Genomic DNA, 72089 nt, shown 5'->3' with positions numbered 1-72089 from the left:
ACACACACACAGGTCTATTGTGCTGGCGGAAGTATTTATTGCATATCTACTGTTTAATGTTTTCATTGTAGACAGAGGGCCAGCAGGTTCAATGGCATAGACCTTGCCAAAGATGCAGTAATTGTTTTTCTCCCTCAACAAATATCCAGCTAATGTTCCTGTTATTACCCATTAGGAAATTATGACTGTACTTGTGTTCTAAACCTTCAGAAGAATGTGTTTATTTCCAGTAGTCTTTACATGCGATGGCTTACAATTCCAGTACTGGCATAGTTGCAGTTACACACATGCACTGAACTATTATTCTTCTATTGATATTCAATTTAAATATCACAATGCTTTATGAATGTTTATTTAATTGTGTGCTGTTTAAGAATGGGTGTATCAAAATGCTGGTCTCGCTATGGTTTGGTTTATGTACTGTTATCACTAGAAGGATTGTTCATCTTCAGTCATTTATCTGAAGGAACTCAAGGAAGTTTAGCCATGAATAGTTTTTTCTGTCTTATTAATAGTTGCTCTGTTGAGCAACTCTGTTGTTAACTCTCAATTTATTTATTTATTTAACTTATTTGGGGATTTATTTATTTGTGTGGGTTTTCACATAATTTGTTATTTGTGATGAAATAAAATATACAACAACTAATGTCCTTGTTCTGTTTGGTTATTTTCAATGATACTTAACTACAGTTCTGTTACGCTAAAGTAAAACGAACCCAATTGACATAAATATCCGCATTTACTGTTGTGAAAGAGATGGCCATATTAAAACACTTAAAAGGCTTAAAAACAATAACTGAGAATAATTATCTTAAAAATGCTTCATTTATTGTGGACTAACTTGAGGTCCTCCAACACATCTGACACACAGGTTATAAACACTTGACCTACTGTTATTACATATGCCATTTAGCTGACACTTTTATCCAAACTTACATTGCAGTGAGTGCAATCATTTTTCAGTATATGGTCCCAGCGGGAATGAAACCCACAACATAAGCGGTGTTAGCGCCATGCTCTACCAACTGAGCCACAGAGGACAACAGTGAGCCACAGAGGACCATAGGACAATAGTAAGCATCTGGGTCAGTCTGCCACTCTCTAATTAACTATACAGTAAGCAGTAGGGTTGGAGGGTGAAGTTGGTAGTCAGATCAGTCTATGGATGGTTTGTTGAATTGAAATGAGAAAAAAAAAATACTGTGACAGGCTATACAGGCTGTTGGTTGTGGGTCTGTCTTCTTTCCCTTTCTGCAGGAGAAGCAGACCCATGCTCCTGGCTGGCTGGCCTACTTAGCAGAATTGCCCACACCTGGTGGTTGGGCTATAAAAGCAGGCACTCCCCATTCATCGATGAGACCGCTCTCCATGTGGACATTTTGTTATGTTGTGGCATTTCTAGTTTTGTGGCATTATTATTTTACACTTTACTCACTTACATTACTGATGGACACGGCTCAGTCCTGTTTTTTTTTATTTTTTATTATTTTTCCTAAGTTAATAAATATTCTGTTATTGTATTGATTCTGACGTGTGGTCTCCCCTGTTTGTATCGATCCATGAGCCTGGGTCATGACAATACAAAAACACAAATAGCCTACTTGCTCTTCTAATCAGTCAAATACACAATTAAAAAAATAGTCTCATGTCCGAGTGAAGGGCTCTCCTTCGCAACTGTATTTCAATATATTTTCAGTAATCTCGACCAAACCTGATGATGATCAAAACAGTCACTGTGCATGCTTGAGTGACAGCAGGTGAAACGAAAAGAGCGTTCAATCAGTGAGGACATTTCCCTGTTGAATGCGCCCTAGGCACACAATGTACCCACTCAGACACCGAGAGGGAAAGTAAGGTAGTGTGTATACTGTAAATAGTATTTATCTGTTACGTTTGCCTATAGTGTCATTCCTTAGGTGTCTCCCGCTCATTCCATAACCAGATGTTTACTTTAGTGGGAGAGCGTTGCTGAGTTCAGAGATGGGATGATGATGGTATAGTCTCTTGCTCAATGACTGTCTTATGAACTTCCTTGTTTGTTAACACATGACATGAATGTTATTCCAACCTTTAGATGCCCACAGGTTAACCCATCTTTCCCAGTAAATTGACTGACTTATATAGCGCCTTATTCCAAAGCGCTTTACAATGGCCTCTCATTCACCCATTCACACACAGCAAGCTAACATGCAAGGCGCTGGCCCGCTCATTGGGAGCAATTTGGTATTCACTGTCTTGCCCAAGGACACCTCGACATGTGGCCAACCAGGGTTTGAACCACTGATCTGCCAACATTGCGATTGTTAGACGCCGGCTCTACCTCCTGCGCTACAGCTGATGCCCACAAATCACCAATTAAATCACCAATTTACATCCTTATTTCTATTTGCAATACATCCTTCTATTTTACTGTGATGTTTTACAACGGTCTTGAACCGCTCTATTTGTTTAATTTCTGCTGGAACTTCCCTAAAAGTATATTTCCCAATGAATGATCCTGGTCGCTCAGATCACCCAACATTCTAGATTGCAGGTCTCTCTGCACACTAATATTACACCTTAACAACCATTCCTGGACCTGCATCCACTACCCTCTCTTCAATTCATGTTTTTAACAGTAGGTCACAACAACGTGTAGAATCTTGCATGAAGCCTAGTGCATACTTGATAAATTCATCCAGCTGAGGCCTATCTGCCATGAGGAACTATGGATCAAAACAATCAACCTTTCAGTGCTGTCCTTCGAGGCCTTTGTGATGTGAAGGTTCCATTGGGACAAATGCCTGCTCCCTGCTCATCGACGGAGAGAGCGTGGAGAGAGTCTCAACCCTCCGATTCCTGGGGATGCACATGCGGGATGACCTGACCTGGAAGGACAACACAAAAGGCACCATCAAGAGGGCACAACAGCGGCTATACACCCTGAGAGTCCTCAGGAAGGAACATAGCAAGCAGGAGATACTGGTGACCTTTTACCGCGGCGCAGTGGAGAGCATCCTCACCTACGGCATCTGCAACTGGTTCTCCAGCTGCACAACAGCGGAGAGAAATGCGCTACAGAGAGTCGTGAGAACAGCACAGAAGATCACCGGCGCCCCCCTCCCCTCTCTGGAAGAGCTGTACAACACACACTGTCTCAGGAAGGCCTCCAAGATCTCCAGGGACCCGACCCACCCTGGGTACGAACACTTTAACAGGCTGCCCTCGAAAAGGCGGTTCAGGACCCTGGCCGCTAAGACAAACAGACTGAAGAACAGCTTCTACCACAGGGCCGTCCAGGCCCTGAACACAGCAAAGACCTAAGTTCTGGGCCCTGGACAGTCTGGACGGATTGTATGGCAGCTGCTGGACTGAAAAAATCAGGTGTAGTGCTGAGGCACAAACATGTAAATTTCAAGCCTGCAAACTGTGACACTTTAAATAACGTGAAACAATACTATTGTGCAATATGACAACCCTAGTCGTCTATCTGTACAGTATAGTACAGTGGATTGTGTACATAGCCTTTATTTATGTAAACCAGCTCCTTCCCTTCTTGTGATTTTTTTTAAAGTGTTTTTTTTTTCCCTTTCCTAACACCAGGGGAGCCACCCCTCCTAAATTTCGTTGTTTGGTACCTGTACTGTAGCAATGACAATAAAGTCCATTCATTCATTCATTCAACAATGAGTCACACTGCACCTGGGTCGACACATTAACAGTTTACTAAGTCACCTCCGTCCACGCATATTTACATGGACGTCATAAAGGACGATATAAAGACCCCCCAGCAAGCACTAGTACAGTAAAATGGCTGACTAAGTGTCAGAAAAGGAAAACAGGAAGCCTTTTCACATTCCAGACGCATTCCTTTCGAACAGGAGAGAACAGGGGGGAAAAAACACTGGAAAAATGGGCGCATGTCTCCTCCCTGTGAAGGGAACTGATATGGAATGGGTTGGAGACTGATTGTGGGCCAGTTAATCGTGCCGTTGTCATAACATTGCCCTATTGTTTTGTTTTATTTCACACTCCCCTTTCTGTTAACCTCTTTTTCTTTCTGCATGCTGTTGCCTTAATACATTTTGATTAAGGCAAGTGTTATGTGATTATACTGGAGAAGCAATAGATAGTGCATGCATGCTTGTGTCTTTTCAGTGTGTGTGTGTGTGTGTGTGTGTGTGTGTGTGTGTGTGTGTGTGTGTGTGTGTGTGGGGTACAGTACAAAACATCTTACCATCTAGCGCAGCTATGTACAAGCATGCCAGAGTGTTACCAGAGTGGTTTGGTTTTACCAATGACGTTTTTGCCAACATCCCAAATACACCTGATGTTGTCTTTGTTGACACCAGCCACAAGGAGGTGCTGATTGTAGAAGTAGGCTGCCCCTTTGACCTGTACATGGACCAGACTTTCCAGGACAAGTACGGTATATCAAATACCAACCACTACTTAGTACGATAACCAGCTTTGGGTACAAGTGTAAATTCAGCATACTTGTATTTGGAAGTCTGGGCCATGTATATAAATGCACCATGAGGGGTCTGAGAATTGCTGCAATGTCTAAAAGAAAGGCCAAACAGGTTGCCAAATTTTGCTCTGTCTCAGCTATTATTGGCAACTTGGCCGTGTGGAGAAGGAGGTGTTATGTGTACCCTTGAGTGTTCAGTGCTGCTTAGCCCCGAAATATTTGATTCCCTGTTTGTGTAATATAATTTGTGGAACCAAATAAAGTATTCAAATGTGTGTGCCTGTGTGTGTGTGTGTGTGTGTGTGTGTGTGTGTGTGTGAGTGTGTGTGTGTGTGTGTGTGTGTGTGTGTGTGTGTGTGTGTGTGTGTGCCTGTGTGTGCCTGTGTGCGTGCGTTTGTGCGTGCCTGCATGCGTGCGTGCCTGCATCTGAGTGTTTGTATTTGTTATTTGGTTCCAGTCAGAAGGTCCTACAGAGCGCAGAGGGCAGACTGAGATTACAGTAAAGCGGTATCTGGACATTCCTGCTCTTCCTGGTTTTGTTTGCTGTGGACTGTAGGTGGCTGTTGGGGACAGAGGAGCGGAACTGTTGGGGACTGTCAGACAGGGCTATCAATGCTGTTTGAACTAGACATCGACTCTCCTGATACTATGCAGTTGTGTGTCTGTGCTTACACGAGAGGAACAGCAAGGAAGCAATGGTTAAAAATCAGGGGTTAAAGGTCAAGTTGGTGTAATGGATAAAAAGCACTGTTATGTTGCAGGCTATCAGTGTTGAGAAATCCACCATGCAGTAGAATAAATAAACACTGTAAAATGTTGTTATGACTAAAGTCATGCTTTCCTGTACTGTATATACCTCAAACACCTCATTTACCGGCAGTTTGATCATTCCAAGCTCTCCATGTTTATCCATTCTTTGTCTAACTGTTTAATTTTGCATACCTCTTCATAATGAAACTACCCAGATGATCGTTGTAATTCCATGTAATGCAGGGCATGCACTTCAGAATTCCGCCATGGTTTTGCTGTCCCAGACAAATGTTCATGATTGGGGTGAAATCCTATGTTCTGTTCTCGGAGGTGACACGGTTCGGAGTCGCAGATTCTGCTGATTCTGTCAAAATGTTGGTTGTTGCTCGCATAGTGTGAGAGGGCCTACGAGGCAGTTTCCATAGGAATACAGCCATAGGCAATATAAACACATGACCATCGGATAAATTGATGACAAAATACCAGGGGGAGAGGTGGGAATTTCAGCTCTAGGCTTCTCGTGCCAGCTGAGGGAGACCGGAGAAAATAAGCAAATAATCAATAACATCTTTCATGAGCTACACAAGATTAAATAGCACAACAGACAGCTATTTGTATACCTTCTTATTCTTACAAAACCCAAATGCCTGTCCTATTTGCCAATATCGCATTTAACCACCTTTTTAATGTCATTTCTGTCTGTCATCTCTTGCTACTGTGAAACAATTCACAACGGATGATGACAGAGATCTTTATGTTCTTTATGATGGAGAGAGTGACAGCAAGACACAAGGATTTGGGCAAGGGTGATCGCAAAAATGTGAGAGATCCTCCTGCATTAAGATTTTTGAAATTGGGTAGCGTATGCCCGGCATAACTCAGACCACCAGACATTTCCTCATTCTGTAATAAACAGATCCCAGATTTTTGTATCAATGACATGTCTGTACTGGATGGCATGTTTTTGAGATGAACGTTTAGATTGTCATCTGTGTTTCTCATGTGTCTAGGCACACGTACACCAGATGAGGTGATAGCTATGCTCTGAGACGGCGGGACACCGTCGACAGTGCCACAGTGTAAACAACTTGACAGACTCTGTAAACAGCCACTGTCCTCCATTTAAAACTGCAGATGATTATCTTAATTTCCCATTCAAACATGTGATGATGACCATCTCCTGTCCATACCAGAGGATTAGGTGCAGATGCAGGCTGAAGTTCTGGTGGCCACGGCCGCATTCCTCACCATGTGAATACTGTGGGTGTGCACGTACACTGTGACCAGATGGACAGAGAGTACATACACATGACTGTGATTGAAGACTACACGTGTAGATTACATGCTTCTATGGGCACGTGTGGTTTACAATGTAGTCACCATCATGCAAGCGCATGGTTACCGACAGTAAGTTGAAGGTCAGTTTTGTCCATGCTTGGCCCAACGATGTATATGTTTTGGACCGTTATCAACGCCCACATTGATTTTCAATTTCCTCCATCAGACTACTGAGATGAGGAAGGGATGTGAAACAGCATGTGCTTTCTTTGGAGGACATTGGAAATCCCTCCAAGAAAAATCTGCCCTGAAAGTCAAACAAAGGCCATGATACGTGTTTACGACTTTGATACCGATGTGCCTTTTGCTAGCTGGCTTTAGAGGACAGGGTTGGCATGAGAGACTTCCTGTTTTCCTGTTTTGTGAGGACTACACTACCATCTGTAGAGCAGGAGAAGAGGAAGATGCTGCCATGTACCAAGGGTGTGACCTGGTATTGCAACTTTTGACACTGTATTGCAGTCATAATCCACTTCATTGATATACTGTATAAGTCACAATAAGCTTAGAGTTACATTAACGTAAACGACAGATTTTTTTTTTATTGAAGGTCACATATCCAGAACTATGTCAGAACACTTAGTCTTTGTTCAGCCATGTCTGTGGGGAACTGGAGCTCCCTCACAGGTCTACCATTCACTGGCTCTATTACAGGAAAAGGGCTGTTTCCTCACAGTGCCCAGACAAACAAGTAGCCCTCTCCATCTCCCTATGATACACCGCCATGCAGTGCCACAGCCACATACTCGCCTGTCCTTTCAGACACACCCCCCCTCTCTTTTTCTACACCCCCTCACTGTCTTTCTCTTTTTTTTTCAATCTCTCTCTCTCTCTCTCCCCCGCTCTTTCTCTCTCTCTCTCTCTCTCTCTCTCTCTCTCTCTCTCTCTCTCTCTCTCTCTCTCTCTCTCTCTCTCTCTCTCTCTCTCTCTCCCCCGCTCTTTCTGTCTGTCTCTCTCTCTCTCTCTCTCTCTGTGTCTCTCTCTCTTTCTCAATATCTTTCTCTCTGGCTGGGCGCGGGGCCAGGAGTTGGTTGTGTTTGTGTTGTGTCTGGAGGGCACAAGAGCTGCTCCTGGCCTGGCACTCTGGAGGAAACGGATCACAGGGGGAACATTCCATGTCCCCAGATGTTCGGAACACAGGGGAGATAGGTGCTATCAATAACAGGGTCAGGACAGGGGGGTACAAGTCTATTATAGTTCTTTCTCCACCGGGTATGTGATCATAATTTCTCTTATGTGAAATGTTTTGATTGGACACTTCCAGTTGACCCTGTGTTAGCCAGAAACACTAAGACCACAATGCTTGAATGGTACTTCAAATTAAGAGGTAATGGACTCACGCCACTATTGCAGTTTCCCTGTAGTCAGTTACCCTGTCAGCATGGCTAAGGCTCTATCTTACCCCCCAGACTGCTGGGGTTCTTTACTAAGTAACTTATTAAGTATTTCTTCACCTTCTTCAGGCAGCAGGCAGGGGCACACATACACTCATGTGTGCCCCATAGAGTGAGAAAGGCATTCTCAGAATGTGTGTGTCCAACATTCATCATCTAAATTGTCTGCAGGCACACAATCTGCCAAGCTTGTTTGATTTGCTAGGGAGGGTCACAGTTATGAAGAACCTTTATAAAGGGGACAAGTCATGGCTGGCTCTGACAGTATATGTTACAGTGTGTTGTTGCCTTTTTCAGTGGAAATAATAATAATAATAATAACTTTTTATTTGTATAGCGCTTTTCCTGCAAACGTTGCAGCTCAAAGTGCTCCGAATGAATAACAATATTTAAAAAAAAATCAATTTAACTTTAATTTTTTCTATTCATTTATACATTATTGAGACATCTGAAAACAACTGTCAAGTGTATTCAAGCATACACATGATGAGGGATTCACAGAAAACATGTTTCTGGGAATCCCTACTGGTTCCGGAAAAGACAATTTCGAAAGTAGTCATGCCCTAAGAGAAACTTAACCAACTGAGAAGATACAGATACAAACAGATACAAACAGAGAGTGTGGGGTTTTCCATCCTTTCCATCCTTTAACAGTTCCTGTATCTGCAAAATCAACTTTTCTACTATACAGTAGCTGGATGTGCAAACCTTTTCTTGAACATAATAAAAAATGCATTAAAGGACAAAGTGACAAACCCAGAATGTAGTACATTACCAGAACTCTTACTGTAGTGTATGCCATTTGTACTGCGTAGACAGCACTGTCCCAGAGATCTTATTTCTGAGAGTATGCCTTTGTTCACTGTCATATGTCAGCATACTATAACCTTTACACAGATACCCTGATTGTCTAAAATGAATGGTGAACAAAAGCCTACCATATATGAGAATCCATCACCTCTGAACACCGCTAACCCTAATGAGGGGAAAGGAGGGTGAAGGAGCCACGTTACGTTAGCTGTCATCATTGATGGCTTTTTCCACTGTGGCCCAGAGGAATGTCTATGACTTGATGATTAACAGAGAGGTCAGACTTTTTGGCATTCCTGTGAAATACTTTTTGGGCCATAATTACGTGATAGAATGCTGTTGTGAATTGAAATCCAAATCCATTTATGGCAGATCTATGTTGATTATCATGATTCTTTTTTCTATTTTGGCTTTCCTGTGAAATTCTTTTTTGGCCATAATTACGTGATAGAATGGTGTTGTGAATTAAAATCCAAATCCATTTAGGGCAGATGTATGTTGATTATCATGATTCTTTTTTCTATTTTGGCATTCCTGTGAAATTATTTTTTGGCCATAATTACCTGATAGAATGAAATCCAAATCCATTTACGGCAGATGTAAGTTGATTATCATGATTAGTGCAATTGTTATTGTTTGATAATCGTTAGAGTATTTAATATATATGATTATAATGTTTGTATATGTGTTTATGTTGAAGGAATATTTCACACTAGTAATCACCCTTGTTGTTTAGTTGAGGTCATTCAGCCCATGTTTGAACCTACTGACATTTCTGTAACCCTGTTCTCACCAAACCTCCCATCTCCCGTGGGCTAAGGGCCTGGCTCTGGACAGGTGACATCAATGCTGACAGCCTGGTGGCACTGTGTCCACTATGTTTTGGCAGAGCACAGTCCTTCAACCCTGTCTCTCCCCAGCATTTAACCAGATCTGAGGTGATTTCTGAGCCTTAGCACAGACTCACCACGGTGTGCTAGGGTTTCTGAAAACATCAGTGCTCGGCAACAAAGAAGACTGAGACAAGTGAGTTCTACATGGATGCCTCGTTAGGTTAGATTAGAACATCAACATGATTTGCATTCAAAGGACACCCTTCATAGTGCCAATTAATCAAACAGGAGTCCTAGTAATTACACAATTCATCCTCTTACATTAACATAGCTCTCATAAATGGCATTTTCATGACCTTCACCGTATCTGTGGCAAAGGTGTGCATCATTAGTGACTAATCAAAGTCAAATCTCAGTGGGGATTTCCTATGGATATCTTCCTGTTTCCTGATTGTTAAACACAAGCACGCACACACGCAAACATGCATACACGCACACATGCACAAACATGCACACACACACATGCACACACATGCACACACACACACACAAACACACACACACACACCCACACACACACACACACACTAGATAAGATGTATGATTGTGTGACGTGAACAAAAATTCCTGAAGGGAGATTAAATGTCACCTAACACCATAACACTGAAATGTCATCATTGTGCATCAGGTTAAACTGATCTAATGTCTGAATGGAGAATCTTCATCCTCTTATTCACATTCCATTTACACACATAGCACAGGATAAGTTAGACACTGGCCATAATCCAAATGTAAATCAAGACTTAGCTGTGGCATTCACTGTGCACTCTACTGGGTATCACCCAAATGCCAACAGCTTCAGACACATTGTTTTATTTTCCACTTTGAGTTTATCTGACATTTTCCAGGCGTTTGGGTCTCCTAATTATAGGACTTGAGGACCTCAATTCAAACCAAAGACCCTTCCTAAAATAACCCTTTTATAATGGTTCCATGATGCTCAGGGGGCCAAAGGATACATGTCCCCATCCCTCACATGCGGAGAACAGTGAAAATGAGGACGGCGGCTATTGTTAATCACTGAATCGTGAGAGGATGGTTGTGTGGCCATGGTGGACCATGGTTTGGGGTGAATGTTTAAAGGGGTATAACATACCATTTCACATGATTCTAATTACTTGGCTGTAGTTGATTCACCCAGACAGCTTTTAGGTACAAAGAGTATAGAGCCCGCTACTGGATGGTCTTATCCCTAGCAGTGGTGTCAGACTGTGGGTTCAGCTCCAAAGTAACTGAGACCCTCCCCTGCCTGGCATGATGGTTGGCAGAGAGCAGACCCATGGCACTGGCATGATTGGGGGAGCAGGATACATAAATGCCCTCATCTCACAGCCAGACACCTACTGTATTGTACTGTCAAGGTAATGAGTCATCAAGGACTGGGATTGGACTGAATACCTTTCTGAGAGCTGAAACTTTCTGACCAATTATAGTTTGTGCAGGTGTGCAAATGTTTTGTTGGGTTGCCAGTCAGCCTGTCTGTGTTTGTGCAGGGTACGTCAGACCCACTCTTGTCTGTGATGTGGGTGTGGTTGATCACATTCCGACCTGTGGTGTCTGTTCCATGAACAGACAATGTGTCATAATTACATAGGAAATCCTAACTGTCATAAGACACCATAACCATAGTCTTTATTGGTCTCTTATGGTTCTGATTCAAGTTTCAAGTTTCAAGTTTCAAGTTTATTGTTACGTCACATTACAGAAGTAAGAGAGTAAGATTCTTAGGCTTCGGTTCCTGACATTGCAGCACGAGACACTGAGGCAACAGGCATTCAAGATAAAGCATTTAAAAAGTGACATAGTACAGGACAAAATTGACAAATAAGATTATTTTTGCAGTATCTTGCAATTTGTAGACAATAAGGCACTAGGCATAATAAAATAAAATAAAAGCGTCAATAGTACAGGACACAAGTGACAGTAGTAAAGTGACTGTGAGCTTAAGCTTAGGTAGTCTGTATGCTTGGGATGTGCTTGTGGATGATAGTCAATTGTCTACAGTAGGCTTGTTCATGAGCCTGATCGCCTGGGGGTAGTAGCTGTTGGTTAGCCTCTGAGTTTTGGCCTTGAGGCTCCGGAAAAGGCTAAGCCTTTTGGACGGCAGACAGACTGTGGTTGGGGTGGCTTGGATCTTTGATGATCCTCCGGGCTTTGCTGACACACCGTTTGTTGTATACAGTATGTTCTGGATGGAGGCTGTCCACACCACCCTCTGTAGTGTTGAGGGTAGTGTAGTTGCCATGCCAGGCAGTGATGCACCCAGTCAGTATATTCTCAGTTGTGCCTCTGTAGAAAGCCTGCAGGATCTTCATCCCCATGCCAAACTTCCTCCTGAGGTGAAAGAGGCGCTGCTGTACCTTTTTCACCACCTGTTTGTTATAAACGTCCCAGGTGAGGTTGTCTGAGATGTGGACGCCGAGGAACTTAAAACTGCTTACCCTCTCTACGGCTGACCCATTGATGGTGATGGGGTCTTGTTGCCGACCATTCTTCCTGAAGTCCACCACCAGCTCCTTGGTCTTGTCTTGATTGACATGCTCTTGGTGTCACACGTTTTAAGATGAAACGATGTGGTGCGGTCTCATGTTTCATGAAACGTTTAAGATGTGTTGTAAATGGATAAACAGTTGTACTGTTTTCAGGAAAATGTCTCACTGACAGTCCACTGTCCACTATTCTGACAGAAAACGTGCTGAGAAAAAAAGCACACAGTATGTGTGTCCTCTGAAATAAGTTGTTAGGGCTCCATTGAATACAAACAGTTCCTAAGTTCAAAAAGAAGTAGCAATTAATTTGAATGTACTCATACACTCATACATAATGGACATAATATTACCCATACTCATACCCACAATATTATAGATCTATAAGTAAGATCTTTAATAGATTAATATAGACAAAATGCCAAGTGTTTTGCAGGACTGAGGTTGTGTTCAATGCTACAGCACATTCTCTTTTAACCATACGCAACTATTCTCCCTCCATGATGTGAGTGGATATGCCCATCCATGGGACTCTGTAATCATCTGTATCAACTTTGATATGTTCTGTTCGGCTTTTAATTGAGTGTATTTTAAAGAGTTGGTCCAGGCTTTTTCACCCTCCCTGCGTCTATGGTAATCTGGTAATCCTATGTCTATTTTCATTGGTTCCAGAGGTTTGTCTTGGCAAATGATTGGCCGACACTCTGCGTAATACCTTGGTAATGTGGAAGAAGATAAAATTCCTGTTGATTCAACGCTGAAGATAAAGACTCAGAGGCGGATGTCCTTGATTGTACCAGGTTCCATAAGCATTACAACCCTGACATTTCCTGCTACTGAAACACTCGATTCGGTAAATGCTATTATAGAACTTTTAGTCTTTAGAGCCCAATGTCCCCCTTTCATACAGCAATCCTAGTGTTATTGTGTGTCATCATTGCTGATGTGGTTTATGGATGTAATGCCATAAAGGGTAATGGTTCCATTAGACAAATGATGCCCAAATGATGCCCATAGGCCTATGAATCGAGAGTGGGGGCTACTACCATTGATGAATCACTGAAGAGTTTTGAATATGAAGCAGTGGACAGTGGCTCTATTGTTTATGATATCGCTCCAATCTGTCCTGACATGATGACATTGTCATCTGATTTTCTGAAGGACGGCCATTGTAGCCACAACCATGAGTCACTAAATTCGTTTTTGGAGTACATAGTAATGGCTTATCTAAAGTTTCAAAGCCATCATATGTAAACATGCCCTGTTTCAACAATGATGGGTTTATTGTCTCTAGTCTATCTTAAGCCCACACATCACACGAGTTAAGACATGTTATCAGGACACTTGTTTCTCCCTCTCTAAATTTAACCTGTCCTAATCGTCTTATGAATTCATTCTTTCCACCCCTGTGTGGTCACAGTCCTTTGTGCGACAGTGAGAGGGAGTTGTTTGAGTTACGGCTGATTGGAGCATTGTGAAATACGGTATCATGATCGTTGACCTATAAGTGAAGGTCAGCTGATCCAAGGGACAGTCCCATTATGAAAAAATACTGTATGACAACTGTGATCAAAGAGTTTTACATCTAATTTGTTAAAATAACATGAAATAACGTATTGTATGTCTGTGTGTGTGTGTGTGTGTGTGTGTGTGTGTGTGTGTGTGTGTGTGTGTGTGTGTGTGTGTGTACTATAGTGACTGTGTGCCTCTGCAGTGGGTGTGTAATGTGAATGTAATGTGTATGTGTTGTTGAAATGGGGAAATAGAGCACTGGGAGTTTGGAGAGTTTTGCGATGAGGCGATTAACATTGTTAATCGTGACACAGAGGAATTTAGCTGTTTACCTTAAATGGCGTTATCTGATAAGACTGGTATGTTGCTCCAGCACTGTGACAGTAATGAGAAAGCATTTTCAATGCGCACTGATGGTGGAATACTGTAAACAGCATTGTTGTGGGTGTACTGTACTTGACCTTCTGAGCTTGAGGTCAACAGGCTGTCTGGGATCCATTGGGTAAGCTGTTCATCATTAGTGTATTTCACTACAAATAAACCAAGGAAGTTAGAAAATCTATAAAATATTCAAATATCTGAGACCAAGAAAATACAAAAAAAAACCTGTTTATTACAGTATATCATGCTAATCTAATCTAATTTAATTTAAACATACTAAACAGTATCTTGAAGAGAGTTTTAAGATGAATGTAGGTCAACAAACAGAGGTCAAGTTAATAGAAAAAAAGAAAAGTGACAGCTCACAATGATAACAGGGAGTCATATATTTGGCCGGTGAACAGAATAGCTACCGTAATAACTCCTTTCTTGGAATATAGAAAAATATCTCCGTAGTAAGTGGCATGAATAGCTTCAAGGTGGAAATCAGCAATGTGCTTAGACAACTCTTCTTATGCCTTGTGTTACTGCCTGCTGAGTGCTCTAGGAATACATTTTACTGTGCTGGAAATATCATGAGATATAGGCCTGTTTGCTTTATGTAGCATAACGACAGCTAGTGTATTGAAACAGGCTTGGCATTAGAAAAGCGAGGACAAAAAAAGTCAATAGAGGAATCAGACAAGGGTCTTATTCGCCTTGGCCTGTAAATTGTTTATTGGCTGCACAAGCGATAAACCTAAACTGATGGGACAACTCCATGACAGAGGAGGACATGGCATCTTGCTAAACTTTAGAAAAATCCATATTAGGAAAATGTTCTTCTTGTAGACAGTTGTAGATAGGTGTCAGAAATACGTAACCTCGATACTCGGCAAAGTAGCGTCACTCATTCTTCCTCAAGCATAGCATGGCCATGGCCAATTGCCAAATCATCCCAATTAGTCACAGGAAATGAATGTCTGTCCACATGAGACCTGCCAACAGCTGTAATATAATCCCATAGACTATTTATAGTCTAAGACATTTGGCATACCCAGTCAAACATTACATGTATTGTGTTCACTATGCACCGTGAAATGTGTTGAATATCAAGCATATTTATAGTAAGTCTTTTTAAGGCCCGGTGAAAAAGATTTCCTCTGTTTGTTCACTGTTTCTAAATATGAGATTTGGGGGTGCTATACTTATTCACAATGCTGATTCACAAAATACATGTTGTTTTAGAGGATTTCGCATGGTTCTTCACCCTCTAAGGACTGAATGGAAACATTCAGATGGAAAAACACCACATCAAGTGTTATAATTCATGGCTGTTGTGCAACAGAGAGTCAAACATCTCTGCTGGTGCATGTGAAAGTGTTTTATGAGAGCCTTTTATGATAGGAGTACAATTAGAATAAGACAAATTAGGATTCCTATCAGTGTTTTTTCTTTTGTAACAGGTTGTTTGGTCAGGTTGACCCAGAATGAGAAAAACAATGCTTTGTGTAATGTATAGTATCTGTGGTGTTTATCATTTGTATTATGATTATGTACATTTTTGTAATTATAAGTAAATTGTAAGTTGTACCTACAATTCGGTCTGTGGCTGCAGTATGTACTATTGTGGACAATAACAAAACATTCTCATTAGACAACTAAGTGCAGTTTAGCATCTAACCAGAAGTGTAAATAGTTATATAAATAGTGATATAAGAACATGATATAAAAACATGACAATGATCTCTCATGATCTACTTTCACTCATGCTGAGAGGAATTTCAGGGGGTCCGAGGCAGACACAGCCATAGGCCTACAGTTGTAATGTAGTACACAGCTGTCAAAAATAGCACAGCTGTCATCACAGCTGGTCTTGCTCAGTTCGCCCACCTGCAGGGTGCAACCACTGCCACTTCCTTTGGAATCCCAGCAGTTTATCAATAGGAGGCCAGTCATGATTACACAGGGATGACCCTAAAACATTTTGTCAAAAAAAGATCCTAAACCCCCCCCCCCCAACTGACCAAGAAGGGAGGGGATGCTATTATTAGATTCCTGAATCTCATGGTGGGAACAAGAGGGCAACCAGGCTAAGGTCCACCTAAGGTCCCACCTCTCTTTGTATGACCTTTTCATCCTACTATTTAACAATCACATTTAAAACCAAACCTTGGAACTGGCAAGTCGTGCATAAAGACAAACTTATGACTGGGAATGTCTGCGGCTGCTATTCTCACAACATCAAGACTGTTTTTTGTGTTTACTTGCCGATTGCCAGTCAAACAAAGGGCACATAAATTGTATCACGGCTGGATGAATACAAACGCTATTGCCCTACTATCAATCTTGGCATCAATGCCGTCCAATTTAGGATTACAGCCATCAATCTCTAAAGGAAGTGTCTGGCAGAGGTCCATGTCATTGCCAAAGGAAAACAACGTGTTTTCATAAATTACTAGATGTCAAAGGCTACAGAACATTGTTATTGTTGTACATCATATCATACACTCAGTCTGCAGCTGTCAGTCTAGGGTCATCCTATAGGCTACATTGATTCATAGGAGTCCCAATATCAAGATCTTTGTAAGTATTACCAGCTTAGCACTTTCAAGAAATCACAGATACAAGATACAAGCCTACTATGTGTGCTAAATCCATTGTCTAGAAGTGTCACACACACACACACACACACGCACGCACGCACGCACGCACGCACGCACGCACGCACGCACGCACGCACGCACGCACGCACGCACACACGCACACACACACACACACACACACACACACACACACACACACACACACACACACACACACACACACACACACACGTTGACATTTTTGTCTCAACTAGATATTGGTGATGTTTCTTATACCCCAGTAGGTGGCAGGGCTGGGTAATGGCATAATAGGTCTTCTACTGTACATTGACAAATCATGCACAAGCAAGACCATGAAAAAGTTGAATGCAATTTATTGTTATCATAACTATAACTTATAGTGCTGCAAACGAGGTATGTTTCCAGCTGGCCAAGAGATGTGTTGTCTTGTGTTTATATTAAAGTGTGGCCCAGCTGATATGATCAGACCTGCAGTTCGATATATGACCAGCAGAGATCACAGTACTCAAACTTTTGACAGATAACAAAACACATTCAATTCTAGAAGGCAAATAAATCACATTCACTGCGGTGTTGTATAGTGAGGTGTGCCTACTGTACGTCCATTCCAGAAAAGCACTTTATTTCTCCATGTCTGACAGTGACTACCTGGTAAACCACACACCCAGCAGAAAATGTTTGTCCTGAGGAGTGAGGGACTTAACTTAAGCTTTTACATGTTTTGTATGTAGCAGTATGGTATGTAGTTTCAGCACAAGTGAATGCCAGAGTTGCATACATTATTGCATACTTACAGTAGCCAGTAGCCTAACTTGTTACATTGTATCATTTATATACATTTATATCATTATGTTTCCATGAGAAAGTCTGAAGTTTGATCAGGACAAGATGTAAAACAAAAATATATACTTACATTTTTGACAAATTACATCTTTGACATTTAGCAGGCACCTTTATCCAAAGCGACTTATAACGAGTAGGCCTACATTTGTCTAAAGTGGATCATCTATAGATCAGTCATCATAAGAAATAAATGCTAGGACCAGGGACCATTGTCAGTCACAATGCTAGAACATGGAAGTTTTTTATTTATTTTTTATTTATTATTATTTACAGTAGAGGAACTGCACAGGGGGTAGGAGTGAAGAGCTCTTTAGGAGGGACAGTCAAGATGGAGCCTGAGGAAATGGGTCTTCCTCAATCTATGGCGGAAGGTAGTGAGTGACTGCAGTCCTGGCAGCAGTGGGAAGCTCGTTCCACCACCGGGGCACTAAGACAGTGAAAAGCTGTGACCGAAATACTCTAGATATAGAGTAGAGTATTTATATTAGAGATCAAAGATTATTGAGTTGAGAAATGATGGGTAAAGTGGCCCAGTCTAGGCTGTGGCTGACCCAAGTTTAATGGAGCTTGTTTTGTTCTGTCAGATCCAAATGGTCAGATGATCCCACCAGATCACTGCAAAGGTGAGGGAGGGGGGTTAGTGCGCATGCGCACACGGACTAATCTTCCCAACGTGAAGGTACACCTTTGACAGCAGCGAGTGAACCTGTCAGCATTTGAGAGAGGTACGTTATATCTTATCTATATGTCGCTTATTCACACATTATGATAAATAGTGAATAGGAACTCTACACTGTTGAGGAAAGTATTGTTTCTGGGGCACTACTGAGTTAAATTAGCGTGCTAATCTGGTTAGCACAGCTAGTTCCGCGTTGAGTTGACGGTGTTGTTTTGCACCGTGGAGGGTCCGGGGGTCGGTGACACCGGGTTTAAAGAGTCACCTAATCTTTCGGAGCATATCAAATGTGAGTATTTTATAGCGTTCCCGTTAATTGCTCAAGCGGTTTGACTGTTTATCACTAGAATATCAGCTACGTATACCAGGTACAGAACAAGTCAAACTACCTGTTGCTGCCGGAGCTAGCGAAGCTAGGCTAAGTTAGCTGACAGCTGAGTTTGCAAATGATGTCTTTAGACATTTAGCCTGGTAGAGACACATCTGGTCACCAGTCTGGAGACCAGACCAGAGCCAGACAAGACAGGTGCACAATGTAAGGGGCTTTTTGAAATCTGTTTTATTTCTAACATTACATTGTTGGTGATTGTCTGGGTGCCCTGGGTCTTGTCTTGTTGAATATAGGCTACTTTTAGTTGTGTTAACCCAGTCACACAGTAGCTCAAATGTAACTAGCACAGCATAATAAACCACCTAAGGTAGCTACCCTGACATCCTAGACCTTTGCAGCGACCCCCTGCTTTGACCCCCTGCTTTGACCCCCTGGTTTGCCACATAGAGCAACTTGCCAAGTACCTACCTGTGCAACAGTGCATCTATAAATTAAAGGTAATTGAAGCCATTCAAGCTCCCATGGCCCTGATAACTAGGTCCTTTACTATGCAAAGTTAACTCCTTAACCGGCCTATATAACTGTGATTTTTCACTTGCATGCTATTCTCAGAATGATTCTGTGAAAATAATCTAAGATCATCTGTTTTAATTCAATGTGTCATTAATATCAATCTATCATAGAATCTATCATGTCGTAATGCTAGCCTATGTGGTAGGCCCAATATATGTTTTTTTCTTAAACACTTGGTCTCTAGTTTCACCACACTGTACATAATTGGTCAACTTGGATTTACCCAGTTACAGGAGATGTTCACTACAGCAAACATAGTATGACCCTGGGCAGAATCAATGTGTTACAAATGTGTAGATTATGAGCAGTGTCTCGGTGTAGAGAACACACATATCTTTAAGTTTCATGCAGTCTGTAGTGCTTTAAAAAATAGTGTGCAACTAAGCAATGTTGTTGTTTGGATTTAGGTTATGTTGACATTGATAGTCATCTTACTGGGCGTTTGTTTCCACTCCCGTAGAAGTTGGCTACCTCTCTAGTATTTACCCAATGCATTCCTCTGCAGGCCCTTCTGCATGTTTCAGCAAGTGCCCAATGCCTCTGGTACTGACTGAAAGTAGTAAAAGGGTCTTTAGAATAGGACTGTCTAGGGTTTATTAGTATTGTCTAGAGAAGAAAAGGTAGGCTACTGCTCTATTGTGTATTATCAGATCAAGCTATTCTGCATGCTATGCAAGTTAGTTGTTCGGTAGCCTTGTACGGTAAGGCTATTGTTGTTTTACTTTGTTTTGTTAGAAAATGTTCTCAACTCCCTGCTGCAAAAGGTCCAAATAGATGGGCTTGTGTTGTCTGTAGTGATGGATAAAGTTTTTCGCATTAGCTATAGGCCTACATAATTTAGAGAACCTAGCAAGTAACACAACATCTAAGCTAGCAAGATACCTTACCTATGACTCTGTAAATCTGCCCACATCTTGAGATCTGAGACTTTTATTGTGAGGTGACGTCAGCTTCACTTCAGGAATCCGCAATGCATTTCCAACCTCTCACATGTATGCTGTAGGTGTACAAATACAAGAGAGTGGCGAGTCAACAACATGTTTGAGCATGTAATTTATTAATTGAAGTATTTTTCGTAACATGATCTCATAAAACTATGCTTCAGTGTACACTTTATGACCTGTGTTTTATTGTATGCTACATTATTCTATTCTTCTACATTACTGTCATTACAAATGAATGCCATCCCCAGGGGATGTTAACAGCTCAATCAGTGCCATGCCATTCATTCTCAGACAAACCCCAACATGGCTCTTCGTGAAGAGACGTCTTGGATTGTGCCCAGCTCAGCCAGGCTGCTTTCTGCTCTACTCCCACTCAATGTGTTCGGAGCTCTCAGTGAGCTCTCAGGGGGAATGCTACATTTGTTGTCCCATGTCCCTCTATGACAGTTATGATGACTTATCAAAACAATGCAAATTGAGGACAGCGGTCTTAGCCTCTGGTGATTCAGGCATTTTCCTGCTTGCTGCTCCAGCCAGTGGATGTCAACAATCATAGATCATAATTAGAGTTGTATGCCTACTAGAACTGACATTGCAAAAATGTGGAAGATAAATCTCCTCTTGTTTAGTCCCCAAATCTCCAGCCAAATCTGGAGCTAATTCAGTCAAAACCACATTACACGGTTTGGAGAAATTGTTATTAGCCGATTCCATTTGAATGGAGCGCCTGAAGGCTGCAATGGTCTTGTTTTGTTTGGCTTTGAGCAGAAGTAATGTTTTGTGAACAACAACCACCTCCCCTTCTTCGTTAAGCTAACATTGCTAGTTCTTTACATTTTGTATTTTTTTAAATGGACATTCTGAAGTGTTTTTATTTTTCTTGGAGTTACTCTATAATTCTGTTCTTGGAACACTACCCACAAGGGGATCAGTGAAAGTTATTGGCTGTTTTTAGCTGCCAATTGACTGGTTGGGACCGGTACCTATACATGCGGTACCTACCGGACCGAATTGCAACGGAGATTTCGCTACCTCATTTCGGTACCTCTCTCTCGCACCCTGGTGCTCCGAAATAGACGTTACATGTAACCCCCCCGCCTCCCAAAGAAAAAGCTATTATTACGGACGTAGACCCCAAACATCTAACATCTAAACGCACCCAACCCAAATCTGCCGACAGTGGCAAGCCCATGGGCTCGTTGGTAACGTTAGTCCGCAAGTAGGCTAGTCTCGACGCGAGATAAAACGCGAGATAAAACCCAAATGATACCCAACCCTAGTTGGGAGTGTGACAAGCATGTTACAGGTCTTCACCCTAACACACTTCTGTCTAGAGTTTTTCTTGATGAGGTTAGGCTATAGCTAATGTATTCTAAAGTGCATAAACTGGTTTAGTCAAAGAACTCCCACCCACATTTCATTTCAATGAAAGTAGTTAAATACCATGGTTGGATCATCTTACCGAACCTGAAAATCTGGCTTTATCTGTGTCATATTCTTTATTGTGTTATGTTGTCGTTTTCTGATGCTGAGAGATGAGTTCATGAGTGTGTTCTAGAGTAGCTAATGTATGCAAACATAGCCTAAACATAGAGTAAACCCAGGAAGACATGTCATCACCTGCTCAGTGCTCACTCTTTTAAGCGTCAGTAAAATGGAGTTAGAACAAGGTGTGCTTGAGTACCGTGTATGTGCTTATTGCTTGTTAACTTCAGGACAGGACCAGTGTGTTGCAATGTGGGACCTCTGTCTCCTGGCTGTTCACTAGTTTAATCTATGATCTGCACACAAAGCAGTGCACATTAGGTCTGTTTGCGTTCCTGCCTGCCCCTATCAGAAGTTTGTCGCTATTCAGTGCTAGGAGTAGAGGTAGGCCTCGACTCTTATGCACAGCTAGGAAATGTTAGTACGAAACTGAGCAGCTAATGCACTGATCTTCCTCTAGTGAAGTTGGATAACATTAAGTAAAACAGATGGGCATTGTCAAATGTGTTCTCTGCAATTCTCTTTCAAAAAATTAGATTACAGTAAAAAACACTTGGTTTAATCTAAAATACTAAATCTCTATAAAATCTCTAAGAAAACTACAACATTTTGGGTAAAACAAGGTTCTAGACTACTTGATGGTGATGAATGTGGTGAGGAGATATTTGTTAGATTTTGCATAGTTTTTCATCAGATGCCAGTTACCACCACTCTCACAATGTGGATTGGATAGGCCAAATAAAGTGGTGTCCAAAAAGACTGCTACAACAGCTGTGGAGCATGACGTAGCCTACAGTATGTGGGACTTACCAAACCAGTTGGACAGACTTCTGGCGTGATGTAAACACAAGAGTTTAGACCTAGGATAGCTGTACCATCAGGATTAATTGCACGAATGTGCAAAATTATAGTCTACATAGGTCAGCAGCTCAATCCTCTTATGTTGCTATATTCAGGGTTCTCCCCAAAGAATGTAAGAGTGCTTCTGCAGCACCTTGTTGACTTGGCTCCGCCACTATGTAAACATTACAGAGCAAATTAAACTGACATTAAGTGACGATAGAGTAATTATCTTTTATAACCAATGACATCATTGTTAAAATTTAAAGTAAAAGCGCCATGTTCCTCAGTGTTTTAGCAGTATTTTTAGTGCATTTTAACACACGTCTGTTTTCATAATGCAATCCAGCGCCACCGTGTCCAAAAGTCCTGGGGAGAAGCCTGATATTTATTAGGTCATTTAGTCTCTAATGACTACTCTGTCTTCCTTGGCAAGGATATCGATCTGTATCAGTGCATTAGCGTTAGTGCAAGGAGTCTCTCTAGTACCAGTTCACCATCCAGGCCTGACTGTAGTAATAACACTACAATAATCTGTTTTGCCTTTGTTTATGTTTTCACTGGACTTTGTGTTGGTAATACCCATAAAGAGGGAGGAGAAATAAAAACCACCAGTAATCCAGCCTTTATTTAGGGGCTGAACAACAACTGTTGTTCTTTGACAGAGGAATGAATACTTAATGAAGGCTATCTCTATCTTTCTTTCTTTCTTTCTTTCTTTCTTTCTTTCTTTCTTTCTTTCTTTCTTTCTTTCTTTCTTTCTTTCTTTCTTTCTTTCTATAGCCTATTCATCCATCCATCCATCCAACCAACCAACCAAAAACCAACCAACCAACCATTCACCCACCTGAAGTGAGTGTTAAACTCAGGTCTTAGATTGCCAAAGGGAATAGTTAGTGTACAAGTTTGATTTAAATCCTATAGAACAAAAACGTATTCAGAGGCTCCCTGCTTGCTAGTCTTGCCAAATGTAATGCACACAATCAGTTTAAATGTAATGCACACAATCAGTTTTAATGTAATGCACACAATCAGTTTTAGACGGATTACTATTTTAGGCGTTGTGGCCACCAACGAGCACCACACTAAATCTCTCTGAATGTCAGATTAGTTGTGAATCAATTAGGCTAGCCTATACAAATAACTAGTCAATAAGAGATCTCTACTCACATGCTATATGTTGAGAGTAACTTTTGTAATTATGAGGTGAGATTCTAATTGCCGAAATCACAATTCCTCACATGCCAAAATGGACACCATAACCATTTGTGTGCTAACCATTGAGTCATGCAAACACAAACTAATTGATCATAAAGATATAGGCTACAGTGTTTCCTCCAGGATTCTTGACATTAGTGGCGGGGTGGTCAGTTTTGGCGCATGAAACGCACACTGACTCTCAAAACAAAGATGTAATTTCACCAAAAACTAGAGAGTGGCAACATTTCAAAAAAATAAAATAAATAGCCATTAAAGCCGAGCAGGTGATTTTATATAGAAGGTGATCAAATACCAAGATATCCTACAGCTGCAGCAGAACATGCGGAAAGCACATACAGCACTGAACAACATCCGTAGAATATAAACTTGTGACTGACAGTCACATACATACATACACACACACACACACACACACACACACACACACACACACACACACACACACACACACACACACACACACACACACACACAATGAAAGATAATCAGCTCATCAATACGAAGTAGGCCTACATTAGAGTACACGCACAAAACCGGCTAACGTTACTCATTAACTGTTTACACAAGTCAAATCACAGTGTGATTGAGCATTCGGTAAACCACCAACAGCAAGGTAATGCTATCAGCTGAGTTAAAGAAAACCAACTCTTATCTTTGATGACACCGACATGAGCCCTGTTTTCCCGTACCTCTGCCATTTTGTTCGGGATGATTTTAGAGGCAATAGATTATTTTTGCCCCGCGCATATTGCCCTGTAATTAGACCATGCGACCACACCTTGTGTCTCTTATTGTCCAAATGTTCCCTGAATTTTAGCTGCATGTTTTTCCAGCATGTAAATCCGTTGTCAATAAAAATTCGACACCCCTTCTTTTCCCCCTGCCAATACTGTGTCGTTTATGACATTTACCAACGTTTATGCTATGAATAGTTCGAAGCAAGCGTTAGGTGCGAGGCTGCTCGGTTAACCCATTAGCGGGAACATTATTTGTTTCACAAAATATCCTGATTTAGTTGACCATGAACATCAGATACTACATTACGAATGTTCATTTAAAATACACTGGTATAAGAACATGAACCAGAGAACAGCAGTAAATGCAATTACATTTACATTTACATTTTTGGCATTTAGCAGACGCCTTATTCCAAAGCGACTTACAATCAATACATTTGAATACTAAGCAAGTGAATCATCAATCCATCAGTCGTAGCAGGAAGAGTAATCCAGCTCAGGCCTGGGGCCATTGATAGAAGGAAAAACCTTCTCCTATCACCTTCTTCTAAACTTTTTTTTTTTTTTTTACACTGGAGAAACAGAGAAACAGTACAAGGGGGGCAATAGAAGTTTTTAGGGATTCAGTAGAGGGGAAAGCGGGTGTCTTTAGGAGACGCAGTGCTGAGGGGCAGAAGATGTCTCAGGAGGAGCAGTTAAGGTGTAACCTGAAGAGATGGGTCTTCAGTCTACGACGGAAGATGCGTAGTGACTCTGCAGTTCTGACAGCCGTGGGAAGCTCATTCCACCAGCGGGGAGTCAGTGTTGTGAAGAGACGTGATCGGGCAGCACGACTGCTGTGTAGAGGTGGTGGGGCCAGTCGGTTGCAATAACCCACAGTCGTCGCTGATGATGTTGCATTTTCGATTAGGATACGGGATCAAAGGGACGGGCGAAGAGAGAGGGAGAGGCGAGGGATTTCCTGAAATCCAAATGTCCCGCTAAATTCGGACCAATCACAAAACTGTTTTGCAAGCGCGTCGCCTCGCGCATGTTGAGAGCGGTTCAGTCTCGATTGCAGTGCACAAACACCGAGATGAGGTTAATTGTAACATATTGTAACTTACTACACCCTAAATCAGAACAAAATGTAGGTCTGAAAGCGGCCTAAATCTAGCTTCAATCTGCTTTTTTTCTGTTCTCCGGTCATAATACCTCGCTGCCTTTCTCATTGCGCAGCCTCAATCAAAGTGGACTGAATCAATTAGTGGCGGAGAAAATGTATTTGTGGCAATCAATGCATATAGAGGAAACACTGATATATCTAGGCATAACCGGGTCAAAATATTTCAAAGCGGTGTGCTAGCAGATTATCCTAGTATATGGATTCAACCGTTGCATTTTCGGACAAATAAGAGAAGTGTCCTCATCAATTGAGAAGATTTGTTTAGACAAGCTATTTAGCTTTGTTCAAGTCCCACACATTTTTTATTTATGTTATGTATTGGATAGAGATAGTGAAGGTAGACAGGAAAGTAAGGAGGAGAGGGCATGTCAGCAGAGCATGGGCCGGATTTGAACCTATGCCGACATGGGCATATGTGTGCACTGTAGACCATGGTGCTAGACCACTGGACCACCCCAGGCTGAATGGGGGACACCTTCTGGCAAGTTATATCAACAGTAGTATTCAATTCATAAACAGTGTTATCCACAGGACTGGATCTGGAGCTAGCGGTGCGAAACCATTTACATTCCAATTGTAATGAGCTGATTGACCATTTGGCTGAGTCTCTGTGGATCAATGATACACATCAAAATACTGGAAAGAAACATCACACAATAATGGAAATGACAAAATACTACTCATAAAACTCAGGTTAAAATAAGATCAACATTTAGGGTACTATACATCCATCTATGAAACATTCGAAAAACAGGTGTATTTATTTGATTGCAGAGGTGTGCCAATTCTTCTGTGACACAATAAACCCAAAACACTAGTTAAGTGATAGCAGTTGATCAAGGCATTCCCTTTGGCTTATAAACACAGAGTAGTTCACATGTAAACACAAATAGAATATAGCCTAGTGGTTTTAGCCAACGACTGTCGTCATATTTTCAGACCAGTTTACTAATCAGCCTGTCTTCAAATCCATCTACACACCCAACCATCCAATCTATCTTTGACTCTATCTGCTACCATCAGACTCTCACTTCCTTTCAACTACTACCAAAATAAAACTTTGCAAGCCCACAATGTCCCACAAACTCTTCTTCCATTATGACTCAACTGGTAGTTCTCACACTGCTCAGTCGAGCAAGATAGGCATAAAGCCAAGGTTGCCTTTACTCTTTTGATTCAGATTGAGCTCTGCTTTTAACTCTTTGCAGGTTGGTCATAATGGGTGAGGATCAACAAGCTTGTTTTCCGTCAGGGGACTTTGGTCAGAGTGAACATTACAAAGTGCAGGCCGATACTGTACCACCAGCTCTCCTCCCATTTTGTGTCATGACATGGCCACACCTGCTCCACATGGCCAATCACAAGCTGGGCAGGATTCAAGTTGTTGCAGTTAGGCTGCCGCTCAACTCACCAGCAATTGTGTAGGATCTGCCTCTTTGTGGTGATTAACTTCGTCAGCCCTGATCCTGCCCTGTGTGTGCGCCTCAGTGAACACTCCCTCTCTTTCTCTCAGTTCAAAGAGCACCTCTGAGCAGCTCTCGACACTCGCAAAGCTGTCTTTGATCTGACTAAGCTGCATTGGGAAGGCACCTGATAGCTCTACCTCTGCGGGAAACACAGTGAGCATACTTATGTGGTTGTTGATGCCACAAAAAAAAGACAGTGTCATCTAATGTACTAAGTCAGCACTTTGCATTTGGCTTGCTCTTGTCCCAAAGTCAAAAATAGGAAATAACTGATTGTGTTTGCCAGTGATTGCTGATCTCATGAAGGAAATTGGATTCACAAACTCCTTTTACTCACTTGGCATTACTTATTTGAGGTGTAAAGTATTGTTAGGTTATCTTTATCTCCATGTCCATTTCCTCCTGCCACCTTACTTAAGCAGACACTGCGATTTCAGCCACACATTTTCCACGACCTGAGTTCTCACGACTGAAACTATGGTCGTAAATGTGGGTCATCTGCGATGAACTTGATGCTTGAACATTTGATTTGGATTTCTCACACATTTTCTGTACTAGACACAGATTTGATTAATGTGCTGTACCGTATAATAGCCCATTACAGAACAATACAGAATGTTGTGCTTGTGCATCAATCCCTTATTTGGGCAAGGAATGGGGGAGTTGCCATGGGTACAGTATGTGGGACATGCATAGACAATGGCTTGCAGTCTAATTAATGCTTATCAAGTCCTCCACCACCTCTATCTGCTTCCTTTTTTCTCATGTTCTCTTGTTTTATTGATCTCAGCACTGGGGGGGGTCTGGAAAGCTCAACGTTGATTTACTGTGACACTGGGTGACCAGATAGACATTGACACAGTACCACAGGTTGTGTGAAGTGCACACAAAGGATCAAAGGCCATGTAGGACTGCCGGAAAAAGATTGATTTCTAAGCTCCGTTCTTAAAGTTTGGCGGCCCTGATAAGCCATTTTGTATGGGTTAAAGCTATTCATTTTTCCTCCTCCCGCTGTTGGGCCGTGGGTTTGGGAAGATCACATGAAGGCATCTTAGTACGTTGTTCTCCTATTCCAGACTGTATGCCTGCTGAAACCTTTATCTGATGTTATGTGAGTTCCATACACCATGTTCTTCAACACTGAAGGATTAGGCTAGGTCTTCAGTGTTGATAGTCTAGTGATCAGCATTTCTGTTTTCTTTCTAATGTGATATAGGACCAGGTTAAAGCAAGAGAGCCTCCTACAGGGATGTTAATGATTAACCTTGAACTTTTACTTGTCCGAGATCTCAAGTTACTTGTCCAAATATGACGGCGCGCGTGCATGCGTCTGTCTGTCTACTAAAACACTACAAGCCAGTAGGCCTAATACATTACATTCCAATTCCAACAATTACTGTGGATCTACGTGCACGCCAGAGAACGTTAGATTTTTTAAGTAAAGTGGTCATGCCAATTAATTGGCTAATTAATGTGTGCTCTGCCAGTATTAGCCTAATGTTTTGCTGTAATGTATGCACATATTTTGCTACCACGGTTGCCAGACGGAATTGACAATGTCCAGCCCAACCGGTCTAAAAGCTGCCGACAATTGTTATTTCTCTCCGTGAGAAATAGAGGTGCGGCGTGAGAGTGTGAGAACTGGTTGAAATGCGTGAGTCTCACGGCCAAAGCGTGAGACTTGGCAGCTCTGTCCACAAGCCAAGTTCGCGGTCAAGAAGGTTGGCACTTTCACGGGCGGTGGGGTTAATAACGGTCACACGCACGCAATATCGTTAGCATTTCTGAGACAAGCTACACCACCTCATAGGCAGCGAGAATGAGGTGCGGCATAGCTCGTTAATACATGTATTACTTTTCCAATCAGACAACTGAAGGAGGAATTCATTTTTTTCAGATATTAGGCCTAATACATACTGATTTATTTCTTTTTCTCTTTGTTTTGACTTGTGTCAGTGCAGTAGGAAGTGCACTTGTCCGTACATAAAATGTACTTGTCCCGGACAAGCCGACAAGCCTTAATATCGAGCCCTGGATGTGCATAACTAAATGTTTTCATATTCGAATAATCGGTAGGTGCTATGAACGAATAATCGATTATGAAATGTAAGCACTGCCATCTTTACAGAGACCAACAAAACACGCGTATTCCTACACTAGCAACGTAGCTCTCACATGAATGACGTGCGCAGCTGAATGACGTCAGACTCTCGTCCTGTTCCACACTAAATTATAATAATAATTACTGAACTATATTAATATTATGCTTGTGTATTGTTTTTCTGTGCATGATTAATGCAAAAACAACAACAAATAGTGCTACAGAACTGACATTAGTTCTGTTCGTTAATTTATTCTAATAATCGATTATTCTGTCCCATCCCTACCTACTGTATAAGAAAATGTATTTTGTTTTAGTTAAGAAGATGTCTAGCTTAATACATGTTCATAATGCTGCCATAGTAGTTTCAGATTTGCTAATATTACCCTGTTTTGTCTCATTCAGAAGCTACTGACTGCTGTGCTTTGGACACTGTGATGGAAAATCAGGGTAAGAGCAGCATTCTTTTCCTTAGACTTTATTGTTTTATATTCAATTACATTACTCATTTATGCAAATATTGAATTGTTAGGTTTTTTGTTGTTGTACAACTTTGGCATTCCCTCATGTAATAATCTATTTATCAAATAATTTTAAAACGATTCAAAAGACTACTTTAGTACTACTTTAGTTATCATTTAGTTCTTTATGACAGTGTTTTTACAGTGGGGTTTTGTGTTTGGGAGATTATCACCAGAAATACTATCAGGAAATCATAAAGTGCTGAGCCAACAGTGCTGCTAGTGCTAAATTCCGGAGCTATCATTAGCCTAAGCGTTAGCTATGTGACGCACAGTTGTGTTGACACATCTGATTGGGCCTCTCCCAGAGGACACACCTGTAGATTAGAGACTGCACCGTTTCCCATTTCAAACACAGCCTTGAGTCTAGTTTCACTGCAGACCTCCCTCCATCTCTGTGGATTAGGAGACGGTGTCAGATAAGCACACGCTGGCCAGTCACGACTGGTCTGTTTTGTCACAGTTTTTTGGAACTACTGATCTGTAAAAGACTGAAATGGCTGTACAATCGGAATATAAGTGTGAGTGTGCTCCTACTGTTAATTATTTTGGGTTTATTTGTTAGTTTTTGTGTGTGGATGTACCGTATTTTGTTCTGAAATTGGTCAAGGATCTGCTTTGTTGACATGACTTTATTTGTTTGTGCTATGCCAATAGAAGCTATGCCTACATTATGTATGTATTTGTTGCTATAGTTGGCTTTGGAAAGATCACATTTGTGAATGGAATTGTATAGGATTTGCGTTGTCTGACTATTACTCAGATATTCTGCCCTGTGAGCCCAGATCACGCGTTAGGTGTGGTGATTGACATGAGGTTATGACCTCCACTAGCGTTTCTAATGTACGTAGTGGAAGACATGGGCTGGGGCTGGACAGGACAGGACAGTACGGTCCTCACTGCTCAACACAGAGAACCATGGCTGGCCAGTGGCCACAGGCCTGAACAGATTAGATGGCGATATCTACTCATCCCCACCTGGCCTAGTGGCCCAGCTAAGTAAAAATAAACCAAACTTCCTCCCTGTCTGTCTTATTCTCTAAATGGTGGCATTATGGTAGCAAGGAATGGCTGAGTCAGTGGCAGTGCTGTCTCCCTCTACCTCTCTTTTTTCCAGTCTCATGGACTATGATTTGAGCACAGATTAGTGTTGTGGAATTTGAGTCATTTTGTATTTTCATTCATCTTAGCTGATTTTCCCAATCTAGCACAAGTGGTGTGTGGAAGAAAGAGACAAAGGAAAATAAATCTGATTATGAGAGAAGACTGATTCCATTGACAATTGTCAGTTAGGGAAATATGGGAATGGTAGACCAGCTGACAGCCAGAGAGTTCCCAGGGTAGTAGTCCTAATTACTTTCCTTTTATCAAGAAGATGACCTATACCCTTGCATTCCCCAAATTCCTTTCCATCATGTTTTCAGTTTCATGTCAATACTTGGTTTCGCCTCTAGAGGGAGATACAGTGTTGTAAACTCTGCCTTTTCATATTCAAATAGATCTCTGTTATCCATGAACCAATCGGTGTTGGGGTATCTACGGTAATCTGAAAATGTATTTGAAATGACCAATTCAAACTACCATTGAGAGAAATATAGCATGTAAAAAAGTACTTAAGTACTTAAGCCAACACACGACAGTCAGTTTCTGGAATATGTATAAACTAATCTAAAGCGTGCCACTGACAGATGGAACTCCACTGAAGGTGGAGTAAAATAAAGAGGGCAGTGAGGGAAGAAATAGTAGGGACATTTGAAGCTGGAATAACAGTTAAATTCTACCATGGTTTCTTTTGGAAAAATAGGGTTAGGGTTAATAGTGACAGTAGTTTACTACAGCTCTACATGGCAAAATAAATAGGCTAGTTAACTACTAATGGAAACACTAGCATTTGAATTTAGTTTAACTGCCACCACACTACTGCAACATGTAGGCGTAGTTATACTGATAGTTGAAGTAGGCCTACATCTCCCCAACACTGAAACCATTGAGTTTTGTAACTTTTAGAAAGCAACTTTTAGCTCACAGTACATTATCTTTTATTCAACAGAGTAAACTTAGTGTTCACATTCCTTATCTCAAGGTCAGTCACTGTTGCCATTCATACTGTCTGCTTCACCCAGACTTCATTCAGAGCGGTTGGCTACTGTCACGGCATTCAAACGTCTGTGCTTAAACCTAAATGTCACGCTAAAATGGGCAGGCTAGTGAACCAAGAACCAAGGTTCAGCCAGCAACTGAAGAGTTGACCTGATTGGCTTAGTGCTGTTGAGTCTCTTTACAATGTAAACAAACCAGCACATTCCTACAGCCAATTTGTCTGCAACTCATTCATTGAGATTCATTCACTTACAGTAGGGTAGCCTAGCCTTAGGAAACTACTGTGTTAGTCTTGTTAGTCTTTTGTGTTGTGGTTCTGTTGCCATCATCTTTTCACACAGCCTACATGGAATAGAGTCTATCTATTGGCATTGGTTAAACAAATAATTATTCCATAGCTCTAGTAGGGTTTACTATCTTGGAAGTCTAATCCAGTGTTTAGGCCTATCTATTTGAACAGACTGGAATTGGGTGAAGGCTTTTATGCATCAGTTTTTCCTGCCCAGAATCATTTAAAAATCAAGCTCGTTTGTTTAATTGACAATTAGCCTAACAGTCAACCAGCCAAAGCTGGTCTGGCAACTGTCAAATGTATGCTACTTGATAAAATTCTCTGTATTGGAATGCATGGTGACTACTGTATCTGGACAGTGTTCTGAATCTTCAATCAAGCTTGGGGGTGTTTTCCCCCAGAAGACACCCATCCCAGTTAGGAGTTAGGATTTCTTCCATGAATTAGGTTTGGTTGTCCTGGCTTCACCTGGCCTGGCCCATGCCTAGTACAGTAACCACCTACAGGGTTCAGGCTAATGCTTCTGTCACTAAGGTCTCAGATCAGGTTGAATCTCTCCAAGTCTAACAGCCCTGTTCTCTTTGGACTTGGCTGTGTGCATCAGTAGTGTACAGCCCACTCTCCCCGTCTGGCACTAGGAAAGACTTGCCCCTCTCTCCCTCCCTCCCTCCCTCCACTCCTACTAGCTCCTTATCTCTCTCGTCCCCCCCACACACTGATTACATGTAACCACTGCTCCGTAAAGTAGGGCTGAAGAAAATGTTCACACACAGGCACACACTGCTGTTTCTCTTTGCTCCAGAGGCATTTATGGAAGATTAAACACTCACTGAGATGTATTATTCTTTGTCAGTTCCGTTTCCATTATTCCCTGGATGAAATAAGGAAAGAAAGAAAGCACAAACTCCTCTAGAGCGGGGAATGTGTGCTCAGGTGGAGAATGCAGTGTGCCTTCAATAATGTGGTAGTGGTGATACTGGGTTGTGTTGATATTGAGGCCTGTCATGTGAGCTGCTTGGCTCAAGGGTGTTCTGTCTCCTTTCCCCTCAAGTTAAACAGATGGGTCTTACATTTTTGAGACTTTTTCCTTTAGAACATTCAGTTTGCCTAAACTGAATACAAAGAAATAACATCTTTTTTATCAAATAAACCTGTCAGAAAGAGTTATGCTATCAGCAAGACATAGCCATCAGCTCCTCTTACCACTATGCAGAGCGCAACATTACATGCTAACATGGCATTACTCATGCATGCACATATATGGTTGACTCCCAGTGTGTTATTGGACACCTTTGTGATGTCACTTCCTCTTTCCCGGTGCTGAGCTCCACCTAGGCCCGGCTCACCTTGCACATCTCGTGTTACCTCTCCCTGGTGAGCCCTCCCCTTGCCCTTGGGGGAGCGGTGTTGTGTCAGCCTGGGGCAGGGTGCTGGAGTGGGCCCACTGAAATCCCTCAGTGCTTGACGACTGCACTCGCTTACCCCCCCCTGCTCGCCTTCTGTGAACTTTGCCCCCGAGAAATCTGCTCTCAGGAATGACAGGCATTTGAGGCTGCTGGTATGCCTCATTGGCGTACCTTATTTATGAAGTCAGAGATCCAGGAAGGGAGGGAGGGAGGGAGAGCGAGGGAGGGAGAGAGAGAGAGACCAAAACACACCGAGCGAAGGGAGGGGAGGGCGAAAAGTGAGAGAGTGAGAGAGAGAGAGAGAGAGAGAGAGAGACACTACGCAAGCGAGCAGGAGAGTCTTGGGTTACAGGAGAGCTAACGCTGGTTAAAGAAGAGCGAAGCTAGCTGGGTCTATATTTTCTTGAACTCCCTGTAGCCCTCCCTGCCGCGGGCCCCAGGAGAGGCAGGGGTCGGCAGGCCAGCAGGGACGGGAGCGGTAGCGGTAGCATGGGACAGAGTGCCAGCGCTGAGACAGTGGCCCAGCAACCAGATCAACACAACACCGGTGAGTCCGAAGGCAGGCAGGGGCCCTGTAGTGGCTAGCCCATAGGATCACACACAGGATGTTTGTTTGTGAAGTTTGTTGGAGAGAGGGGTATTTGAATGTTTGTACGTATACAACAGAGAAACTACAGAGGTGGGTTTGTGGAGTTATTATTGTGAGCGGGAGAGACAGGGGAAGAAGGGGGCAGGCAGAAACAGGTGTGAGGGTTGCAGATGGAATGTGGTGAAATGCACAAACCTATCACCGACTCTGCCGTTTGTCTGTCTACGCTCTTCTCTCCCTCACCCTTTTTTTTTTTCTTTCTTTCTTTCTTTTTTTTTTTTTTACCATGGAACATGGGAGTCTTTATTAAAAACAGAGGAGCTGGGAGTGCTAGGCACCAGCTGTCTCCTTATCTGTGCCTGCCTGTGTGGCTTGAAGGCTTGTACTGTCTGAATCCTACAATAATATCTCATTTGTACATTGTAAAACACAAAATAAACAACAGAACCTGTTTTAGCAGTCTGAGGGAGGACCGTCCTAACCCTGACTAAACTACACAGAGAGAGAGATTACCATTTTGCTGGAATGGTGGAGGCTCAACCTAGCTTCAGTCTCCATTATGAGCTTGGATTCTGAATTCTAATCCAACAGTTCTGTAATAGGTCTATAGTCCCCCCCCCCCCAACCCCCACATTTGTTTGCTGAATGAATATTTGAAACCACATGATCTGGTAAGCTTTTACTGCATAATGTTGTGGACTTTGATTTGTATTGTTTTTTCTTGTGTTGGACTTTGTGTGCTGCCTGTTTTTTTTACTCTTTTTTTTTTTTAAAGTAGAAAACAGACATGGCTCTCTTAACTCAACTGAAATCTGGGTGTTAGCCTAAGCCTTGGCCTACAGGGTTAATTTGAGAGCCTTACTTAGTAGCTAGCTATCTTAATATACTTTAGTTATAGTGTACTTGACTCTGCCACATGGTGATGCATACCCCTCCTATGTATGTGTGCTATTTTACCGACTCAGAGCCACTCCGTGGAGTTGTCAGAGAGGCTCTGTTGCCTCACTTTGTATCGTTCCATTGACATAGGCTACTCTTACTGTCTTGCTGCATTGCTGTTTGTTGCATAAGAGCAAGCTAAGAATGACTCCAGTTGTTAGTGCTCTGCTTGTCAGTGATGATGACAGTGGATGGACAGGCCTGGAAACAGGGGGTATACCTTGCTGCCACGGTTCACTCTGTAGACAGCCGTCATGTGTGAGTGAGTATGTGTTCTAATAGGCTAGGGTTGTAGTCTGCATGTCGATGCTCAGCCTATGGATCAATGTCAAGCTCTCTCTCTCTCTCATAGCCTTGCCTATCTCTCTCTCTTCTGTGAGGGGTTGGCGCCTTTATTCTCCTGCTGTACACTGATACTGCCCCTCTCACATTGTCCCGTTCTATTGTAACACAACAAGGTCGCCACCCCGTAGCAATCAACTGCACTGCTCCCCTTCCCTCCACCATACCCCCCACCCCCCACCATGACTCCCATCACCCATTGGTGTCTGAGGTAAGTGTCAGGAACAGCTGTGAGGCCAGTGTGTTTCACAGAGCGCTCAACGCCCCCTGCATCGCGGCCTTACAGTACATACCTCTCTGTGGTCAAAAACAGGGGGAACTCATGGATAGGAGCAGAAAGGGCCAGATAGATCCAGTTATCCTAAAGAGATTAATGTGGCGTCGGATCTAAACCGACTCGAATTGATTCATGTCAAATGCGCCAACATACTATTTCAGACACTGACTTAACTGAGGAACATAATGCTTCCACTATCGCTTTCAACAACAATGTAGGCTAATTGGCGATCAAAGACTAATTTGTTACTCTATCATTACTAAATATCTGTTTAATTTGCGCTGAAGTGTTTATGTAGTGGCAGAGCCAAGTCAACAAGGTAGCACAGCATCCCTTACATTCTTTGGAGAGAACCCTGAACCTTAGTGAGCGTGAATGGGGAGGAACACCCTAAAAGAGCTTTAGTTTGTAGTGGTGTTCTCAAAAGTATCACGATACGCTTTGAAAACAGTTCTATACTAAGACAATTTAATTAAAACTAAAACAACAGTTGCCTGGCGCAGTATTTACTTGAGGTGTGCGGAATATTATCTTATAAGTGTAATTTGCCTATATGCTCATGGAGATATCTATGCGCTACAATCAATAGTTGAGACATGGCACTGTACAGTATGGGGATTGCTTTTATAGCCAGCTCCAGTGATGATGGACTGTGTTGTTATTGTTATTATTATTGTTCCGTTAAAGTGAGTAAGAACTGTCTGTTCCCATATAAAGTATGATGATGTCCTGAGCTGTGTTGCTGACCATGGCTACATTCACTCCTGAATAGAGGGGAACTTCAATACATAAATCCCAGATTGTGACTGTTTCCAACACCGCTGTAGGCCATTTTAGATATTACACCATTTACAATGATGGCAATTGGCATGCTTCAGGATCCACATAAACATTTTCAGGATGTTGAACACAGCTACAAAGACTCTGGCTCTGAAGTGATTCTAAGAGGTTCTGTTGTTTTTCTGGCACTGGCTGGCCCCTTCTCTGTCAAATTGTCTTCCGTGGAAATGAGGTGCCCCTGGCACCTGCCTGCCAAAGGGATATCAGCACCTCGATCTACCCACCACCGTCTCGCACTACTTGCCATGTCTTGTGTCTCCCAACCTGTTCTACCCCCCCAGACACTCACACACTGGTTATAATTGTTGACCTTTTTGCATTTCATACAACTAGGCAAGGAAGGCTTCTCCTGCCTAAGGGCACAATATGCCTTTTCTTTGTTTGTCTCTCTCTTTCTCTCTCTTGCATTTGTCAAATCACCAGTGTGAAATCAATCTCTATCTTTCATTGCAGTCACAGCCTTCGCTTTCAGTCATCCCTGTCTTCCTCAAGCCATGAGAGCCAGTATAGCGAGGGAATAAGGGAGGAGGAGGAGAGATGGGAAGATGAAGTTGCAAATTGGCTCTGTCTTAAAGCATGACCTCAGCAATAAGGAGGATGACTGTAGCATGTGTTGGTGTTTAATATAGAGCTCTGTGGGGGCTCAGAGTTAATGTGCACCTCTTAAGGAAGTGCAAACCCATCACTATTCAAATGGCTAGGCTGATTGAGCACTCAATCAACCTGCTGACCAAAAATGGACCGGAATGGGATCTGCATGCATTTGAGACATGCTGATTTTTAAATCCTGACACCCCTCTCCTGTGGAGGAGTAAAGTCCCCTCGCTGTTCGTCCTGATTGGGTCCCCATGGAGACGCACTACCCATGCCTAATGTAACAGCTCAAATTAGATTTGTGAATAGCATCTCTCTCTCTTTCTCTCTGTCTCTATCTTGCTCGCTCTCCCTTCCTAACTCTCCCTCCATTACAGTTAACAACTGACAGGTTGGGTCAGCTGGCTGGTGTTGTTAAACCACAACCTCACAGAAAAGCGTAGGTGTGTGTGGCTGCTCCTTCGGCCTTCACAGCAGCCTGTTTTGCAACAACAGGCGACTCATCACCTAAGAATTGATGGTTTTCACACCCAGGGTTGGCTCACTTAAATTGTTCGCAGCAACATAGAATGCCATCCGTTGATATAATGACTCACCGTTTCTGTTGGCCTTATTGTTTTGCTCCTCTTTTGTCTAGTTTCTTTGGGATTATTTGTGTACAGGGTAGACCTGTGATTTACCAGTGAGGTGAATATTCTACCCTGCCTCATTCTGATGGGATAGCCCAGTCTTTCTCAGCAAGTGAAACATGTGAAAATGTACTACAGTGACTACACCGTACAGTATACTATAGCACAAACACAAGTATACTATTTGAAACTGTTGTTGATGTTCTTGGCGGAACTCTAGTGCCTACAGATTGCCATGTCTTTTCATGTCTGACAGCTGGGACAACTCAGCAGGCAATAAGAGTGGAATTTCGCCCAGCCTTCACTCTGGCTCGCAGGGCTGGTACCCTAGTATGACAGAGGAATTTAGCACCAGCTCCAGCTTAGACCTAACTCCTACTGTACGCGTGGACATGTAGACTCCTGGAGTGTTGGTGTTAGTGTAACCCCATACTACTGTAGCACTGACTTGGCTTAGTCATCCATGGAGAGATTCCGTGCTGTTTTCTCTCCATGCATGCATCAATCAAATGACACTCTTTCCTTTTTTCTCCCTCCCTCCCTCCCTCGATCTCTTCCAGACGATGAGGTTGACCTGCAGCGCAGCACAACAGGGAGCGAGGGGGGGAACTCTGGGGACGGCACCCCACCCTCCAAACGCAAGGGGAAGTTCTCCAGCTTCGGCAAGATCTTCAAGCCCTGGAAATGGAGGAAGAAGAAGACCAGTGAGAAGTTTACAGAAACTTCAATAGGTACACTTGATGTGTAGGTTTTAGACACGTAGGAATGGTTGATGGTCGTTGATAATGTTTTCTATGGGGAATGAACACATCTTTCTTTCCAATTTAAGTCTTGGAGAGGAAGATCTCCATGAGGAGACCCAGACAGGAGCTCATCGAAAGAGGGGTGCTGAAAGAAATCCCTGAGAATGGTGGGTCGATTTAGACTTGCACATTTTAAAGTATCATACATAGCACTAAACAGTAGGAAAAGAACTGGCACAGATGATTTTATCAAGAGGAAAAAGCATACGGTCAGTCAAAGTGTCACAAATATGCCTCTGATAGGGGTGGGCATCGACGATCGATAATTGATCGATAAGGATCTTGGTCGATCACAAAATAAAACATTTGGTCGATCACATGTTTTTGGGGATCGACCAAATGTTTTATTTTGTGATCGACCAAGATCCTTATCGATCAATTATCGATCGTCGATGCCCACCCCTAGCCTCTGATGACCTCTAATTTCATTGTTTGTTGGTTCCTTGTGATACAGACACAAATGATGTGAATCGCTCCAAAGGGCCCCCAGTGAAGAATGGCCACTCAGTGCCCATGGATGTGGACAGGGTGTCAGAGTCTGGGGTCAGGGTTTCTCGAGGGGAGTCTGACCTCAGGGTGAACCCTACCTGGCTCCCCCAGGGGGATGACCCCGACCGGAGGGGCAGCTTACTGCCTGAGCCTGACCGGAGGAGTAGGGTACCGTCCGACGCCTCGCGCAGCAACCGAGCCCCGTTGGATGTTGACTCTCATGCACGCCTCCCAGTGGACGTGGACCGGCGGAGCCGCCTGCCATCAGACGTAGAGAGGAGAGGAGGCTCACTCCCCAGAGGACCTGCCCCAGAGGAGGCCAGGCACAGGAGAGAGGAGAGGAGAGATGGCAAAGATGAGAGGAGAGATGGGAAAGAGGAGAGGAGAGATGGCAAAGAGGAGAGGAGAGATGGAAAAGAGGAGAGGAGAGATGGTAAAGAGGAGAGGAGAGATGGCAAAGAGGAGAGGAGGGATGGGAAAGAGGAGAGGAGGGATGGGAAAGAGGAGAGGAGAGATGGAAAAGACGAGAGGAGAGACCACCGCGATGAGAGGGAGGAGCGAGGCAGGAGGGATGAGAGAGAGGAGCGAGGCAGGAGGGATGAGAGGGAGGACCGAGGCAGGAGGGATGAGAGAGAGGAGCGAGGCAGGAGGGATGAGAGGGAGGATCGTGGCAGGAGGGATGAGAGAGAGGAGCGAGAAAGAAGAGACCGGAGAGAGGAAAAGGAGAGAGAGGGAGGGGACCGGAAGGAGGAGAAAGAGACTAGAGAAAGGAGAGACATGGGGGACGAAAGAATAGAGAGAGAGGAGAGGGAGAAGAGAGAGGAAAGGGAGAGGAAAGATGGGAGAAGTGAAAGAGAAGACCGGAGAGAAGATAGAGAGAAAAGAGACGACCGAGACCGGAGAGATGACAGGCGAGAGGAGAGGGAGAAGAGAGATGACAGGGACAGGAGAGACGAAAAGAGAGATGACAGAAAAAAGCGAGATGACCGCGACAGACGAGATGACCGGGACAAGAGAGAAGAGAGGGGGGACAGGAGGAACGATCGGGAGAGGCGGGAGGACAAGAGAGAGGGTCGGGATGGAAAGCCAGAGCCACAGAGGGCGGTCGACGACAGTCGACCGGTGGTCAGGCCCCACTCTGAGATGGAGTCCAAGCCCAGTCTGCAGAAGGCGTCTTCAGAGGACAGCTCCAGGGGCCGCCCTGCCTCCGAGGCTGACCGCAGGAGCACCCTGCCCAGATACACCCCACCTGAGGAGACCCGGGGGCGCGCAGGTAATACACCCTTCCTCAGGCCTTGTCTACCGCTGAACTGCTGCTTACTCAATGTCTGCTGGGTGTATATCTGCGAACTCTGTGGAAATCCCCTTGTTTCTCAACGCAATGAAATATAATGGAGTTCTGCTCATTCCAGCTAAGCTCTTAACAAGCTCTTAAACAACGTTGAGTAACAGCTTAGCTCAGCTTTATGCTTTATGTGGTCAGCACTGTCAGGTTAGATATGGTTGCACTTTGAACTCAACAGTGATCTGGAGTGCTTATTGTCCTGACCTGTCCTGTGTTTGTGTCCATGTCTCCTGTCCCTGTTGTAGAGTCTACTGGTGTCCGCTTCGCCCCCCACCCTGACGCAGCACGCGACGCCCCGAGGGAGCCACCTCCACCCAAACAGGCCATGCTACCCCCCAAGTGGAACACAGCCCCCTCCACTGAGTCCGAAAGGACGTCCACCCCCCCCTCTTCTTCTTCTTCCTCCTCCTCCTCTTCCTCTTCCTCTATTCCTGCTATTGCAATAGCCAAGCCTCCAAGGACTGTGTCCCTGATCAGCGACGACCCTACCCGCTTTGGCGCAGACACAGTCACCCCGCCTCCCGTCCCTCCACACGCCAAGCAGCCGCCCGTCCCCCCACCCAAGCCCACCAACCGCAACAGTAACGCTGCTCTGCTTGGTGAGTTCAGCTTGCTCTGTTTTTTTTACTGTTGTTAATCTCATCACATTTCACTTTTTGATCCCAAACCTAAAGCAATGACATGGTTCTTCGGTGGCTCCTGCTCCTAAGCGCAACATCCCCATAGAATGATAAACCGCAAAGAGGGAACTTCCTTAGTGTCTATGGTCACGATAAAGGTGTTTAGTAGTATTTCTTGATCAGTACATTCCCTAACTACATATGTAGGCAATGGTTGATTACAACCCGCGACTGCCAGTGCCATCCAACCCCCCCCTCCCCCACCTCTGTCTTGTCAGCTCAGTCACCTTTGGTCACTTTCGATGCGTGTTTAAATGCTTTTCTAGGGTTTCTAAACCCTGTCTGCAGTTTCGGTGCACAGTGAGCCGTCTCCAGAGAGAGAAGGCAGGTGCTGGCTTGTCTGTGCTGCGTTTATGCAGCCCAGTTTATTAACGCAACGGTTGCTGCGCTGGCACTCCTCCCTTCTACAGACCGGGAGTCACTGCAGAGCATATGGACCCTGATTGGCTGTCGCAGTGTTCTGTTCTGTGTGTCCTTTGCGCCAGCATGCCCCAGCTGCCATAGTTTCGTGCCCTACCCAAATCACAGGGTTCTGTGAGAACACGCACATACACATAGCAGTTGTTATGACAGAATTACACATTCCTAAATCATTTTGAAACTGTGGTTCCCAGCCATATGTTTCTCTGTTTCACAATCACACAGCCCTGGTAGAACCAGCTGACCTCAACATTATTTTGTCATCTGTGGTATAGTAATAGCACCCAACATAGAGCAGGCGGTGAAAGTTAGCTCTATCATTTGGCCCACATCATAGGCAAAGAGAGGTGTTTATGTTCTCTATATCACAGGGCGTAGTAATAGAGCGCGTCCCTGATAGGCTTACTGAGGCTTTTTTATGATTGGCTATGCTGTTCCCAGACAGCCCTAGGGAGATGGGGGTTGTTGGGTTTTTCCACACTGTTTGTTAGTCTCTGCGCTGGTACACACACACACACACACACACACACACACACACACACACACACACACACACACACACACACACACACACACAGAACACTTCTACATTGTCAGCAAGCCCTGAAGCCTGCATCTGCTGTTATTTTCCCTCCATTTCCCCTGCCCATGCCAGCATATACGTCTGTCATCATACTGTAGCATATAAACTGGCCTCCATTCATGGACAGCCACTTACTAGGATTCAACAAATGTGACGAGGACAATGCGAATAATGTTCTTGCTCTGCAAGAGAGTATTGAGCATTTTAATTATCATGATGCTGATGCGATTCTCTTTGCTTTTTCTATCTACTAGTGGACTGGTCTTCTTCTTTTTTTTTTTTTTTTAAGCAGGAACAAATAGGCCCCTGTGTATTTCCCCTTTGTATTGCACCATGCTCACCAGTCTAAACAAGCCTCATTTGTAAAGGTGAAGTCTAGACTAAATAGTACAGGTGAGCCAGACCTGGACAAGTATAAACCATAGTCCAATCCAGGTTCCTCACATCACACACAGCCCCCCCGTTCAGGCTCAGCCAGAACCTGGAACACCAGAGGTGCGGAACTAGAGCCATGAGCCCCGCACTTGTCTGCCGAAGGCCTTGACGTCTCCACTCATTTCTGCCAGCTTCCACATTGCACAGGGGCTCTAACGTCCAGCACCTCCCACGCTATTGGACCAGCTGGAGACGCCAGGGCGAGCTGGGGCTCTACCTGTCCCTGCCCATCTACCTGCGCCGCCGGGCTGGCGAACCCTGCTCAGGTACCCAGGGGGCCATCCAGTCTCCCCCCCCCGCCCCCCAGCCACACAGTGAATAACCTGCTCCTCCATAGCACGTGATGCATCTCCATCTTCGTCCCCCCACTACTGCATTGCATGTCCGAATGTGACGCCGCTGAACTGACTAACTCAAGAGCCGCTGAGTTTTACAGTGCATGGGAGTTAACAGCCACTGTGCCAGAGCTTATTGATTGTGTTTTGACGTCTGAGGGAGGTTTGTGGGAAACTGCTGAAACATCTTAAATGACATTAAGATGATGGATTGGATTCAATACTTTTCAGGTTGTTCTCATATTATAATGATTGTCTTGATTCGACATGGTTGTCCATAAGTAGGGTCGGCATTAAGGAAAGCTAGTCACCGCTAAAGAGATCAGTTGCCTAATACCATGTCTGTCACCCTCATCTGCCTCAGTGCTATACTGAACAATATTCTAATACTTAATCATTTGCTTTTGAGCAATTGCCCAGGCTGATATTGCTGTTACGCTTTTTAAAATATATATTTTTAATTCCTATCCATTCCCAGGTTGACTGTGCATTGTGCTTCATTGAACTAAAATTGAACAACTCATAACCCTTTAACCCATTTGCTTGCAAGTCTACAGATGAGAGTGAATGTGATGCCTGAGGTATTTCATGTTTCAGATTATAAGGCTATACTTCTCCCTAGTCCCTATCCATGCTTCTTCATGACTTGTAATCAGATAAAAAAACATGTTTGCTCTTTGTTCCGCAGCGGAGCTCTCTCAGGCCGGAGCTGGGGTCATCGTGGTGCCTGCACCTGCCAAACGCTCTCCACCCACACCCCCCAAGAGGATGACTCCTGTCACAAAACGCCATTCCGTAGACCCGTCCCCACCCGACCAGACCTTGGAGTCCCAAACCTCTGGCCCTACCTCGATCGCCGCCCCAATACCCACACCTGCTGCTCTCCCTGCATTGCCCAGCGTAGAAGAAAACGGGACCCCAGGGATCCAGCTTCCCTCCTCTGACCCTGCACCTCCACCTCCGTCTCACATACCACCGTCCCCTCCCGGTGCTCAGAACCTGCCCAACCCTGCCTCTGCCCCGCTGCCCCTCCCTGTCCAGAAGGCTGATCCCCCCAGCCCCACCACAGAGCCGCCCAGTCACCTTCCAGCCATCCCCCTGCACATCCTTATTCAGCGGGCCCTGGCCAGCCCTGGGTCAACCCAGCCCAAACCAGACGGCTCCCAGAGGGCCCATTCCCTGCTCTTTGAGTCCCCGCCAGATTTTCTCAATGAGGCAGGGGGCCGCCGCTCACTCCCAGTCCACATCGAACCCCTAAGGCTGTGAGTGTCGCTACTGCTGCAGTTCACTCACACATGCTTGTACTAAGTACACACTTACTTTAGTTGCAATTTACATAAGTATGCACATCCCAATCATCGCCCATCATCTCCTTCTCCTCTCTTTCTCTCCACCTGTCTCCAGGCCTGAGGATGATGACTTTGACATGGAGGAGGAGTTGCAGAAGCTGCACCCCAAGCCAAGGCTAACCTTCCTACAACCTGAGCTGGAGCCCCGTAGCAGGAGGGGTCTGGTGGGAGACCCCCGTGTCTCCGTCATCCCCGAGGGGAGAGGACCAGGGGACAGTGAGGAAGAGGACGAGGAGACCGACTCCGACGGACCCATCCTCTACAGAGATGACGACGAAGATGAGGATGAGGAAGAAAGTAAGTAGCTTGAAAGTCCTATGTGTCTTCTAGCACGTTTTTCATCTGTAATCTACCAGCAGCGTTATTTTTTTTTGTGTTGTTGTATGACCAATACACTGGCAGAGGCTTTAGATTAGAATAATTATGTGAACTGGATTTCTCAGACAAATGTATGGCCTCAGGTTGAACAGTGTGTTTGTCTGTGTGTCTCAGGTGCCCTGGCTAACCGTGTGAAGAGGAAAGACACGTTGGCTCTGAAGCTGGAAAGGCAGGACCGGGAGGAGAGGGAGGAGCAGGAGCGTGAGGGAGAGAGCCACGATCCGGGGACCTGGCAGAGCAGAGAACAGTGGGAGGCACTGAGGTCCAAGATTGGCACCCAGCTCAACCGGTAAATAACATGTGGAGCTCCTCTCTTTCCCCAGGCGTGGTTGTGTGTGTACAGTGGCTTCACAAAGTATTCAGACCCCTTCACTTTTTCCCCATTTGTGACAGGTCTGATGAAAAGGTCCCCAAGTAGGGCAAGGTCATTTTTCTTTTACAGATTATGAAAGTACAGATGTAGCTTTACATTGAAATCTGAAAATAGTTGAAGAAGATATTCTTATGTGAAAGTTGGTACACCTCAAACCAAATACCGGAGAAACTCGCTCTGAATCAAAACAGATGCTTTTGCTAGCATTGCGTTGGTAGCTAGCTAGCAGCTAAGAAGCAACATCGCTATGAATATCTAACTGCATGTTTAGCACATCACAACATGCTGATAGAACATCAACATGCTAAAAACTGATAACTACACATACCGGTAATTAGATGTCCTTGCTTTTGAACACGTCCTAAAACACAAGTTTGTTTACAAGCCATCTATCACTAACCCAGTAGCCTGAAGCAGGACGGGACGCCATACTGTAAATCCAATTCACAAATTATAGTATTTAGTAAATGGTACTTATAGCGCCTTATTCCAAAGCGCTTTACAATGGCCTCTCATTCACCCATTCACAAACACATTCACACACCAATGGCGGCAAGCTACCATGCAAGGCACGTACTTCTAACTAAAATCCATTGCCGTTGATTGTGTGTAAAACACTACAGAACATGAGTTTCTTTAAAAAAAAAAAAAAAATGCTATATTACATCAATCATTATATTTAATTGTAGATTTGTTAGAGTTCAATATGTTTTCAATGTTGTATAGCTGCTAAACAATAGATGTGTGATTCATTGTTTTTTAGGCTTTAATTATATTTATCCCTAGGCATAATCACCTTTTGCACTTTGCGTAAGAAATGTATTGCTTTGCTTAAACTGTACAATTGTGACATACTCTGAAACATTGTGTCCCAAATAATAGGGAATTAAGACTTACCCCAGCTCATTGGGAGCAATTTGGGGTTCAGTGTCTTGCCCAAGGACACTTCGACATGTGGGGAGCCTCGAACCACAGATCTGCCAACCTTGCGATCATTAGACGTCGGCTCTACCTCCTGCACCACAGCCGCCCCCTATTTAGGATTTAGTGATCCTAAAACTGTTGTTTGGTATATTGAGTGGGCTTTTCAACACTTAAACTTTCGTCATATGGAAACATAAATGGAACACTATGAAAACACTTTTTTGGGGTAATTTGCGCGACTTGAGAATTGCTGATATGCAGACCTTTTCACCAGACCGTGTCACATTTTGTTGTGTTATAGACTACATTTAAAATTGATTAAATGTATTTATTTGTGCGCATGTGCTTGAACATATGTGTTATGTCCCTCTAATCAGGAGGCTGAGTCAGAGACCCTCAGCAGACGAGTTGGAGCAGAGGAACATCCTTCCAGGTAAGACCCCATCTATCTCCCGCCTCCACCCTCACTCACCACTAGAACAGCCGTCCCTATTTCACCTACTATTAGAGCCGACTCGGGGGTAGTAGTCTTTACAATGGGAAGCTGCTACTTACACATAAAGACCACTAGTTGGCACCTCTTGTAAATTAGCCTGCCTCCTACACAGAAAAACTGCAAAAAGCTTTATACTAGCTTATCCTGATGTGATTTTAAAAAAGTAAGGATACTGGGTGGTAGAACGCACATATCTAGGAAAGGTCATGAAAGGAGGGTCCTGAAGATCGAGTCCAAAGGTGTAAAACATTGTTTTACTTTCTTTTACAGATCTCAAGGTCAAATCCATACTTTTCAAACCAAAATACATCATGCATTTCCCCCCCAACTTGCTTTTGGCCATTCTAGGCAACCTTGTCTCTCTGTCTCTCTTTCTCTCCCTCTCTGCTGGTCTACCATTATAACTAAAGTTTTCCAATACAGTCTGAGATTCACAGAACTGTTATCCAGGGTTTGTCGTGTAGACGCCACCTAGTGGTCTGTTTAATACTTGTATTCAATGAGTACTATTGTCCTGTTTAGTATGTCATTTAGATTCATTACATTTGAGCTTACCAGTGGGTAGCAACAGTTTAAGAATAAAGTATCTGATCGTGCTTGCTATACCATTTTTTTTTTATCAGTTATAGGGGTAGCGGTGGCCTAGTGGATAGTGAGTTGGACTGGTGATCAGAAGGTCATAAGTTCAAATCCCACCTAGGAACACAACCACTAGTGTGCCCTTGAGTAAGGCACTTAGCCCTAAGTTACTCCAGGTCCCTGTAATCTCTAATTGTAAGTCGCTTTGGATAAATGTAAATAGTAAAAATGTAAATGTTATCCGAAATGTGTTGCAGATATATTGTGTACAGCTTGTCCTTAGACAACTGAGAAGTCCACAGTGCAGAGTGTGTCTAAACAAAGCAGTGCCTTGTGCAGAGGAAGGCTGTGATTAAAAAGACTCCTGTTACCCCTGTATGCCAGCAGAGGCTCAGCTCAAGTCTACCGTTGACTAGCAGCAGTGTTTTTCCCTCTCATGGAATGTCTTTTCCTCTTCTAGCCAAGAATGAATCGGATCGACGGTTAGAGAGGAGTGAGATCAAACGAAGACTCACCAGAAAGGTTAGGCTGAGAGAAACACACAAACACACACACATAAGCACACACACACACACACACACACACACACACACACACACACACACACACCCACACACCTGGTACATAACAACTGCACGCGCGCACACACACACTTACCTGTATATAACAAGCACACACTCATAGATAAATTCTTGCAATGTGCGCAAACTCACACACTCATCTAGGATATTGCTTACTTGCAACACAGGTACAAAACCTTAACACTCGAATCAAACTTTGAATGCACATAATAGGCTACATTTGTTGTTGAATTGTGATTGTAGTCCTTAGGTCATTACTCAGTGTTTGTGTGTTTTCTCTTTCTGCCCCCAGTTGTCACAGAGACCCACAGTGGCAGAGCTTCAGGCCAGGAAGATCCTGCGCTTCCATGAGTATGTGGAGTGTACTCATGCCCATGATTACGACCGCCGTGCAGACAAGCCCTGGACCAAGCTCACACCGGCTGACAAGGTGAGACTTCATATGGTGCTTTACTACTCCAGTACTTTTTGAGGTGTAAGCACTGTTGTTTCTATTGATTTTCTTAAGTGTCTAACAACTTTCTAAATCGATCTTCCGATTCTCACAGGCTGCTATCCGCAAGGAACTGAACGAGTTCAAGAGCTCTGAAATGGAGGTCCACGAGGAGAGCAGGATCTATACCAGGTCAGGGTGATGTACAAGAGCATCAACATCAACATGGTACCTCAGCTGTTATTCAGCAAGAGAGCAAATTCTGGTCAATTTCTCAACCTTATGATGATATTTCATCTGATATAACGTACAGGGAAAGCAATGTTCCTCACTCAACCAGATATATTTTAGAGGTTTTAGTTTCATTTCATTTGATCTTCAATCATTTGCAGTTGGTAGTCAGTAGATAGAAAAAAGAGAAACAACACCAAAGCAGAGAATTCATAAGAGATTTGCAGAGAATTCACAAGAACAAACACCACATCTTGAAATGCGTACAACATTTCAAGATATTGTAACAGCAAACATACACGTCTGTAACAACATGATCTTTCCATTCTCCATCTCTCAGATTCCATCGACCTTAGCTGTCCATCCAGCCTGGAGAAGAAGCACTTAGAACAATGGAAGGGGGAAATGTAAGACTGCAGTATGGAACACAGCCAAGCCCCCTGGAACAAGCCTATTCCAATCCCCCAAGGCACCACGCTACTGACGACCACAACTGTAACCATGGACTAGGGTTGTGGCCCATCGAAGGTCCAACCACTCACTGCCTTCAGTGCTACCCCACTGTAGGGCTACTATGCTACTGATGACCACATATGGAACTATGGATGTGGCCCATTACATCAATCACTGACTTCCCACTATGCTACTCCAGCTTGAAGCTGGCGAGTCGCAGGGGAGGAGGAGTAGAAGCGCGAGCTGTTGGTGGGATGTTATTATTTCACTTGGGCCATTTTGGAGGTTCCCAGTGCCAACACTGTGAGGGGGGGGGGCATGGCCAGTAGCCCATGCTCCTCAGAACGTCCTGTTGTGACAGAAGGAGACACATTCAGAGGACAGTTGTGAAAGGACAGAGACGGTGATTGAATGATGGTTGTCCTGTCCTGTTTATGGCATCATCTCCTTTCTCTCCCTCCCTCTCTCTCCCTCCCTCCCTCCCTCAGGGAATACTGTTCCGATGAGGCCTTTACCAGCTTTAGAGTTGGTTAACACTTTACTACTCTCTCTAATTTGAGATCAGGAAGATTATTTACAAAATGTTATTGTGATAACCCTTCAAATTATATTAGTTATGGTGCCACTAATGACTATTGTGACAGAGTAAAACCCAGAGCTTCATTAGACCACATGACATTTACAGTATGAAGCCCTCCAATGAGTGTACAGCATGCACATGACCTCTCAAGGGTGACCACTGTTATCAGCCTTTTTTCTGATGTGACTATATTATATGTGCATATCATAAGGTGTACTACAGTATGTGTTAAGCCTCCATAAGGGGTGTGATGCACGGTGGAAATGTGAAATGGCTTGCTACATACAGTAACAGGGTTTATTTTTCTTTCAACCATGAGATGGAAAACTCAAATCTAGACTGTTAGTACCATTTTCCCCATACAGGTATGTGCATTTTTTTCTGTATTTTGTTGATTATTTAAGTGATTTCTTACAGCAGATAAATGGAATAATCTCAAATAACGCACCTTACTATTAAAATGGGAATTCAAATTAAAAATAAATAGTATAATGTATAGGGTTCACAATTAAACTTAAGAACCCAATCTTAAGCTTAAACAATACAGTTCTTTCATGGTTGGCATAGAACGACAGCGGCAGGAACATGGATGTTGTTTTATGGTACTTTGTGTATGTAGGCCAGTGGTTGGCCTCTACTGTATAGATGTATCCTGTAGATTTAATTGACTTTATATTATATATGTCTTCCTAATGTTAACATATGTTTTAAATGTAATTAAAGTATTATACAGTGCTATTTTCTAAGCAGTATGAACTAATGATGTTACAGAAATTGGTACAGAAAAGAGTTCCCTTATTTTACAAATGTATAGTTTTGTTTTTTTATAAAGAGATCTTTAAAGCTGACTTGCAACCTACTGTATGAATGAATCGTCAACTCACTCAAATTAAAAATAATATTTGTTTGTTATCATGAAACATGTTGTCATTTTTCCAACCACTTGAACTAAAGGTCTGTTCATCATTCAGGACATTGACAATTTCAAAACCTGTAGTTTTCTTTTGTATTGTTCTGCTTCTCTTTTTTGGGCTGTAAAGCCACTTGGTGGATATTGACAGGAACACATTTTTGGCTCCCACCACTTACCACTTGCATTGTCTGTTGTCCACTGAAAATTGTTCCACCAAACAGCGTCATTTTTCACTGAAGATAGTTTTAGTCTTAAATCAAACAGTCCAGTTGAGGGCAGTGTGGTACAATGTTGTTGGGCCACATCTTGCAACTCTGTAAAGTAGAAAACAAAGGCAATTGAGTTTAGAGGCTAACAATAACCCTGGAACAATTATGAATCTTCATTATTTTCATACAGTATACATCAATCAGAAATGCACGGTTATTACCTGAAATAAATACCATGTTGGTTGCATCAGACAAGGGACATTTCATACATCAGTGCCAAGCCCCAAGTTAAATCTGGTCATTTGATCCCCTTCACAGTCTTTGAAATGCTAATTAACAAGGCACATAATTCTGTCTCCTCTCCTTGTGTTATTTTTTTTCTAAACCAATTTGCCATGGCATATTGAAGTAATTGTTAGCTAAATAAATGGATGGCAAATGCCCAACTCTGCCTTACTTTCTTGCCTTTCATCTTGGCTGATTAATTCTGGTGTTATTCGGGGTGTGAAGCTGCACAGAACACTATTGTAATTGTCGTCCTTGCCTATTATTAGGGGTCTAAGCAGATCATCTGAATTTGAAAATGGTACATTTATGGTTCTTTGTGGCAAGGGTTCTACTGTTCTCTTTTATGGAGACCTGGACAATTAATTTTGTTCGAAGACACAACTTTCCCCATTATAGCCATTTCTGTATCTTCTACAAAATGAATCAAGAACTTGAAGTTAGGGTTGAGTTGGAGAGAGAAGTGCTGAAATCATGAGATACTGTAAGTCAGAGTTACATGCGGGCAACTTGATTTAGGATTTCATCCCTAGTCAATAGACTGTCAGACAAGACATCTGTGTAAACGGAGTAGTCTGTAATCAAGATGTCACATTAAGATGGAGCCTGACAAGCACAATTTGAATACTGTAGGAAGACATTTAAAATTCACGGAAGTGGGTGTTGTGTGATCATGTGACTACTGGAATACAGTTTGACAGGCACTACAGAGTAACTGTCATCGATGACAGTTACTCTGTAGTGCCTGTCAAACTGTATTCCAGTAGTCACATGATCACGCAACACCCACTTCAAATGTCTTCCTACTACATCAGATTTTTTAAATATAATTTTGATCAAACCACACAGGGGAAAGGCAAAGGTTGAGTTAGGGGGAGAATACTTTCTTGTTTTATGTCAGATAACAACTGAGTTACTGAGCTGAAGCATTGTACTTACCCTAAGACATTATGGGCATTGAATATTTATGATTATGCTGAAGACATCTGATATATTTGTCTATCCTTCATTCAACACGACTCCTCTTGGCTCAGTTTATTCACCTGACCACAACCTCAAACCACAGTTATATTATTTTTTATTTTGTTATACAGTTGTAATAATAATAATAATATCTTGGTTTTATATAGCGCCTTTCACAAACCCAAGGACGCTCTACATATTTTACAGAAAGTCAGACGGGCAAAACAGAAAATCACAGAGACAGCGACAAAACTAAACTACAGGCCAAAGGCCTTGGTGGGTTTTAAGGACTGATTTGAAGGTGTCCGGGGTAGGGGCATTGCGGATCACTGTGGGGAGAGAGTTCCAAAGGGTGGGTGCTGCCACACTGAAGTCTCTGTCCCCGAAAGTCTGTAAGTTGGTGCGGGGGGTGGAAAGCAGACCCATGTCTGAGGACCGCCGGTTCCTGGGATGGGGTATGTTGGCAGAGAAGGTCGGTTAGGTACTGGGGGGCGCAGGCATGGAGGGATTTGTAGGTGAGAAGGAGGATTTTGTATGTGATGCGGGACTTGACAGGAAGCCATTGGAGTTATTTTACCCTCTGAGGTTTAAGACTGAGCTATTTATCCAGGCAGAGATTGAGTTGTCTACAGTTGATTTATGACTTGGCTCCAGGGCTACAATAGCGGAATTGAATTCAATTGAATTGAATTTCAGAAGGCTCAGCCTTCCAGATTGGTGCCCAACATCCAACAGGCAGCTCACACTTCTGTCCGTGCATTTAATGAAGACATTGCTGCAATCATGCCTCCAATAAGACCTGCCCATGGGATATGGAAGCCACTGTTTAGGCAGTTGAAGAGATGGATCGTAGAGAAGAGGATCATCAGGGAGGCTTGGACACTCAAACATTGCCTCCCTCAGGAGAGGCTCTGGGATTGGGTCACTGATGCAAGACGGTAATTACAATATGTGGGGCCTAATAGGGCACTCTCTCTCTCTCTTTCTCTCTCAGGCATGGCTGTCTGATGGTGGCTGCTGTTTTCCCCTCGTGGTGCCTGTGTGTTCCAGATTGGGCTCTAGAGGAGGCTGTGGGGACAGATCTCTTGGAAGGGGAGAACAATACACCACTAAAAAGAAAAATATGTATGCCCTTAGCCATATGCCAACAAAGAGAATTGTAATATATTTTTGCAGAAGCATGGGTTTTTTAAAGGGTTCTCCACACCTCCAATTACGTTATTAATAATGTGGCATAACTCCCATCTTTCATGATTCTGAGCCCATTTAAACTCTTTGGAACTGCCTCAACGATAAACTTTGTTTAGTTTATTAAGTGCCCTTATGGTTCTATTGTGAGTGTGTTGAGGACAGCCCTGACCTGGATTCTGAGCCTCACAGTCAAAGACCAGAAGCGTACAGTAGGCATCACTAACAGAAGTCCCTGCAGTAAAAAAAATAAAAATATGATGGTAAAATTGGAAAAATCATACTGAGAAAATTATTTAATCTCAAAATAAAAAATGTATCTTGGACCCTCTAAATGACGTGTGGTGGTTGTACCCTGCTAACAGGGAAGGAAGGCTTCAAGAATTCCTCTGATCTCCAATCTCAAAGAGCCACCAGAAGCAACCACATATGGAAGCATTCTATTTTTTGTCTCCATGGTGAAAGGTCCATTCGCTCCAGTGTCTGAAAAACTCCCTCCCTAAAGTGCACCAGGCCTGATTCAACCTCTACGTAGTACGTACTCAAGGGCCGTGGTGAAGAAATGACTGTATAATACGGATAATGAGAAGTGTGCTGAAAGGGAGAGGGGAAGAGAGGAGTTGCAGAAATACGAGTTTCTCTAAGGAAAATGTTAAAATGCATTGGGAGCATATTGAATGTCATTGCATTTAGATTAATTCCCTCCCCAAAAGGCTTGTTGTGGCTTTGCCTGATGAGAACAAGATGGATCTCCAAAGTCCTTCCATCAGCTTCTAAATTAAGGGAGAGATGTTCTGGTTTCATTCGAGATATGATTTTTCATCTCATAAATTCAAGGAACATTACATTTTGCCTATGTAGATAACATAATTCTATCCACCAGTGACAGAAACTTTTTTTTATTAGCTCTTGGCTTAACTACAACAGCTATCTTTTTTATTTTTAAGTGTGCTGAAAGGGAGTTCTGCTTCTGATTCTGATCACCCACTGCTTTTATGTGAATGTTTTTATGATTACTCCCCAAATCCAAATTATTTTACCCCTGAAACCTCCTGTGTGTGTCTGCTAATTGGTGCTAATTGGTCTACTTTGCCATAGTTGACGGCCCCTGGTCTCCCTTCTGGTAGTTGTGTGAATCTCCAGTGATGTGTCACGGCGCACTCCAACAGGCGCCACTCCAACCCCTATTTCATTCATATTTTCTATATAACGACGTCGATCATTGATCGGCAATGGCACTATATAATTGTTTGCCTGGCTGGCCATCGGATTTGGGCTCCTAATAGCTAAAAAGCAATACTGTTTTCTTATTTTATCGTATTAAAGTAGCAAAGACCACAAATCTGCATTGACCGCCAGTCAAACTTCTACCACTTCTACCACCCAAAAATGGGCGGGGACCTGACGGGAGGGCAAAGTACCCGGATGCGTTGCTCTGAACTCAATTAAATAAACCAATTATATCATTTGTTTACGTTTGACCTCCCTCCCCCCAGCACCAGCAGTGCAAATTGTACCAGCTCCGAAGGATAAAAGCTGAACTGTTATAACTAGAATGCTGGTAAAATACAACAAGACTGCTCAGAATACAATGTAAGAAAAATATGTCGCTGAATTTATCTATTTGTTTGAGCAAGCAGTGTTGTATTTTGCATGCTAGAAAACTATCTGTTCACTAACTTATTTTAGTAGTCTTACAAATCAGCTTCAAAGTAACTCACCAAAAATGTCATAGACATAGCTGTAATTGCAAACAGAATTGCAAACAGAACCTACGTCTAGGCTGCTAATGAATTGGTAAACGTTAGTAAACAACTAGTTCACTACTTGGAACCATATGCTATGCAATGGATTCGGTGAGTAATCCCCGCCTAGTTAGTGTAAAGTAGTGGAGATGGACCGAATCCATTGCATTGTAATATTTTGGCTTGACTAGCGAACGTGTCATTGATTTTCAACAACGTTGACATTTATTTAAATTGTTTAGAATAAAAGTCAAAACATTTTGATTGGTTGCCGACTTGTTCTCCCTTTCACTAGCTGCCTTCACATTTTGATTTGGCATGTTGTGGAGACTGGAACGGTGGCTGAAGGCGAGGGATTGCAATGCTCATATCCCACCCACCCCGAGAACCCCCACACTTTTAAAATCGCTGCTCCACCCCTGCTGGTGGCTCTGGAGGAGAGAAGAAATGGAGCTGGCACCATACTGTGAAAATAGCACACTGTGGTGGCACTGCAGTTTTTCTCAAGGATTGTTCTAAACTGTGTTCTATGATCTGTATGGTGATACTGAAGCATAAATATGACATAACCAAAAACTGTGTTTGTAGTTAGGCTGGATTCTGGGGAAATAGACTTTGAAGACACCATGTTTGGTGTGTTAAATTATAGGTCACATAACATACGCCAACCCGTATCTATTAACCTCTATCAACCACAAGATGATGGTAGGCTACAGCGGACATCTTGAGATTGTCTTTTTCTCCCAGCAATTCCAACAGATCAACCTAAAGTAGCCATTCAGTGCTAAAACTGTTCATCATGAAAATATGTTGTTTTCTATTTACCTTCCCTTTTCAGTACCCAGCTCAATATGGGAATAGTGAGCGCTTCACATTATATGGTAGCAGGCTGAATAATCACCAATAACAAGAACTCAAGCAGTGAGAGAAAGAGGCTTGCAGATTTTCCAATTAGCCTACCACTTATTTACTCAGAAGAAAAATGTTCATGCCTTGCACAACCCTTCACATATCAAATAAAAAAAGATTAGTATTAATATGAAGTTATTTTGAATGTGTTGATCTTTTAGTGTGTTGCACTAGTATATATTGGACACTTTCCTATGCACAGCATTATTATTATTATTATTATTATTATTATTATTTATTCTGTTGCAGCCAGCTTGTTTGGGTTGTGTGCTTATTGTCTGTGTTGTTGGCTACAAAAAAAGTATGGTACTTTAGGGCTGCTGTGCACGCTTTGTATCCTCAGGATTAGTGTTTTTCTGAAGCCTTGTTCTCTGAAAGATCAGAGGTGGTATTGGGGTGAAAGGAAAAAGGCCCAGAGAAAAAACAATTTGTTGTGAAATTGTTCCATCCTGGGTTCCAAACCTCTGGGATAGGGACACAGAAAACGCTGGTTATGGGTGCTCTATATGTCCTTCCTGTGTCCCTCAAAGATGGATGACTTCTATCTGAGTCACTGCACTTTCATCAAGCCACTCTGATGATCTCTACTATCTACCTCTCATATCTACCATGATATGAGATGGAAAATAAACAAAGAGAAAAGCAAGAAAGAGAGGGATTTCACATCTTCTAGCCCATATTCCTGTAAATCCGCCATTAATTAATAGTATGAGAGAAAATAGTATGTAAATTCAAGTTTTTGTAATATAATGTTCTAATGTCAATATATATAATTCTTTATTATTATTTTATTTTACAAATCTCACAGCGAAACCTGCCCTGGCCAGGAAGGCACAAAAGCATGACTGGCACATCCTGCACAACACCACCATAACACCAGCACCTCCAAGCCGACTCAAGACCCGCCACCCTTACAACAAGGCAGCACAAGCCATGCTCAACTCCACCTCTGAGGACATCTCCAGAGATGCATGGTTGGCAGCAGCTTGGAAGCAGGAGTGGGAGTCAGCCGGGCCCTCCCGAATCCACCGCTACATCTGGGACCCAGGAGATGGCGCCATTGGAGGAGACGACCTACCACGCCGGCAATGGACCACACTGAACCGTCTACGAACTGGTGTCGGTCGCTTTAAAACATCAATGAAGGCGTGGGGCCTGGCGGACAGTGCGGCATGCGAGTGCGGTGACCCAGAGCAGACCGCCGACCACATAATCACCATCTGCCCCTTATATAGACCACCCTCAGAAGCCAGCCTCTTCGACCTAGAACCAGAGATGCGGGCATGGCTACGCGACACCGAGTTGGACCTCTGACGTTACACGAAAGAAGAAGCGAAACCTGTGTGACATTTACATTTCTCAAGTCAGGATTTGGCCAAAGGAAATACCCAAAGCCTCAATTGCAAGTTAGATGGGAATGATTGACACCATCCACAATAATTCCACCACATTAGCCTATATGATGCCAATCTTTTCAATTTATTTCTAAACCAGCACATAAACCACTCACATTCAATTGCACAAATGGTCATATTTCTCTACAGTATGGCAAGTTTCTGGAGTCTGTTAAGCCGAGGGCAGGTGGAGAGGAGAATTGTCTTGAAGTGCCATGACATCTGTAACAGCCTCTAACGAGCCAGGGGATGGACAAGACCAAGCAGATCCCTGGCGTGAGTGTTTGTCTCCTCACAGCAGAGATCGATCATCCCCCCGTCTAGCACTACATGCCACTCTCCACCTGTCACTAACACCTCACAGCTCCCAATCCATACCCTAATCAGCCACCTTAATGTCTTCATTATCAATCCTATCACACAGTTTGCCTGACAGGGAATAGGTGACACCTGTAATGAACAGCATTGCCAGATATCTGACATGTAATTAAAAACTACCTGTCAGGAATAGCATCAAACATGGGACTCTCAAACCCTCAACCCTCTAGGCGCAGAGATTAAGTTAACCTCTTGTCAGCATATTGAGAACTGCAGACAGGCCTCCTTCTCAGTGCTTAGTTATTCTCCCACATGATTATCTTTGGCTGCCTTCAGATGTTGCTGAGCCAGGAATATTTACCTCTTGCAGCCTGTGTTGATTAGCCAGAGAGTCACATTCTCCCCTGCCTCATTCAGCTCGCGTTCTAATTGTCTCCTGAGACATTTCTCATCGTTTTGTTGGAACCTTCCATTTCCTGCCATACACTCAGTCGATGGGACCAAGTGCATGATATATTCAGAAAATTCATATTTGGATTCATATCAATTCATATCAATAATTGATTTTGAGTTAGGGGCATCTTTAGCGTGGTTACAGTACATGGCATAGTGGTAAATACTCTCTTTTAGGTGTGTTTGCAAGAAAAGGGAGGAGGAGGATGTATAATGGAGGAACTGGTTCTGAGAGATTGTTGATTGATTGAGCTGCCAGAAAACTTCTAATGTTCTGATGTTTTGGTACGGTATGGTATTATGCAATGTAACTTACATATTATATAGTAGTCTGCATTTAATTACCCTGAGTCCTGAGTCCACAAAATAATTTGTGTCTCTTTGAAGGGGTCCATTAACTCCTCTTTTCAGAAACAGAAGGGAGGGTAGAATAATCAGCAATCCTGCCAAGCTAATGCTAATTTGATGTCAACGAATGAGGGGCTTTCAGGTAGAGTGCTTTGAAGTACACCAGCATCTATTAAGTCTTTGGTTTAGGGCATAAATAAGCGCTAATAATAGCATTGAAATGTAAACAAACAGAAAACAATAAATTCTCAGAAAATTGGTCTCCATAGGTTGGCCGGAAATTGAACCCATAGTCATTATGAACTTGCGACCTGGAGTACTCTCTATTCTCCATGGCTTTGATAGTTACCCATCAGTGCAGAGCAACCACTCAATATATCTGGTATTGTACGGTTGTTATAGTGGCATATGAAATTGTGAATTGTTTTCAACACAAGATTTGCCAAATGTGTACTACCATCACATATCACATATGAATCTTACAGTATTTGTGTTTTAGGTGAATGTTGTATGATGCCCCGCAGTCATTGAACACATCTAATGTATGCCAAAAGTTTGACCTAAAAATATATATAGCCTAGGCTAAATAATATACAAATCGATGATCACTATTTATGGTACAATATGTTAATCACAAGCCCCTCGATTACTACCGCTTGACATTGTGTCAATGTGTACACAAGTTTATTAAGTGTTGGATGACATTCATGATACTTCTTACATCTGACATATATTTGACATAGAAGTAGAGAGTCATGCCACGGTAACGAGCATAGCAATTAGTAGCTCACGATGTCATCCATTTACGTTCATCAGGAGTTAGCCATGGAGGTAAGCCAAGGATCTGCATTAGTTGCCAGGACTAACACACCTTTTAATTAGTCTCAGTAGTAAGTGTAATCTTTATGGAGGCATGTTCCCTGCTCTCTCTTTTTAATGCACTGGATGAATGCATTATGACTCTGTGTACCTTAATGATACGGTTTATTCCAAAACCGCTTATGATTTGGAATGGCCATTAACTTTGCTGCATTTAATTCTGTGTTAATTATGCAGGGCATAGATTTTGGCAATCGAAGGACAGCAAAAACAATCAAATACTTGGTCATTTGTATCTGATATGAATGGTATGAATTATAGGCTATAGGATTCTGTGTCAGAAGCCTCCTACAACAACATATGAAAGGTAAAAAAAGAAATGCTTATTTGGACCCCCATGTTAAGGTCCCTTTCAGCAGCTAATGCCATTGAGATAAATTCTCCCCCTTCTGGTCCATCTGTGCTGACTAAAACAGAGCTCTCTGGTGTGCTTACAAAACAGCCAGACAATTTATGTGAAATGCCAAAACAATTCCTTTTTAAAATATTTTTTTATAGTTGATTTGAGACAATCATTATGACATTAGACATTAGTTATGAAAACCTACAAGAGTGAAGTCAGTTGTGCTATGTATGCACTGTAGCTAGAACATGTAAGCTAAAAAAGAAGATGACACACTTTTTTTGCCTCACCCATATTGTCATTATGATTACACTCTGATTTTGGCATTTCATTCAGACAATGCTATCTGTTAGCCTATGCTGGGGGTAGCAAAGCAGAGAAATCAATACCGGGGAGAATTTCACTACTGGCCTATGAGGACCAATAGTACTACTCATTCGCAATTTGCATGACCACTAGTGCAAATGAAGTGATTTCTAAGCAAGTACATAGCAACTAGCCTACATAGCAAGTTCAAGGTAGACATACATCTGCAGGTGCTGAGGTCACAGCAATCGCATAATAAAAGTTATGCAGCTGTTAGGCCCAATCCCGATTCCCTTCCCTACCCCTACGGCTTGTTTTGGAGTGCCACTCACTTTGGAGCCAAGGCCTCTGAACAGAGCCACAAGGCGTAATGATTGAAATCTTTCCCTATGAAATGGGACAACCCTTCAAGACCCTGATACGTCATCAGTAGTGTCATATAAAAGCATTGATGCTCGCGATTCATTCACAACTTAAGTTTTACACTATCAATCAATCAAACAAGTCATCAAATAAACAATTCTTCATTATCAGACAATGACAGAATAACAGTGCTCTGTAGGCTATCAACCTGTGCTCCTACCCTGCCAGTCTGCACTGATATAGGACAACAGTGAAACAACTTCGCGGCTGAACTTTAGTTAAATTTCGGGCGTCATATGCCATCAAAGGGGGGAAATAAAACATGGAAATATGCAGTCAATACAGGAATACAAATTACGGAGAAACGCCTGAGGTGAGGAATGCTTAATGTCTTCATGATGATGAGAGGATCAGTATTTATCTGTTGTTTGTAATACAAGATATAGCCTTTGGCAGTGATCATTGATGTAATTTGCAAAGATCCCACTCGCTAAGTACTTATGGGGGCTGTTTTTCACAATTAGGTGAGGAGGAATTAGTGAGGAGTTGGCTATTTTTTATACATTCAGGTTTAATGATTAGCTGAGTTTAGTTGAGGCTTTTAGGTTAAATATTCTTAAAATAATCAAAGGCTAGACAATCAATGTTAGAATCCCCTAGGACCATCAATTCAGCTGACAAAAAAAGTATTAGACATTTACATTATCTAAAAGTGTGGGGGACAAAAATGCAATTTTCAAAAAGTGAGTGGGACATCCACTCATGCGAAACCTATGCCAATAATATGAGCTATGAAATGAGTCCAACATTGCATAACAAAGACAGTTCCATCTAGTCTTTAACCCTGTAAGGCCCCCGGCCTCACATTTAGCTATGCAAAAAAGAAACTATTTTATTTTATATATTTTTTAATGTATTTACATAGTCACGGCTATTCTTCACCCTTGCAATGCATTATGGTTAACATTCTAAATCATTTTTGTTATGGAATTATTTAAGTATCTAAATATAAAATAGCAAAAGGTAGCCTGTTTTCTTCAGGTTGTTTAGAAAAGGTATTTCATTATCTTTTGCAAAAGGAGAACAGTTTACAAGCATGACAGACAAGGTCTGACAGTCAAACTTCCTCAGAAAAGTCAAGACAGGGGGAAACTGTATTTTTATACACTTACAAAGGTAAGGAAGGAGGCACCATAGTGACAAAAAAAGCTGAGTCCCCCCCCCCCGTTGTGTCTCAACATTGTCTTGAGTTTCTAGGTGTCAAAGACAGACTATGGAAAACAAAAAGGAGGTGAACTATTCAAATGTATCTGTTGTCTAGCAAATGTCGAATCCTTGAGCAGAGGAAAGCACTTTTCAGGTAATCAAATGTTGATTCTGCTCAGACAGACTTACTAAATGTCTTATCACATTATTATCACAGCAACTCATTATTTTTTTTTTTTCTCAACTTGAAATGTTGATGGACATTTACCACCCTCTCACGCACACAAAATACAATTCTGTTTACATGATTGCGTCATAATGAAAAAGGGTTATTCAATTTAAATTCTGTCAATTCAGGAAAGAATTTGAGTTCATAATTTAAAAAATAATGACCATAATTCACAAGTTCATAAATCTTTTTTTCTTTTTTTTACTAAAACATAAACATTTTAAAAACATTTTAATTCTGCAGAGGCGTCCTACAACAACACCTGTAAGGCGAAACAACCCTTTCAGCAGCTACTGGTGACCTTCTACCGCGGCGCAGTGGAGAGCATCCTCACCGACGGCATCTGCAACTGGTTCTCCAGCTGCACAACAGCGGAGAGAAATGCGCTACAGAGAGTCGTGAGAACAGCACAGAAGATCACCGGCGCCCCCCTCCCCTCTCTGGAAGAGCTGTACAACACACGCTGTCTCAGGAAGGCCTCCAAGATCTCCAGGGACCCGACCCACCCTGGGCACGTACACTTTATCAGGCTGCCCATCAGGTGTAGTGCTGAGGCACAAACATGTACATTTCAAGCCTGCAAACTGTGACACTTTAAATAAATGTGAAATAACACTACTGTGCAATATGACAACCCTAGTCGTCTATCTGTACAGTATAGTATAGTGGATAGTGTACATAGCCTTTATTTATGTAAACCAGCTCCTTCCCTTCTTGTGATTTTTTTTTTTAAGTTTTTTTTTTTTCCCTTTCCTAACACCAGGGGAGCCACCCCTCCTAAATTTCGTTGTTTGGTACCTGTACTGTAGCAATGACAATAAAGACCATTCATTCATTCATTCATTCATTCATTCATTCATTCATTCATAATGCCATTGAGATAAATTCTCCCCTTTCTGGTCCATCTGTGCTGACTAAAACAGAGCTCTCTGGTGTGCTTACAAAACAGCCAGACGATTTATGTGACCTATCTGAAATGCCAAATAATGATGCCATTTACTGGCACAACATTTCCTTTTTTTCCTTTTTTTAATATAGCTGACACAGCAATAGCCCCCATGTGTCAAACTAACTGGACTAATCACACCTATTAAATTAAAAACAAGACAGATCTACATGGGGGATCGTCTTCAGTTCAGCAAAGCGGATCCCACTTTCAGGTTTGCAAAACCTCTCTGCTGTCAGGTTAATTCATTTCAAATATTTCAGACTTCCCTTTAAAAAGTTTGGTTTTGCCATTACTGAAAGCTCCTGCTTTGGCCAACTTGAGTATCTTTGCACTCTGTGTTTTCTTTCCAAAGCTCAACACCATTAGCCTCATGGTGTCCTGGCCTCTAATGTGGGTGAGGGTTAATTAATGCTATCTAATGGGCCCTCCCCTTCCATTGTGAGTAATAAAGGAAGACCTAAATGTTACTGCAGCAGTCATGTCTGCCCTTCAATCTGGATTTTTATTTATTTATTTATTTTTATACACTCTGATGAAAATTCAGCTCTGAAGATACCCTACTTCCGCTAGCTCTGCTTCGGTGTCAAGCGTGGGTTTGGCATTTCAGACAAAGAGTGGTTTGCCTACCGACACTCTTTTGTCACCTCTTTCATCCTTGTCGCCATCATCTCAATTCATTCATTATGTGAATGTCAAGTCTGTGTTGGCTACTTAGATATATTAGTGCCGGCGCGTTAATAATTAGGCCCTCTCTTTGAACTGCAAGATAACGTAATAAATGCCCACCTTAGGTATAGTCTGTTAAGCTCAGCAAAGGCTTTCATTTGCTTTGGCTGAGTTTGAAACAGGAAGATGTGACAGATGGCTCACAGCTATACTGTCAATTAGTAAAAGCATGTGGAATGTGTGAAGGTGGAGTGTAGAACGCATCTGCTGTTTTCACCATGCATGCTTAAAAAGATCAAAAGCAATCCAGGGTAGCATACAGTATTCATACACATACAGAACATATGTCATATCAGGCAACAGAACAGCTATTTATTTTACATACATCCCGGCTGGCCACATGTCAAGGTGTCCTTGGGCAAGACACTAAACATCAAATTGCTCCCAATGAGCGGGCCGGCGCCTTGCATGGTAGCTTGCCACCATTGGTGTGTGAATGTGTGTATGTATGGGTGAAAGAGGGGCCATTGTAAAATGCTTTGGAATAAGGCGCTATATAACATATAATATAATATATAATATATATAGATATAATAATATCCACAGAGGACGCCATCGCGACGACTCTCCACGCCACTCTATCCCACCTGGAGAGGGGAAACAGCTACGCGAGACTGCTCTTCGTGGACTTCAGCTCCGCCTTCAACACCATCCTTCCAGACAGGCTAGTGACCAAACTACTAGACCTGGGTCTATCACACTCTATATGTGCGTGGATCAAGGACTTCCTGACCGACCGCCCCCAGAGGGTGCGGGTGGGCCCCCACACCTCCACAGCCCTCAGCCTCAGCACTGGGTCCCCCCAGGGCTGCGTGCTAAGCCCCATCCTCTACAACCTCTACACCCATGACTTCACCCCCGTCCACCCCAGCAACTACATCGTAAAGTTTGCAGACGACACCACCGTGGTGGGATGTATCTCGGGGGGGGGGGAGGCGGCGTACAGGGATGAGGTAGAGCAACTGAGCAAGCTGTGCAAGGTTAACAACCTGCTGCTGAACAAGTCAAAGACCCAGGAATTCATCGTAGACTTCAGGAGGAAAAAGTCCGAGATCCAGCCCCTGCTCATCGACGGAGAGAGCGTGGAGAGAGTCTCAACCCTCCGATTCCTGGGACATCACATGCGGGATGCCCTGACCTGGAAGGACAACACAAAAGGCACCATCAAGAGGGCACAACAGCGGCTATACACCCTGAGATGCCTCAGGAAAGAACACAACAAGCAGGAGATACTGGTGGCCTTCTACCGCGGCGCAGTGGAGAGCATCCTCACCTACGGCATCTGCAACTGGTTCTACAGCTGCACAACAGCGGAGAGAAATGCGCTACAGAGAGTCGTGAGAACAGCACAGAAGATCACCGGCGCCCCCCTCCCCTCTCTGGAAGAGCTGTACAACACACGCTGTCTCAGGAAGGCCTCCAAGATCTCCAGGGACCCGACCCACCCTGGGCACGTACACTTTATCAGGCTGCCCTCGAAAAGGAGGTACAGGACCCCGGCCGCTAAGACAAACAGACTGAAGAACTGCTTCTACCACAGGGCCGTCAAGGCCCTGAACACAGCAAAGACCTAAGTTCTGGGCCCAGGACAGTCTGGACGGATTGTATGGCAGCTAGTGCTGAGGCACAAACATGTACATTTCAAGCCTGCAAACTGTGACACTTTAAATAACGTGAAAAAATACTATTGTGCAATATGACAACCCTAGTTGACTATCTGTGCAGTATAGTACAGTGGATTGTGTACATAGCCTTTATTTATGTAAACCAGCTCCTTACCTTCTCGTGATTTTATTCTTTTTCTAAAAGTGTTTTTTTTTCCCTTTCCTAACATCAGGGGAGCCACCCCTCCTAAATGTCGTTGTTTGGTACCTGTACTGTAGCAATGACAAATAAAGTCCATTCCATTCCATTCCATAAGTCAGTCCATTTACCATTGATAGAGACTGGTGGAGGGGCCCTGTAATTGAATGGCTGAGGCCATGTGTTTCTCTGATCGTCTCACCCGAAAAACGTGAAGATTAAAAGTGATGATTAAAGGCCAGTGCTAGAACCAGAAACATAGTACAAATGCATGTTTTGATGACATCATGAGCATAGCACTCTTGCAAAACTAATTTTAAACATTTTCTATCTCTTCTCTTCTGTCAGCCTGTTTTTGCACAAAGCAACATTTCACATTTTTAACACTGCAGTTTTTACCCTATTGAATTTCATTCATTCATCATAGGTGGCAAGGAGAGGATAACTGACACATTTCTCCTCAAGCAACAGCAATTTAATTGCAGCATTCATCCCCCACCTGCTTTACCATACACCTGCAATTTATTTGAACAGTTTGACACTACTCACAGTGTTTGTGTTCAACTGGTGTGGACGACAGCTACAGAAAATCAATTGGGGAATGATGCTGCAATTCAAATGCTTTATCCCCATGTTGAGGAGGTGGTGGTTGCTGTCATTCATTGCCTCTCTTAAAGTCCAGTAAGCTACTAACTATGTTCCACCAGCCTCCCTCTATCAGCGCATAATGAAACACACAGGCCCATGAATACCAGACACTCTGATAAGGAGGCCTGAGCCTCAAATGTGCACAGTTAAATCATGTGATACTCTATAGTTTCTACATAGGTTTGTGTTTCTTACACTGTCGTATTATCTTTCTCCTTTTCAAATCTCTCATCAAGTCTTTTGCTTCTCACCCATTCCTTGCATGGTAGCTTGCATGGTAGCTTCCCCCACACCCCACAGCTACAGCCTCGGCAGCACGGCTGGGCCCCCTCCCCCTCCCCTCCCCTCCCCCCTCCCCTCCCCTCCCCCTCCCCTCCCCCCCTCTCCCACCAAGCCCCCCTCTGTCCCTCACAGTGGAGGAGGTAAGGGCGGAGCTGAGGAGGCTGCACCCTGGAAAGGCGGCGGATCCTGATGGGGTGTGCTCGCGGCTGCTGAAGGTCTGTGCAGACCAACTGGCTGAGCCCCTCCAGAAGCTCTTCAACCTGAGTTTACAGTCAGGGACGGTGCCGGTTCTGTGGAAAACATCATGTCTCGTGCCAGTACCCAAAACTGGGCGCCCGGCCGAGCTCAACGACTACAGACCTGTTGCCCTCACTTCACATACTATGAAGACACTGGAGCGGCTGTTTCTGAGACATCTGAGACCACAGACTGAACATGCACGCGATCCCCTGCAGTTCGGGTACCAGGAATGAATGAATGAATGGTCTTTATTGTCATTGCTATAGTACAGGTACCAAACAACGACATTTAGGAGGGGTGGCTCCCCTGGTGCTAGGAAAGAAAAAAAACAACTAAAAAAACAAGAAGGGAAAGGAGCTGGTTTACATAAATAAAGGCTATGTACACTATCCACTATACTATACTGTACAGATAGACGACTAGGGTTGTCATATTGCACATAGTGTTATTGCACATTCATTTAAAGTGTCGCAGTTTGCAGGCTTGAAATGTACATATTTGTGCCTCAGCACTACACCTGATTTTTTCAATCCAGGAAAGAGTTGGTGTGGATGACGCTGTCCTCTACCTCCTTCATCGTGCTTACTCCTACCTGGATGAGCCGGGAAGTCAGGTGAGGATAATGTTTTTCGACTTCTCTTAGTGCCTTTAACAGTAACAGTGTTCCCAGCTATATTTCTCTTTCGTTTTCATGCAATGAATTTAATACACCCAGACGAGGTGATACACTTAGCAGCAAGGACGTGCATTCATTCAAGGACGTGCACAGGTACGGACTCTTTTTTTTATTTTTTTTATTGAACATTAAAAATGAACAAGCAGAAACACACTCACTTTTGCCACCACAGTTGAAAACATTGCGCTAAAGTGCCCTCTTGAGTGGCGAAATCATGGGAAAACAAGGAGGCAACTGATATTCAGTATAGCAGCACAACCTCAAGTTGGGCAGCGAGGGCCAGGCTCCTCTCCTTCTCCAGGTCGGAGTTGTAAGAGACGAGGCTCCTCTTCTCCTGCTCCATAACGTCGACTTTTCTTTTGAGGTCTCTCTCTCTCTGTCTGCTTTCCTCCACCTCCCTGCCAAGCACCAGAGCCTTCTCAGCTGCCGCCAGCTTGTCCGCCAGGGCCTCTCTCTGCAGGTCGCTCTCTCTCACTCTGCCTTCTTTCACCTCCTCCCTGCAAAGGACCAGAGCCTCCTCCGCTGCCTCCTTGTCCTCCAGGGCCTCTCTCTGCAGGGCCTTGATGTGGTCCTTTGCCTCCCTGGTGGCGTTGGCGGTCTCCAGGAGGGTCGCCCTGACCCCGGCCAGGCTCCCCTCGGTCTCCAGGAGGGTCGCCCTGACCCCGGCCAGGCTCCCCTCAGTCTCTCGCTGGGCAGCGAGGGCCTGGTTCCTCTCCTTCTCCAGGTCGGAGTTGTCACAGACAAGACTCCCCTTCTCCTGCTCCATAACATGGACTATTCTTTTGAGGTCTCTCTCTCTCTGTCTGCTTTCCTCCACCTCCCTGTCAAGCACCTGAGCCTTCTCAGCTGCCGCCAGCTTGTCCTCCAGGGCCTCTTTCTGCAGGGCCTTGATGCGGTCCTCTGCCTCCCTGGTGGCTTCGACGGACTCCAGGAGGGTCGCCCTGACCCCGGCCAGGCTCCCCTCAGTCTCTCGCTGGGCAGCGAGGGCCTGGTTCCTCTCCTTCTCCAGGTCGGAGTTGTCACAGACAAGACTCCTCTTCTCCTCCTCCATAACGTGGACTATTCTTTTGAGGTCTCTCTCTCTCTGTCTGCTTTCCTCCACCTCCCTGTCAAGCACCTGAGCCTTCTCAGCTGCCGCCAGCTTGTCCTCCAGGGCCTCTTTCTGCAGGGCCTTAATGCGGTCCTCTGCCTCCCTGGTGGCGTTGGCGGTCTCCAGGAGGGTCGCCTTGACAACGGCCAGGCTCCACTCAGTCTCTCGCTGGGCAGCGAGGGCCTGGTTCCTCTCCTTCTCCAGGTCGGAGTTGTCACAGACAAGACTCTTCTTCTCCTCCTCCATAACGTGGACTTTTCTTTTGATGGCTCTCTCTATCTGTCTGCTTAACTCCACCTCCCAGCCAAGCACCAGAGCCTTCTCAGCTGCCGCCAGCTTGTCCTCCAGGGCCTCTCTCTGCAGGGCCTTGATCTGGTCCTCTGCCTGCCTGGTGGCTTCGACGGACTCCAGGAGGGTCGCCCTGACCCCGGCCAGGCTCCCCTCAGTCTCTCGCTGGGCAGCGAGGGCCTGGTTCCTCTCCTTCTCCAGGTCGGAGTTGTCACAGACAAGACTCCTCTTCTCCTCCTCCATAACGTGGACTATTCTTTTGAGGTCTCTCTCTCTCTGTCTGCTTTCCTCCACCTCCCTGTCAAGCACCTGAGCCTTCTCAGCTGCCCACAGCTTGTCCGCCAGGGCCTCTCTCTGCAGGTCGCTCTCTCTCACTCTGCCTTCTTTCACCTCCTCCCTGCAAAGGACCAGAGCCTCCTCCGCTGCCTCCTTGCCCTCCAGGGCCTCTCTCTGCAGGGCCTTGATGTGGTCCTCTGCCTCCCTGGTGGCGTTGGCGGTCTCCAGGAGGGTCGCCCTGACCCCGGCCCTGACCCAGGCAGCGAGGCCCCTGTCAAGCACCTGAGCCTTCTCAGCTGCCGCCAGCTTGTCCTCCAGGGCCTCTTTCTGCAGGTCGCTCTCTCTCACTCTGCCTTCTTTCACCTCCTCCCTGCAAAGGACCAGAGCCTCCTCCGCTGCCTCCTTGTCCTCCAGGGCCTCTCTCTGCAGGGCCTTGATGTGGTCCTCTGCCTCCCTGGTGGCGTTGGCGGTCTCCAGGAGGGTCGCCCTGACCCCGGCCAGGCTCCCCTCACTCTCTCGCTGGGCAGCGAGGGCCTGGCTCATCAGGGCATTGATGTGGTCCTCTGCCTTCCTGGTCTCCGACCTGTAGAAGGTCTCCCTCTGTGCCCAGGCCCTCGCTGCCTGGCGCCTCTCATTCTCCAGGTCAGAGATGTTGTGGAGGAGGCTGCCCCTCTCTTGCTCCATATCGTCGACTTTTTGGAGGAGGCCTTTCTCTCTCCGTCGGCCCCTCCTCCAGCTCCTCCAGAGCGCTGCTGGCCTCTTCTCCCTCGCTCTCTCCAACTCCGCCTTTGCCAGAGCACTGCTGGCCTTCTCGGCCTCCAGCTCCTCCCTCGCTCTCTCCAACTCCGCCTTTGCCAGAGCACTGCTGGCCTTCTCGGCCTCCAGCTCAGAGACCTTGGCCTCCAACAGGGCCCTCCACTTCTCCTCCTCCTCCGCGTGCACACGCTCACACTTCGGGTCCGTACGAGACTTCTTCTTCTCGGGGGCTGCTCTCTTGGCCTGGGGGGCTGCTCTCTGGACCTGGGGGGCTGCTCTCTGGACCTGGAGGGCTGTTCTCTGGACCTGGGGGGCTGCTCTCTGGGGTGCCTGTATCTGCGGAATGCTTACTTGCAGCACATTGGCATATGAAGTAGTAATAGTAGTAGTAATAGTAATAGTTCTATCCACCTTCAGCTTAGCAGCCTCCTCCCACCGCCTAGTAGCCTGCTGAAGGCGCGCTTTCTTTTCATGCTTCCTTCTTGTCGTTCTTGAGCTATTGTTATACATGGCTACAATATGAAAAACAAGGAAGAGAATGTGAAATGACGTATTTTAGATGTATATATTATTATTATATAATTACTTGTCCCCTAGTAATTTCTCAAAACCAACAAACTAAACTGTCAACTTCTATGCTGTCTTGCCGCAAGGCCTTCTGGGACCTGCAGTTCTACCTATTCTTAGTCAATACAACAGAAATGTACTTTGATATGATTGATTAACATGTAACATATTAATACACACACACACACACACACACACACACACACACACCTCTGAGTTGGTCCTCCGGGCTGGCTGCTCTGTGGGCCTGTGGGGCCGCTCCCTGGGCGATGTAGTCATCGTGCAATTCAGTTTCAAGCTGCCGAGCAGACTCGATATTGAAGTCATCTCCCATGGTTCTTCTTCTCATTTTGCATTTCTATAACTTTCTACAAACAACTGAACAAGGAAGAGAATGTGAAAAGACGAATTTTATATGTATATATTATTATTATTCTAGAATGACTTGTCCCCTATGAGTTCATGGATGACTGTGAGCAGAGGCGCCCCGTCCATAGAGGCAACCAAGGCAATTGCTTGGGGCCACCAAACAAAAAGGGCCTCCAAATATTTTTTCCCCCCCAAAAAAATGTCAAACATTTTTTTCCAAAAAAAATGTTTCTCCAGATGGGAGTGTTACATTAGTTTTCTTAAGATAGGATAATAAATAAATCTGTTCAATGGGCATTTGCCAAAGTAGCCTACTGTTAATCAGTATTTATCCTGTATAGAATAGAATAGAATAGACTTTATTGTCGTTGTACAGTTGTCTATACAATGAAATTGTAGTGGCTCTTCCGAAGGTGCAAAAAACCAGAAAACATATTCACATATTCACAAACATATACACATATAAGATAAACATTTATGAACATGTCTTATGTCTACTGTTCAGTGTCTACTGTATGGTGTATATGAAGATGTTATGACGTTTTATCATGAAAATAATGAACAGCAAGCTAGATCCAAAACTAGGGCCGGTGGAGGAGGGCAATTGTCACATTGGACAGACTACCAAAACAGAAAAATAAAGTATCTTAACGACAGCAAAAGTGATGGATGTCAGAAATACATTACCTGGAGATTCAATAAGGTACTTTTATATGGCAGGATATGGGTTAGGGTTATATGACACCTGTAGCGAGATAGATAGATAGAGCCAAAAGTAAAAAGTCGCTGAGAGACGCAACCAGGGTCTGGCTGGTAATTGTATGACGCGCCAAACAATCCGCTGAGATGAAAAGTATGTTTTAGAGCATTTATTGAATAGAACAATCAAACTTGGCGACGTACAAAAATAATCCATAAGCGATCAAAACCAGAAAAATAACAAACAATGCGTATAGAATATGCGTATAATGCGGTCAACAAAAATACATCGCTCCCCTCTCTCTCCACTACCACCATGCAAGGTGCGCAGGTGCTTAAATTACCTTGCAATATCATCCCCCATAACCATATGACTTCTCAATACGGTGATCTAGGCAATAAACAAACAATCAAAGTAAACTCACGATAAACCCATTAGCCTGTTATACTAAATACCCCCTAAATCATATTCATACCTCCTACAACACCTCAGGCCTTTGGGTCGGGTGGTTCATGGAGGCAGACTGAAAGGACAGACATGCATTGCCTATTTCATAAATGTTCTCCATATAACGACGTCGATCATTGATCGGCAACGACACTATATAATTGTTTGCCTGACTGGCAATCGGATTTGGGCAGTCTGGGGATTTACACGGCAAATCAAAAGAAGAACTACAAATCCCTGATGACAGGGAGATGACGTATGACTGCTCTGATGAATCAACCCCTAGGCTATTTCATTATTTTCTCTATATAACGACGTCGATCATTGATCGGCAACGACACTATAATATAGTTTGCCTAACTGGCCATCGGATTTGGGCTCCTAATATCTAAAAAGCACTACGTTTTTTTTATTTTATCGGATTAAAGTAGCGAAGACCAGAAATTCCCATTGACCGCCAGTCAAACTTCTCCCCTTCTATCACCCAAAAAGGGGCGTGATCATTCTGATGACAGGGAGATGACGCGCAATTGCTCTGATGAATTGTAGTTTATTGATAGCTGGCTAGTCTCGCGGTGCCAGCCGTTTCCACTTCCGCTTTGCTCTCGCTCCAAACGTCTGGAGACCTTTATCCAAAGAACGGATTCTATGTGCCGCCCGGAGCGAGCGGCAAATCTAGGACACTGATAGGCCGGACCGATGGGAAGCACCGCCCCCCCCGTCCTTCTCATTGGTTCAGCGCGGCAGTTTTTTTTTTAAAGTTAACTATTCATTTGTTACGTATTTATTTGACATCTGGGTACAAAATACAAATAGTTAATACATAATGTAGCCTATACTAAAGCCTTTAAAAATGATTCATGATAAGATCCATCATTTACATGCGTTTACATGCATCATTTACATGCTCCATGTTGCATGTAATTTGTATGCTACTTGTGGTCCAGTATGTCGCAATGTGTACTAGGTGTGCTACTGTACCTGTGGTCATGTACTGTTTTTACTGTTTTTATGTAATGTGCTTTGCATGTTTTTATGTGCTTTTATTATGTCAAATGTAATTGTTGTATTGTGGCTGTCTTGGCCAGGGCTCCTTTGTAAAAGAGACGCTAGTCTTTCAGACTGTTTTTTTACTTACACACACACGAGCGCGCGCATATGCGCGAACTTCGTAAAACCGTATTATATTTTAGTGTCAGGGAAATAAATACATTTAAAAATGT

The 72089-nt window shown here is 43.6% G+C and overlaps 1 protein-coding gene across 2 annotated transcripts; it reads left to right on the top strand.

Annotated features, from left to right (window-relative positions):
- Window positions 1-18161: 18161 nt before the first annotated feature.
- phactr4a (phosphatase and actin regulator 4a) lies at window positions 18162-49904 on the top strand. Of its 2 annotated transcripts, none has more exons than XM_080530907.1 (15): window positions 18162-18188; window positions 29408-29452; window positions 33740-33868; window positions 38092-38235; window positions 38361-38441; window positions 38789-40096; window positions 40414-40767; window positions 43310-43883; window positions 44026-44267; window positions 44463-44637; window positions 46023-46078; window positions 47181-47242; window positions 47594-47731; window positions 47850-47926; window positions 48306-49904. In XM_080530907.1, exons 2-15 carry the CDS (start codon window positions 29440-29442, stop codon window positions 48319-48321), a joined length of 3369 nt encoding a protein of 1122 aa, XP_080387033.1. In that variant the 5' UTR covers window positions 18162-18188; window positions 29408-29439; the 3' UTR covers window positions 48322-49904. The 2 variants fall into 2 exon arrangements, with proteins under 2 accessions (XP_080387033.1, XP_080387032.1); XM_080530906.1 differs by having other exon boundaries at window positions 38092-38262.
- The last annotated feature ends 22185 nt before the right edge of the window (window positions 49905-72089 follow it).

The sequence above is a fragment of the Nansenia antarctica genome (genome assembly GCF_963989245.1).
Source record: "Nansenia antarctica genome assembly, chromosome: 5".
In the NCBI taxonomy this organism is placed as follows: Eukaryota; Metazoa; Chordata; class Actinopteri; order Argentiniformes; family Microstomatidae; genus Nansenia; species Nansenia antarctica.
Note: the sequence above shows the minus strand (reverse complement) of the source record. Positions and strands in the feature narration are given on the sequence as shown.

Bases quoted from the DNA above. Each gene is read 5' to 3' on its own strand.
- phactr4a (XM_080530906.1), top strand. The intron at 33,869-38,091 runs GTGAGTCCGAAG...GATCTCTTCCAG, and splicing joins ACCAGATCAACACAACACCG to ACGATGAGGTTGACCTGCAG. The intron at 44,638-46,022 runs GTAAATAACATG...CCCTCTAATCAG, and splicing joins ATTGGCACCCAGCTCAACCG to GAGGCTGAGTCAGAGACCCT.